This window comes from Staurois parvus, unplaced genomic scaffold, assembly GCF_062004578.1.
Source record: "Staurois parvus isolate SC_StPar_1 unplaced genomic scaffold, SC_StPar_1.0 ptg000062l, whole genome shotgun sequence".
Classification (NCBI taxonomy): domain Eukaryota; kingdom Metazoa; phylum Chordata; class Amphibia; order Anura; family Ranidae; genus Staurois; species Staurois parvus.
The window spans coordinates 285,144-356,405 of record NW_028317858.1 but is presented as its reverse complement, the minus strand read 5'-3'; the positions used below and the strand labels follow the sequence as shown (position 1 = coordinate 356,405).

The 71,262-nt window shown below is 50.0% G+C and overlaps 1 protein-coding gene across 1 annotated transcript; it reads right to left on the bottom strand.

Annotated features, from left to right (window-relative positions):
- Positions 1-15,345: 15,345 nt before the first annotated feature.
- Positions 15,346-56,169, bottom strand: LOC149469711 (endogenous murine leukemia virus Env polyprotein from Emv-2 locus-like). The gene is made up of 2 exons (XM_089668762.1): positions 55,699-56,169; positions 15,346-18,098 (listed from the first exon to the last, which is right to left on the bottom strand). The coding sequence occupies exon 2, from the start codon at positions 17,933-17,935 to the stop codon at positions 16,511-16,513; it is 1,425 nt and encodes a 474-aa protein (XP_089524888.1). The 5' UTR covers positions 17,936-18,098; positions 55,699-56,169; the 3' UTR covers positions 15,346-16,510.
- Between the last annotated feature and the right edge of the window lie 15,093 nt (positions 56,170-71,262).

Below are 71,262 nucleotides of genomic sequence, written 5' to 3'. Positions count from 1 at the left end.
CTATTCCAGTGGTTCTCAACCTTTCTAGCGCCGCGACCCCTTAATACAGTTCCTCATGTTGTGGTGACCCCCAACCATAAAATTATTTTCGTTGCTACTTCATAACTGTAATTTTGCAGTAGGAGGAATAGTGCCACGTCATTGGTGTCATTGGGAGGAATAGTGCCCCATCATTGGTATCAGTGGGAGGAATAGTGCCCCGTCATTGGTGTCAGTGGGAGGAATAGTGCCCCCTTCATTGGTGTCAGTGGGAGGAATAGTGCCCCCTTCATTGGTGTCAGTGGGAGGAATCGTGCCCCGTCATTGGTGTCAGTGGGAGGAATAGTGCCCCGTCATTGGTGTCAGTGGGAGGAATAGTGCTCCATCATCGGTGTCAGTGGGAGGAATAGTGCCCCATCATCGGTATCAGTGGGAGGAATAGTGTCCCATCATCGGTATCAGTGGGAGGAATAGTGCCCCATCATAGGTGTCAGTGGGAGGAGGAATAGTGCCCCATCATAGGTGTCAGTGGGAGGAGGAATAGTGCCCCATCATTGGTGTCAGTGGGAGGAGGAATAGTGCCCCATCATTGGTGTCAGTGGGGGGAGGAATAGTGCCCCATCATTGGTGTCAGTGGGGGGAATAGTGCCCCATCATAGGTGTCAGTGGGAGGAATAGTGTCCCATCATTGGTATCAGTGGGAGGAATAGTGCCCCATCATTGGTGTCAGTGGGAGGAATAGTGCCCCATCATTGGTGTCAGTGGGAGGAATAGTGCCCCATCATTGGTATCAGTGGGAGGAATAGTGCCCCATCATTGGTGTCAGTGGGAGGAATAGTGCCCCGTCATTGGTATCAGTGGGAGGAATAGTGCCCCGTCATTGGTATCAGTGGGAGGAATAGTGCCCCGTCATTGGTGTCAGTGGGAGGAATAGTGCCCCGTCATTGGTATCAGTGGGAGGAGGAATAGTGCCCCGTCATTGGTATCAGTGGGAGGAATAGTGCCCCGTCATTGGTGTCAGTGGGAGGAATAGTGCCTCGTCATCGGTGTCAGTGGGAGGAATAGTGCCTCGTCATCGGTATCAGTGTGAGGAATAGTGCCCCGTCATCGGTATCAGTGGGAGGAATAGTGCCCCATCATCGGTGTCAGTGGGAGGAATAGTGCCCCATCATCGGTGTCAGTGGGAGGAATAGTGCCCCATCATCGGTGTCAGTGGGAGGAATAGTGCCTCATCATTGGTATCAGTGGGAGGAATAGTGCCCCATCATTGGTATCAGTGGGAGGAATAGTGCCCCATCATTGCTGTCAGTGGGAGGAATAGTGCCCCATCATTGGTGTCAGTGGGAGGAGGAATAGTGCCCCATCATTGGTGTCAGTGGGAGGAGGAATAGTGCCCCATCATTGGTGTCAGTGGGGGGAGGAATAGTGCCCCATCATTGGTGTCAGTGGGGGGAATAGTGCCCCATCATAGGTGTCAGTGGGGGGAATAGTGCCCCATCATTGGTGTCAGTGGGGGGAATAGTGCCCCATCATAGGTGTCAGTGGGGGGAATAGTGCCCCATCATAGGTGTCAGTGGGGGGAGGAATAGTGCCCCATCCTTGGTGTCAGTGGGGGGGGGAATAGTGCCCCATCCTTGGTGTCAGTGGGGGGAGGAATAGTGCCCCATTCTTGGTGTCAGTGGGGGGAGGAATAATGCCCCATCCTTGGTGTCAGTGGGGGAGGAATAATGCCCCATCCTTGGTGTCAGTGGGGGGAGGAATAATGCCCCATCCTTGGTGTCAGTGGGGGGAGGAATAGTGCCCCATCCTTGGTGTCAGTGGGGGGAGGAATTGTGCCCCATCGTTGGTGTCAGTGGGGGGAGGAATCGTGCCCCATCCTTGGTGTCAGTGGGGGAGGAATAGTGCCCCATCGTTGGTGTCATTTGGGGGAGGAATAGTGCCCCATCGTTGGTGTCAGTGGGAGGAATAGTGCCCCATCGTTGGTGTCAGTGGGAGGAATAGTGTCCCATCGTTGGTGTCAGTGGGAGGAATAGTGCCCCATCATTGGTATTAGTGACACCAATGATGGGGCACTATTCCTCCCACTGACACCAATGATACTTACCTTGCAGACCCCTGCTCCAGCCTGGGCTCGCTCGCTCCCTCCCTCTCCCATGGTACCGACACTTACCTGTCAGATGTCTTCCTTCTCCGGCCGCTCTCCTCCTCTTCACTCGCTCGATCTTCGCGGTGCCGCTCGGCTCCTCCTCTCCAAGCTCCACCTCCTTGCCGGTGATTGGCCGCCTGTGTGCCTCTCCTGAGCTACAGTGCCAGCGGCCAATCACAGGCGAGGATTGATCTCGAGGTGTGTCCAGATGACAGGGGCGGCATGTCATCCCGCCCACACCTGGAGACGGCGGTGGCGGCGGCGGCGGCGAGGAGCGGTGTCTCGGTTCCTAAGACCATCGGAAATATGTGTTTTCCGATGGTCTTAGGCGACCCCTGTGGAAGCGTCGTTCGACCCCCAAAGGGGTCGCGACCCCCAGGTTGAGAACCGCTGCTCTATTCTATTCTATCCTTTTCTATTTTACTCTATTCTGACTTTTCTATTCTATTCTTTTCAATTCTATTCTTTTCTATTCTAATATTTTCTATTCTATTCTTTTATCTTCTGTTTCATCCTACTCTATTCTTTTCTATTCTGTTTTATTCTATTCTATTCTTTTCTGTTTGGTTTTATTTTATTCTATTCAATTCATTTCTATGCTTTTTTATAAAGCAGCCTAAGTAGGAATCATCATCTGATTTCACTTTCATACCTCACTGTATTTATTGCAATATGTTTTGAAATTCAAATTTAGAAATTTGAATTTTGGAAGACGGCTATATTTGTTCTGTTTTAGTCTATTTTTTCTATTCTGTTATTTTTTTAGTTTTATATTTTCTCTCTGTTCTTTTCTGTTTTCTATTCTGTAAAGCAGCCTAAGTATGGATCATCATCTTATTTTACTTGTCTACCTTACTTTATTTATTGTAATATGTTTCCATTTTTAATTCAAATTCATTTTCAAATGTGAATTCCTTTTCAAATTCAGATAATTAATTTTTTTATAATTTATTTATAATTTATTGAAATTTGTTACTATTGTGATTCAGAAATTCAGATACATTTGAATCTCCAAACAATGAAAGTTGCATCCAAATTTTAATTCGTAACTATACAAATTGCACATGTCTATTTGCTGCATAAGTGATTAAAATCATAATCCAATTTAATGATAAAATATGGAGCTTACCTGATAAGCAGCTGAATTTTTCTTTTAGAAAGCTAAAAATGCCGCATTGGAGAAACTCTAACGTGCTTATTTGCACGGAAGCGTTATCACTGTTCACTCTCAGAGAAGTTAACACTTTGGAGTACTACTGTATACTGCTCAGGGCTGGATCTAGCTTATCTGATCTGGTGGTGCAGTAAAAAAAGTCAGGGGGCATAATGTCAGTAGTGTCACAGGGATGCATGGAACCAATATTCTCTGTTCACTTGACACCTTTCTGCACCACAGTGTCATAACCCAGATGTATCGTCCGAGAGGTAGCACGGAGGTGGTGCAGGAGTGAACTGTAAATGCTGTCATTAGTTTATATGTGTATATATGTATGTATATGCGTATATAAAAACTACAAAAGATTGCACTTTAAATAACCCCCTCTAACCCCTCATCTTATAACAAGTAGAGGATGTGGAGCTTTGCTCCCAAGGCATCTAGCCCTGGTTATTTACTACTTGACCTCCATACAGGTTGGTCATCAGCTCTGAGGAAAGGGATTTGTCCCCGAAACGCGTCAGCCATTTGACCGCACTGACAGTGAGAACACCTTGCCTGCCATTGTGGCCATTGTCATTTTTCTATGCTTTTTAGATACATGCTGCGTCTGTGAGTATGTTTTTATTATTCTTTCACTCCTACAATAAACCTTGGATAATGCACTAGGTGTGTGCGCCACCTGTTTTCTCTCTATCCAGTGGCTGATTTCCCCGTCTGAGGAGGGCTGCACCCCTGAAGCATTTCCTTTGGTTGCCGCTGTCCTGGTACCCTTGGCTTCCCTTTTGGCTGTGCATATCCTGAGGCGCTAGAGAGTACATACGATAAGCCTTCCCAGGAGTTCAAAGACATCCCAAGGAAGGCGGGACCAGCTAACACTTTTAAAAATCCAATTTTCCCCTATGTCTCATATCATGGAATATGAGAGACTCACATAAAAACCAGGCATACCGTCAGATTGGCCAAGAGGAGGCAAACAGTTTGATAGGTCACTCCTTGTCTCGAATACATAGGGAAGCTGAAAAGTTGACCTCGTGATCCATTCAGTGTAGAATTTCATAATTCATATCTAATCAATCCTCAGACGTGTTTGCATAATAATCTACCCACGGGTGGAATGTCACTTGTGCATAGGAAAAGTTATGAGCAAAATATGAGTTATGAGAGATTCTGGCTCCAGTTGAGGTATCCGCCCGACGATCCCTCCCTAAACGGGACATTGGTCCTTGACTTCAGAGACACCCCCTGCTAGGGAACTACAAAATGGGCTGTCAGGCCTAAGAGAGCTAAGTGAAGTTGAAGAATTCTCCCATTTTAACATCAATACCACCTGGGGAGACCCATACCCTTTCCTTCTGAAACTTGATCTGCTAACCCAGGACTTTGGCAAGTACCTTAACCCTTTAACCTCTCTCTGTTATCTCTTCACTGTGATGTTGTTCTCTGTATATTTATATATATATTGGTCACATCTTTGTTCTGTAAATATTTTTATTGCACCCCTTTTTGACTTTTCAGTAATAAATCTTTCCTTCTGAAAGTGTTGAACTGTTTCTATAGCTCTTAATTGCAATTTACGAATTCCTGCCTCTAAAAGAACGCTACTGTGTTTGTTTAACCCTCTGTATAACGGCAACCTTTGTATTGCAGCGACCGTGTTATACAGACGATTACCTCAACCATTATAGTGTTATTGTGGATATCGCCGAGTTTCCTCTTTCTCTGTACAAAAAGGAGGTGGTGGCAGTGTGAAGGGTTAATTGCGTAGTTAACCTGACCCAGTAACAATCGCTCAGGCTGCCGGTACATCAATTGTGGTCCATTAGCTGGAAAATTGTTGTGCAGGGTGCGACTGGGTATGGCATTGTTACGCACGTGACATCGCGGCTTTAGATTGGCCAGTCCTTCAGTCACGAGTTTGGTGAGAAGGTCAGGGGTCTGACGCCGCGTCCGTCACATATTGGCTGGCAGCGTACGTGGGATAGTTGCATTGAGAGCTTCAATGCAGTGTTAAAAATTGGCTCTGCACTGAAGGATTGTAACCGTTCTGGAAACAGTCCTTAGAAACAAGCGGTGCATATTTTTTATATATATAGAGAGAGAGAGAGACATATAGCAATAGCTCCTTCCTTTTCTCTGCTTCCTATTCTATCTTTGCTTGCAATTATGCCTGGTGCAGCAGAATACAAGAAAATTAGCAAAAGTGATTTGAGTGCGGAATGTGCCTCACGAGGATTGGACGTCGGTCGCAAAAATCGTGAAGATTTGACTCGGGATCTACTGGAGTATGATATCCGAGCAGATCAGAACTCGGGGGAACTTGACCATGACGGGGTTCCCGCTGTCTCCGATCCCAGTGGTTCAGAGACGGCCTCGCAGGATGGGCATACAGAGACTGACTGTCAGGGCTCCAGGTATGACTAGAGGTGTGTGGACTGACACAGGGAAACGCAGGCTTCAGGTATAGTATAAACAATACAATTTATTCAAAACGAAACAATACATAAACGCAGTGCAAGACAAAACATAAACACAGTGCAAACAAACCAAACCTCCAACAGATAACAATAAGAACAATACTAAACGTAGTCGGGCAGGCCGGGTCGGTAGCAAACTGGCAGGCAAGGTACAAGGAGCAGGCGGAAGAGTAGTCAGGAATAGCCGAGGTCAGTACAGACAGAGTTCATGCAGAGTCAGGATTCAAGCAGGCAGGATCAGGATACAGGGGCCAAGGGAAACTATACACCAAGGCCCTGACTGCAGGCCTGGCCACTCCTTAAATACACCTCCTGCAATCAGCCTCAGGTGATGACTTGATTGCAGGAGTGAGCTTCTGGCTGCTGAGAGCACCCGCTGGCCAGCCCTGGTACTGCAGCCCACACGGCAGGTAAGTCCCACCACCAGTGGTGAATCCTGATGGGTGTGGTTGTATGCTGGAGAGTTCAGCTGAGCTCCAGAAAGGCCTGAAAAGCCAGGGGCTTGAGTGTCCCAGCCAGCCCAGGAAGGATGGCGGATCCTGGGCCTGGCCCTGCAGGAGGAAGGTCCCCTGAGGGGCTTAGTACCGTTCCCAGCTTTCCACCAGTGGAGGACCTGGGAGCGGCCCCTAGGAAGGGTGTGAACCACTCACAGTATCGGGTCCGTGTGGCTGCCCAGGCCAAGGTGGTGGAGAAGGAAGAGGCCAAGCTCGGTAAGCTCAGTTTGGAGCTGAAGAAGCTCTGGTCACAGTATGACCGTGTATGGCGCTCCAAACGCGAGGCAATGAAGCCAGGCCTGGAAGCATTGAAGCAGTGTGTTTCCCTGCAGGAAAAGTATGTGGCGGCGCTGAAGTACAAGAGTGGAATTCTCTGGAAAAAGTACCAGAATGACACCAGATTCAAGGCAGCAAGAAGCCACAGTGTTGAAGCTGTGAGGGGCCTGGTGGAGGAGGCCTCCTCCTCCGAGGAATTGTCAGAGGAGCTCATGATGGAAGGTGAGCAGGTGCAGGGGCCAGCTGAGCCCGCTGCATCTTCCCAGCATGGCACTGATCCCAGTAAGGAAGACGCAGTGGCTTTGGCGAGTGCAGGAGAGTCTGGTTCCCTCCCCCTTGGGCAGCAGCAGTCGGCTGATTGGGGGACACGGATGGAGGAAGCGGAGGCAGCGGGAGAGCTTTGCTTCAAGGCAGAAGTGGGGCAGGTACTACAGGCGGATGCCTTCCACTTTGCTTTGGAGGAGTCTGATGGCGAAGTGGAGGAAGTGGCGTCACGGAAGTCACGGAAGCAGCCGAAGCTGGTTCTAACAGAGTGGGCGGTGTATGTGAAGCACGAACGTATGCCTAACGCTCTGGCGAGTGGCCTGCTGGCAAGAGCTGGAGAACCGGCGGTTAAGGACGTGGTGCAGGACTCTGACGCATTGGGTGGTAATGTGTCTGGTAATGTAGCGGTGGCTGGGGATGCATGTGCTGGAGGGTCTGTGGTGGGGGTTCCCTCTGTGTGTTCAGGGGTTGGTGTTACTGCCCCTGTCAGTGCTCCGGTCCAGGTCCCGCCTAGTCCCAGTCCATTGGGGGTGGTGGTTGCTCCTGGTGCAGTGCCTAGTTCCCCTGGTCCCCTTGCTATTGCTCAGGTCTCCCCAAGGTCTGTGGTGCGGAGTCTCACCTCTGCTGGTCCAATCCCTCTGCCTTTGGCCTCTGCTGAGCCCGTTTCGTCTGGGGCTGGCTTTACAGTTTCAGCTTCTCCGGCTGTGGTCCCTCTTGTTTCAGGTCCCTCTGCAGTGGGTACCTCTATGACCAGGCCCGCTTTGAGTTATTTGGCGGCATTAAGAGGGGGTCAGGAGTCAGCTAGGCCACTCCAAGCAAGGGCGGGGAACCTGCCAACATCTGCTGTTCGCAGGAATGTAGTACAATTAAAATGGACCGGGGAGGGTCCCCCTCTGAGCCGCAAAGATGTTATAGACTGGGTCCTAGAAATGGGATTCTGGGCGGTCGACATTTTTGCCTTCATTGCCCCAGTGGGCACGGGCGAGTATGACCTGTCCTTTGTGAGGGCAGATCAGCTCGACCTTTTCTGGCAAAAATTCGAGGCCACCCATGTCAAAAGCCCCAGGTGGGGGGGTCTCACCCCAAAGCTTATTTCACGTCAGAACGTAATTAAAAAGGTGACAATTCTCGTCCGGAACGAGTCTGTTCCGGCCTCGGATATAGTTGTCTGGCTGGGGAGATATGGAGATGTGTTGGGACCCCTTCAGAAAATTTTGGATGATAGGAAAATCTGGACGGGAGGATGGACGGCACATATCCGTTTGAGGGTGGTCGGTCACGTCCTGCAACACATCCCCTCCTCGGCCTTCTTGGGGAAAGACCGCCTGATCATTTTTTATCCGGGTCAGCCTTGGGTGTGCCACAGATGTGGTGGCAAGGGGCATTTTGCCACCACCTGTCCTGTTATTAGGTGTTCCCTATGCCAGGAAATCGGTCACTTGGCGAGGGACTGCAACCAGATTCGTTGCAATCTCTGCAGTGTTTTAGGACACTCCTATAGTCAATGTCCTGAGGCTCTACGCAACTTGCCTGTAGATGAGTTGGCAGCAGAGCTGGACAGGATAGATGCTGAGGAGGCTGAGTTGGGGGCGGAGAGGGCTGGTGTGGCTTCTGCAGTGTCTTCCGGGGCAGAAGGGGAGGTGTCTGAGGCCCAGCCCGTTTCAGTTACCCCTGCTGACCCTGATCCAGTAGAGTCCCCTGCAGTCCCTTCTGTAGCACCTGTCCCCCTTCCCAGGAGAGGCAGGAAATTGGTTGAGGACGCCAAAGGGGCGGGGGTGGTTGAGTTAGGATCTAGGTCTGTTGTGCCTGTTCCCCTGGTCCTTCTCCCTCGCAGGCAGAGTGGGGGGGTCTCTCGGGAGGCTCATGGTCCTGTTCGGGAGGAGCGGAATGGGGTTCAGGTGGAGGAGGGTTGGTCCCTTGTGGGGAAGCAGAATCAGCCTGTCCTTTCTGAGGCGGGGTCAGTCTCCTCCTTGGAGGTGGAAGACTTGGCCCAGGATAATCGGTTTGGGGCTCTGTCGGGGGAGGAAGGGGGGGCTTCTAGTGACCTCACGTCCCCAATGGAGGATGAGGAGGGAGGTGGGTCCCTGAAGAAGGTGAGGGATCCTGCTCGAAAGTCCAGAAGGAAGGTCAAGAAACGTCTTTCTCAATCTCCTTAATGGCAGTTCCCACTCCGTTGAAGGTGGCAACCATTAATGTTGCCAGCCTGAAATCTGTAAGTGCACGAGAAATAACCTTATTTTTGATCAGTGGTATGGATGCTGATATTTTCATTTTGCAGGAGACCAGGTTGCCCAACTTGGCGGATATACACCTGGCCAAACGGGAGTGGAGGCGTGGGCCCTCTTACTGGTCTCTTGCGACTGAGCCTTACAGCGGGGTTGCGGTTCTTTTTACCGGCATGGTAACGTGCCGGCGGGTTATTGAGGTGGAGATTGGAAGATGTCTGATCCTGGATGTCCTTGTGGGGGGGCAGGAACTGCGTCTGATTAATGTTTATGGGCCGCAGTCCAAGTGGGACAGGATATCCCTCTTCACAAGGATTAAACCTTTCCTTTTTACGTCCCGGCTGGTAGTCTTTGGAGGTGATTTTAACACTGTAACTAGGCCCAAGGACAGGAGAGGCTCCAATGACAGGCTGGGATATGATAGCGTTTTTCTGAATGCTATAGTCAGGGAAGCAGGTCTGGTGGATGCCTTGGTTAAGAGCAGCCCAGACAGCACTGGTTACATGTTTAGGAGAGGTAATAGTCAGAGTAGGATAGATAGGTTTTTTTTTTGAAGGAGGACTCTGCCTTTTCGGTACCTGAGTGTCGGGCGGTAGAGTTTTCCGATCACCTTATGCTTACTGTGACTTTAAATATTTCAGACACGCCACTGAGAGGGAAAAGCATCTGGAGGCTGAATTTGGCCCTGCTGGAAGATGAGGAGGTGCGAAAATCCTTCAAGGAGTTCTTTCAGGCCCATGTGACCGTGCTGGATTTCTGCAACAGTAAGTCGGAGTGGTGGGAGCTTACTAAAGTGTGGATCGGCAGGTTTTTCAAGGCCATAGGTAAGAGAAAGCAGTTTAACAAATATAACCAATGGTTGCAGAGGAAGCTCGACCGCCTTGTTTCTAGCAGTGGAGATTCTGGGGCAATCTCGGAGGTTAAGCTTCTCCTCAGAGAGTACCAGCATGACCGGCGGACCTCTTTGGTTCTGGAGAGGAATTATGGGAAGTACCACTTGCCCGACCCTTTCCAGAACTGCAAACAGGGTGCAGCAATTAAGACGGTCTCTGCCCTGAGGGATGGTACGGGGTCCCTGACGAGATCCAGGTCAGGGATTCTGGAAGTCTCTAGGTCCTTTTATGTGGACTTGCTGAGTGAGAAGCGACTCGACCGGACAAGGATGTTGAGCTTTTTGGAGTCTACACCAGGTCTGGAGGGTAGCGTCTCGTCTGCAAGTTTGACTGGGGAAATTACTGCAGAAGAGGTGGCCAAAGCTATTGATAGTCTGGCCATTAAGAGGACTCCTGGGCCAGACGGTTTAACAGCTGAATTTTTTAAGACCTTTAAGTCCAGCTTGGCGCCTCGCCTTGCGGAGATTTACAATTGCTGCTTGGATGAGGGATCCCTCCCTCCCTCCATGAGGCAGTCTGCAGTCATCCTTCTCTCAAAGGGTAAGGATCCTTCGGCTATTGAGAACTGGTGCCCCATTAGCCTGCTCAATGTCGATAGAAAGATTCTGGCCAAGATCTTGTTCTGGCTCTTGTCGTCGGTGGCAGGCGTTTTGCTTTCTCGTCAGCAGCATTGCTCGGACCAGGGCAGGAGCACCTTCACAGCGGTGTTAGCTGTCCGGGAGGCTCTGGAATGGTGTAAGGCTGAAGGAAGGGGAAAGTTTTTGCTGGCAGTGGACCAGGCAAAGGCCTTTGATCGGGTCAATCACGAATACCTCTGGCGTCTCCTGGACCGGTACGGTTTGGAGAGGAGGTTCATTGGCTGGTTGAAGACATTATACAAGGAGGCTGAGAGCTTCATGTTGGTGAATGGTTGGGCGGCCCTTTGGGGTTGGATCGGGGGTGCGCCAGGGGTGCCCGCTGAGTCCTCTGCTCTACGCCTTCGCTATCGACCCCTTCGTCAGGAGACTAGATGTTGAAGCGTTGGGTGGGGTGCAAGAGGGTGCTGCTGGTGATCCACCCCTGAGGGTCGTTGCCTACGCTGACGACGTTTCTGTCTTCATCTCCGGGACTGAGGAGGCGCAGGAGGTGGTCTCGGTGATGGATCAGTATGCTGAGGCGTCTGGCTCCAAGGGCAATCGAGACAAATGTGAAGTTCTTTGGATGGGTAGGGAGGGTGAGAGCTTATCACTTCCGGACACCTTCCCAGTGCTTCAACAGAGTGTGAAAATCTTAGGCATCAATTTTGGCCCTGCTCATTATGGCAAGTTAAATTGGGAAGCCAAACTGTCTGATGCTGAGGTCAAGGTGAGATGCTGGAAGGGGTGGCGGCTCTCCTTGAGGGACAGGGTTGACCTGATCAAGACTTTCCTGCTTCCTGTATTTTTGTATGTCAGCTTCTTCTGCCTCTTGCCAGAGTCGCTCTATACAAGAGTCTACAGCTGCTTCTTCCAGATGTTATGGGGGAACAGGCTGAACCTTGTTAGGAGGGACGTAACTTACTCATCCAGGCGGGAGGGTGGCCTAGGTATGTTCAACCCGATAGTATTCTTCTCTCTGATGTTCCTGAAACATAATCTTGGTAGTATGTTAGCAGAGAGACCGCCTGCATGGGTAGGACTGTTACAGATCTGGTTTAGCCCCTTTCTGAGCAGTTGGGAGAGTGGCGAGCCAGTGAGAAGCCTGCGGGTCAAGCACAGTAAGCTCCCGGCTTATGTGGCCCTGTGCCTGAAGTTACTCCGGCGGTGGCATGTGACAGCGGAGGAAGTCAGATCCCTCCCTAGGAGACTCCTAGGTGAGGGGATTGTGGCGACCGCTTTCCATGCGCCGTTGGCTTTGAAGGATTGCCCAGGCCATATCATGAGGGAGGGTTTACGTTTGTTAAATCTGGAACGGATTCCCTTGAAGTTTAGGGACCTGGCCTGGCTCGCCTTTCATGGCACACTTTACGTGAGGGGCAACTTGAAGTGCCGTCCTCTGGATGACCGTTGTCTGAGGTCGGAGTGTCAGGGTGAAGTGGAAACTATGGACCACTTCCTGCTTCAGTGCCCCTTTAACGTAGAAGTGTACAGAGAGGTGGGTGGGGCTCTGGGTGTCTCTTTCCTCCATTGCATGTCTTATGCAGAGTGGATGTATGGAGCATTTGAAAGCCGCCGGGATTTTGATTTGGACACCCTGTTCTTAGTTAGTGTAGTGGTCCGGTATTACACATGGAAAGCACGGTGTCAGGTCTCTATTCAGAAAAAAGTCCTCCCCGTTCAGGTGGTGGTGCGTGACATCCTTGATGAGGTTGGGAAAGTTCGGGGCCTTGAGAAAGGCAGGTGGCGGTGGAAGGTCTGGATGGAGGCGTGGAGGAACATCAGGCCTGTAGCTGCTGTCTGCTGATCTCGGGTGGTGGCATCTGTCCCTATTTTCCTCCTTTTTCACCCCCCTAGATTTTGTCAAGAAATATTCCATTTTATGAAAGGTTGCGACACTGAAGGTCTATGTTTCTTGGCCTTCCTTCTGGTAAGTTTGTAATGTTGTTAAATTCTCTTTCTATGGTGAGTTTAGGCCATAAAGGCAGAGTATTGCGGGAGATTGGAAATTGCATGTGTCCTTTCTTTGGCCAAATAGGCCTACTGCATGGGAATATCCTGTGCTATATATGTTCTTGGATATGGGCATGTTTTTGGCTATAAAGGCCTATGTATATATGGATTTTTTTCTCCTTTTAGGGATAAACTTTCTATGGTCATTAAGGCTTTTTGGACTTAAGTAATAGGCCAATACAGGCCTGGGACTACTATATAGTGAGCCTAAAGGGCGTTTTTTTTTTAAAAGTTTTTCCTTTTCAGGAGTTTCTGGACTTTTGTTTGTGCATGAGTTTCATGTTTGTATTTATTTATTTATTTATGTTTTTTACTTTTATAAGAAAAGTATGATGGATATGTATGACTCAAACACATAATAAAATATCTCCATTCCTGACACCGTGAGGAGAGGCTGTGTTGGACTGTGCTCTGCCAAGCCCCAGGTAGGCCCGAGAAGCCTGGGGCTAAAGTGCCCTGCTCAGGCCCAGGGAGGATGGCAGATCCTGGGCCTGAGTCCAGCAGTGGGAGGCCCCTGGAGGAGCCTAGTACCGGCCTTGAATTTCCACCTATCGAGGAACTGGGAACGGCCCCAAAGAAGGGGGAGGACTACAGAGCTTACAGGGACCGGGTGGCAGCCCAAGTCAGGACCTTCGAAAAGGAGGAGGTGAAGCTTGGGAAATTGAGCTTGGAGCTCAAGAAGCTCCGCCAGACCTACCAGCGGGTCTGGAGCTCGAAACGGCAGGCCTTAAAGCCAGAATTGGAGGCCCTGGAGAAATGTGTAGCCCTTCAGGGCAAGTATGTGGCGGCACTAAAGAAGAGAAGCGGTATGCTCCGTGAAAAGTTTTTGAATGAGGCCCGCTTCAAAGCGGCAAGGATTAAGAGTCAGGCGGTGGTGAGAGGTCCGGTGCAAGAGGTCTCCTCCATGGAGGATTCCGAGGTGGTGAGCGGTGAGGAGCTGAGGCAGGGGCAGGCAGAGCCTACTGCACCTTCTCCAAAGATGGCGGATATTGATATGGAGGATGCCGAGGACGCGGGGATTTCGGAGTCCCTCCCACTCGGGCAGCGCTCTGCCGATTGGGGAACCTTGGTGGAGGAGGCAGAGTCAGCAGAACCGGCTGGAGCTCTCAGTTTCTCAGAGGAAGTGGAGGTGGGTCTACAGGCACGTCACTTCCGGTCCTCGTCGGAAGAGTCAGGGGATGATGGAGATGACGTCATGCCACGGAAGCCGGCGAAAGTGTTTACCAAAGAGCGGGCAGCCTATGTGAAGCTCCATCGCATCCCCAGCTCAGTGGAGAGTGGGCTGCTGATCAAGGCGGGGGAACCGCTACCTGTGGACGTGGTTAAGGAGTCTGCTCAACCGGGTAATGTGCCTGAGGACTCTGGTACATCCGGTAAAGTATCGGTGGGCTTATCTGAGGTGCAGGGTCCCCCTGAGGGTATGGGGGTGGGTGCTGCTGTTTCCCCGACCCCTTTAGTCCTGGCCCCACTGGGTCCCATGTCCCGGAAAGGCAGTGGTGCTCCGGGTGTGGTGTCAGTTCCTCTGGGTTCCCCGGTTGGGGTTATAGTCTCCCCAGGTCAAGTTACCAAGAGTGTCCCCCCTGTCGGGATGGGCTCCCAGCTTCCGTGCCCTTTGGGTTCTGGTATGTCTGAGTCGGCCCAGGTGGGCCCTGTACTCCCTGTCGTGGCTCCCCCCATCCCTGAGCCTTCTGTTTCTGGGGCCCCGGTGGCAGGTATTCCGGCAGTACAGCCTGTGAGTTATTCGGCTGAGGTGAGTGGTGGCCAGGAACGAGATAGGTCGTTCCAGGCTCATGCGGGGAACCTGCCCACCTCGGCAGCACGTAGGAACGTGGTCCAGCTCAAATGGACCGGGGAGGGCCCCCCATTAAGCCATAGGGGGGTAATAGACAGGGTGCTGGAGATGGACTTTAGAGCGGTAGATATTTATGCTTTCATAGCCCCTGTTGGAACAGGGGAGTACGATGTTTCATTCATGCGGCCGGAGTTGCTAGACTTATTCTGGCAAAAGTATGAGGGGGGGTATGCTCAGAGCCCGAGGTGGGCTGGTCTTGCCACAAAACTCGTTTCCAGGCAGAATGTTATAAAAAAAGTTACCATCCTGGCCCGCAACGAATCAGTGCCGGCGTCGGACATCGTGGTGTGGTTGGTGAGGTATGGGGACGTTATGGGGCCCCTGCACAAGATCCTTGATGAGAGAAAGATCTGGACGGGTGGGTGGATGGCTATGGTGCGGCTGCGAGTTGAAGGGAACGTGTTGCAGCACATCCCTTCCTTTGCCTTTCTTGGAAGGGATAGGCTAGTTGTTTTTTATGCAGGCCAGCCACGGGTGTGACACTGCTGCGGTAGCAAGGGGCATTTTGCGGCCACGTGCCCGGTAGTGCGTTGCTCAGTGTGCCAAGAGATTGGGCACTTGGCCAGGGACTGTAATGAGATAAGGTGTAACCTGTGTGGCACCCTTGGCCACTCGTACAACCAGTGTCCTTAGGCTCTCCGCAACCTGCCAGAAGGTGCGCTTGAGGCGGAGTTGGATCGGATTGACGCTCAGGAGGCTGAGTTGGAGGCAGAGAGGAGGGCTGTTTCAGCTCCGGAGGCGGAGCCTGTCTTGGAAATTCGCTTTAACGAATTTCTCCTTACCGTGAGTACTCGCAGTTGGATGCGCAGAAATCCCCCATAAAGCTGTGCGAATCTTGCTTACCACGACTGCAGCCAAACTACACGATTCCTGCCCATCCAAATACTTTGGTTCTGTTGAATTTGTGGGTGATTGGAGCTCCGTTACCCTGGAATGATCACACGACACTCTAAGGCTGGTTGCAATCCACATAAGGGCCGGCTTTAGGCTCAGCTCTCTGTTTTTATTAAAAATACACACATGCCCCCCACATGAATAAAGTCAAACCCTCCCACCGAACAATACAATGGGGATTGCCTATACAGAGGATATACATTCCAATTGGAGCATAGCCTTTGCTATTATCTATCACTGGTCCTCCCCCATGAGTCTTCTGAGGTCAGCAGACTTCCTCCCCTTCCCCCCTATGAGCCATCTGAGGTCATATTTCCTGTCCTACTAGCTTCTATTGGTATGTAAAATTCTCTGCACAAGCACTCCCTAAAAATATCAGTCTGTACCTGGATGGGCCCGATACGATCTTTATTAAAACACATCCATCCAAGATACAGTTTCAAGTTGGTAATGGGTTGTAAGATATGCATAAGCCTACACGTGGAGTTCACACCGCTTGCGCCTTGCGTTATGAAGCCCACGCGGTACCATGCTGCTGATATGTGGATACAGGCCCACGGTCTACTGACAGCAGCATTCGCATGGAATGCCGTGGTGGTATACACGCCGGTCTATAAGCGCAGATCTGCCATCTCATCCATTACCAAGCTGAGTACTGTAATACATACATTGTACATGCGCATGGCCCAATTGCAGCCTTCAGAGCTTTAATTAAGCCACACGAGAGACATATGAATAACACGAATATATGACACATTTAAAGTTCGACCAACAATACAAAATTTCCATGACATTCCCTCCTGTTTTATCATATTCTCCTCGTGTCCCTTCTTGATCTTCTTCAGCTTGATGGGTGTAGTCTCAAACTTCAAAGAGTTCCTGTAGTTGTCCCTGAGAATAAAGCTCCACGGGGTACCTGAAACAACAAGACCCGACGCAGACTCGACGCAAACAGGCTTGATTGAAGCGATGATCCTCAAGAGCGTTGGAACCTTCACTACAGGAAGGCTCTTGCAAAAACCACAAACAGACTTGTGGTATGAATAAAGCTTGTGATCCCACGGTGGTCTGGGGAGATCCAGCAATAGATTCTCAAATTGCCCCTGCAGACGGGGCCACACAAGGCTGGTCTCGACCCAGACAGTTTTCCAAATCGCAGACACAAACAATGATGAGGCTTGAAGCTTGCTTGAAGGTCTTGGAGAATGTGGTCTTCAGAGAGATAAATTAGAGGGAAGCCAGGACGTAATCTGTAGAGAAGGTGGTTGGTTGGTGAGGTCTTCCCCCGATCAGTGGTTGGAGTGGGATCCCCGGAGCGGGCATGGAGATGTGGTCGTCTGCCCGAGCTTGGCTTACACGGTCGATGAGGCAACAGGAACATCTCACCGCGGCATATAAAAGGCAGATGAAAAAGAGAAGCATCAGGATATACACTCCCACTTCCTTCAACCAAGATCCGATGGAGAACAGGAAATCTCCCAATCCTCCCAAACCCTTGAACGGATTCCAACCCTCACTAGCTATAGCTCTAGCTTTTCCCTGTAGTTCACTAACTTTGTCCATATGGGCCTGGACCTTGTCATCGGTGTCTTCTATCCAAGTACAACAATCCTCTCCGATGAACTCACAGAACCCCCCTTTGGCGGCTAAAAGATAATCGAGGGCCATCTTCTCCTGAAGCACTAAAATTCCCATCTGCCGTTGTTCTTGGGCAATTTCTCTGACAGCCTCTACGGTCTCGTTAAACATACTATCCACGATGACAGAAAAATTGTTCAGGCGCTTCATAAGTTCTATTCCCCATCCTGTCCATGAGGGGAACCAAGCCCATGCCTGGTCGCCCTCAGAGAACAGCTCCCTGCGAACTCTCCCTGCCATCCTTACCTTCTTGTGGACCATCAACTCTTCATGGTCCATCACTACATAGGATGCGGGGACTAGCTTTATGAGGGCACACGAACCTTTCGCGTTCTGGGGAAATGTTCTATAGGCTGCCGAACCACACAGAAAATAGTATGGACCTGTCAGAGCAGAGCAGGAGGAGTTCCTCGTTCGGCCTCTGGTACTGAGCAACAGTTGCACAGACTGGGGGATTGCTCCCTCAGTCTGCACATCACATCCGTCCTTCCAACACACGTGGTCTGGTCGGTCAGTGTGGTTACTCAGAAAGGAAGTCTGGTTAGTCAGATTGACAGTTATACCTCCCTCGCAGGTGGTAATCCCAACAAACTTGTTACCTGTGCCAAAGCTGATGTTAAAGCACACCTGAGGGCTGCCTAGCTGCCCAGTTACCCATAATGGACTGGTGAGGGCCCTACAGGAGCTAGAGCTAATATTGGTGCTGAAACTGATGTTACCTGCTAAAAATGTGTCATTAAGTTCTACCGACAAATGTCTACGTGGGGGCTGACCAGGGGTCCCTTGCTTTTTCATGCCGACGCGGATGTCATATAGGGCATGAACAGCGGCCATTGCGGACATGTGATGACTGGGTGGGGGCTTAGAGCATACCCAACAGTTGGTTTTGTTGGCGGTTCTGGCTAAACGCAGGTGCATTTTAAATAAAAGGTTGGGGTATCTGCCGTCTTTTCCTCCGTTCACACACATGTATGACATACAAACAAAAAGAAAAAGGAAAATGACACCCCTCATTCTCTGGTGTAGCTGAGAAGCTTCTTGCAGTGGCTTGCGTGCACCCAGTTGTCTCGTCCCTCGAGTTTGAGTGAGGTAGGTGTCGTCAGCTGGACTTGGTATGGTCCGGTGAACCGTGGCTCGAGTCCGGTTCTTTGATGTTTCTTTAGGACGACCCAATCACCTGGCTCAATAGAAAGAACACCTGTTATTGTATTTGGATCGGGGAGCGATTCGCGAACCCGATGGTGTATCTTCTGCAGCTCCCGTTGCAGAGATTGCACATAACCTGTAAGCTGTGAATGCAAAGACGACAACTGTTGAGGAAAGTACAACCCTGTTTTGGGAGGTCCCCCAAACAACACCTCGTAGGGTGACAGCCCATGTGGTTGCCGAGGGGCATTCCGGATGGAATAGGGGGCAATGGGGAGACACTCAGGCCAAGGTTTTTGGGTATCGGAAGACGTTCAACCTTACCGCTACTCTCGGGGTGATATGGGGTGTGTCGCCGCTGACTCCAGTTCCACCAAAGAGATGCAGTCGTGTCCTTTGGAAGAGAGATTAGTAGTGGACAAAGAAGACATGTTAGCAGAAGAGGTGTTAGTATTGTTAGTCGTGTTGCAAAATTCAGCACTGTCATTGCTGTCCTCCCCCCCCTTCTCATCTTCCGACACAGGAAGAAGAGAAGCTGGGTTAAGAATAGTGCATCGTTTGATAGTGAGGTTAGTAGGGGTTAGGAGGGTTTTCCCCTGAGAGGGGTACCTTGCCTTGGATGTCCTGTTTTCGCAGGACCGTTCTTGCTGCACTGGTGTCGATGAGGCAAGGGAGGGGATATTTTAATTCCTCGAGAAAAAGATGGATCTGGGCCGACACCGATTTGCCAACTTCCTATGAGGATTCATAGGAGTTACTTACCATGGTGGTCATAGGGGCGGGGGACTCATCAGGAATGAACTGCCACCGACCTTTAGGTAATTGGGGACAGCTCCTCCTCATGTGCCCCGTTTGGTGGCACTGGAAGCACCTGGGTGGGGGCCTATCCTTCCTGTGACCCAGATCCCTTGGTTTTTCGTGTGGGGTCTGGGACATAAGAACTTTGGCCTTGTCTTGTTTTCTTCTATCCATTTCCCTCTCTATTGCCGCAAGAGTGGAAAGGATAGCAGGGATAGACATCTCATTATATTCGGGTCGGGCCAGAACCAGCCTTTCCCGAATTTTAATATTGATGCCTTCCAAAAATTTGGCCCGCAACAGAATGTGCGTCGCGGTCACCTTTACCCCTTCAGTTGGAGCATCAGGTCCAACTTCCAGATCTGCATCCAGTGCCGTCTGCTTGAGACGGCGCCAGAAGCAGGCGCTTTCCTCATTAGGACCCTGGGTGAGCTTCATCATGTCCGTAGTAGAGGTAGCACCATACATTTCTGGAAGCTTTGCCTTTAGCTGTGTACAGAACTCTTTGCCCCCTGAAGTCATCTCCTCATGCGTGGTTATAGAGCACCCTGCAATCACTGTACTGGCCACTTCCATGCCCACCTTTGCCCGTAGGATCTGTGCACAATCTGACCCGCTCATACCATAGCTGAACTGGTTTTGTCCAAACATTCGAGCAAATCCTCTCGGATTGACTCGATAGTCCGGGAGCTCAGCCAGAATAGTGCGGATCTCTGCCGGGGTGAAAGGGACATGCCAAACTACCCGTTCCCCTAAAGTCCGTTCCCCCCGTGCATTGGGAGGACCTTCAAATTGCTGCACCCTGACTGGATAGGCCTCGGTCCGGGAAGAGTGCAAGGGCTGACCCAGCTTCATCGGTGGGCTTAGATTAACCACCTCGCTTACTGCACCTTCAGGTTTGAGGTCCCTCAGATCAGGGTATAGCTGGGGGGCAGGGGTCTGATCAGTGGTTCGTAGCGCTTTGATGCAATCCGCCCTGTTTTTTAACCGGGTGTCTACTCCCCTTGATTCACAGATAGTCTGCAAATCGGTTGTTGAGAAGGCTTCATAGTTGGAAACAGAAGGAGCTGGGGTGAAGCAGGAAGAAAGGAGAGGTAGAGGTAGAGGCTGAGGCATAGAGACAGAAGACACAGAAGGTACATCAAGAGTGACGTCACTAACAGAAGAGACAGGTGCAGTTATACTTATCTCAGCCACTGTTGGTTGTTGGGGAACCCCAGCAGACCCTGATCCTGCCTGCCTTAGTAGAGTCAGCCCTGAAAGAGCTTCTTCCACCTCTGACACTGGATCCTCCTGTTTTATTCCCTCTGGAGGCCAGGTATACATCACCTGGTTCTTCCGGACAGACACCAGTTTATGTATGCCCTGCCTCCCTAATTGGATTGACCTGTGAAGCCATAGCTGTGCGATCTCTAGTTCTGACGCCTGCATCCGTGGTTCAAATTCAGAGATGAATTTTTCCCACCTCCATGCGTCAAATGTACCTTCCCGGGGAATTTCCCATCTGGTACCCTTCGACCATTTATTCCACCTTTTGAGGGGTTCTGTAGACTTCCCCCCCAAACTCACCTTCATCAGTTGTGCAGCTGTCCTTACCCTGAAGAGGGCTGGTTCCCCCTCTCTCTTCATGGACTGACTACTGCCCATCGTGACTAGTCACTGGTATATATCCCGCGTCCGGGTACCTGTTTACCCCCTGGAGCACTCGGTGGGATCCTACCGAGAGGCCTGATTCCACCACTTTCCCAGCACAGCGTAATTTATGTGATACTTATCGATCACCCGAAGCGCATCAAGTGGCGGTCAGACTGAGAGCACACCTCCCACTCCCACAGCGCAATTTGTGTGATCCTGACCACCCGAAGTGTTTGTGGTAACCAGGATTTCCCTGGACCGCCCACTCACACAGCGTAATTTATGTGGTTCTCATCACCCACTGTGTTTGGCAGGCCACACCGCACAATGATGAAAGTGGCTTTTCTCTCCCTGCACACAGTAGCTAACACAAGTCAAAACAAAAAGAGGGGTTCTTGGATGTTACTTAGGGGTCACTGGTTGGGCAGAAACCTGCTAACTGACCTTTAGGAAATTTGTGTAAAGAAAAAAACTTTCCTAATACACACAGAAAAACCCTTTTTCAACCTGAAAAACTGTTAAAAAGGACAAAGTGGATCCTTATGAAAAACACGGGACGTTTCACAGTAAAACAATTACACAGAGGTAAACCGAAAAACTGCGCCAAAAGTAACCTTGTTGCTGACGCAAAAATCACTCCTATCAGCACCGCTAAACGATCTGCGCTACACACGCAATCTTTACTGCAACCACCTAGAACCGTTTACACAAAAAGTCTGCTGGACGTGAAACACGCGACACAGCAGCTTAAAACAAACCCGCTTTACAATAAGGAACTACTTTTAACAGGAAAAACACAAGAAAAACATAATCACTATACAAGAAATCTATGTGCAAAAACCCAGACTACACCGCGCTCATTAAATGTGGAACACGTGAGGGGAAAACTCGCTTAATACACTTTAAATTGGCTGGCAATACGCAAATTTAAAGCTAAAAGCAAACAAATGAAACTGTAAAAAATTTGGATTAAAAACACAATATGGGTCAAATGCATATAGGAAACTTCATGCACATTGCATAGAGATTACTGCACATTTGGTAGCCAACAAAATGGCCACCAAACAAAAGGAGTCCATGTGGTTTAGTCAAGAAAATGACCCCCCACAGAGGAGCACATGGCAGATACTAGAATGACCCCCCACAGGGAAACACACAGCAGACTCTAGCCTCAAAATTGCCTCTTACATAAAACAGACTTTTAGACAGAACATACACTGGACAATTACACAACAATATACAGCACACATACAACACAATTTGGGCACAATCACAGAACGGACATAAAACACCAACATATCACACTAACATGCACATGTAACAGAAAGGACCCCCTGCTGCATGCTTGCTGGGAGCAGTAGTACCACAAAACATTGTACAGACTACATACACACAGAGATCTTACAACAGTTAACAATTAACCTAAGCCTTTCAGCACTGTAATAATTACCTCACGTGGAGGGGGTAAAGCAATCACCACAGTACCTACAGCCCACAAATACTTACCTAACACTATGCAACAACTTTTACCCACTAAAACATATACCCGTTTAATTTTTGGTTGGAAGATTTTTAAACTTGACCAAATCCAGCCAACCAAAACCCACCCCTCTGCTGCTCTCAGCAGAGACAAACCCTCGTCTTTTCACCCACAAATCAAGAGTTTAGGACAAAAAACGAGGTCCTTGTTAAGCGGTATTTCTTGTTAGCTAACAGAGAGCGAAATCAGCCACACGAACACGCAAAAAGCGATCCTCTTAATGGCAGAGAGACCTGAAATGTGCCGGCATACTTTTTGCTAGTTCATGATGGCCATTCCCCCCTCGTTCTAGGTTAGCTACGCAAGAATACGCGTTAGTATCCACCAGGCTCGCCAAACTGTCTTGGAAATTCGCTTTAACGAATTTCTCCTTACCGTGAGTACTCGCAGTTGGATGCGCAGAAATCCCCCATAAAGCTGTGCGAATCTTGCTTACCACGACTGCAGCCAAACTACACGATTCCTGCCCATCCAAATACTTTGGTTCTGTTGAATTTGTGGGTGATTGGAGCTCCGTTACCCTGGAATGATCACACGACACTCTAAGGCTGGTTGCAATCCACATAAGGGCCGGCTTTAGGCTCAGCTCTCTGTTTTTATTAAAAATACACACATGCCCCCCACATGAATAAAGTCAAACCCTCCCACCGAACAATACAATGGGGATTGCCTATACAGAGGATATACATTCCAATTGGAGCATAGCCTTTGCTATTATCTATCACTGGTCCTCCCCCATGAGTCTTCTGAGGTCAGCAGACTTCCTCCCCTTCCCCCCTATGAGCCATCTGAGGTCATATTTCCTGTCCTACTAGCTTCTATTGGTATGTAAAATTCTCTGCACAAGCACTCCCTAAAAATATCAGTCTGTACCTGGATGGGCCCGATACGATCTTTATTAAAACACATCCATCCAAGATACAGTTTCAAGTTGGTAATGGGTTGTAAGATATGCATAAGCCTACACGTGGAGTTCACACCGCTTGCGCCTTGCGTTATGAAGCCCACGCGGTACCATGCTGCTGATATGTGGATACAGGCCCACGGTCTACTGACAGCAGCATTCGCATGGAATGCCGTGGTGGTATACACGCCGGTCTATAAGCGCAGATCTGCCATCTCATCCATTACCAAGCTGAGTACTGTAATACATACATTGTACATGCGCATGGCTCAATTGCAGCCTTCAGAGCTTTAATTAAGCCACACGAGAGACATATGAATAACACGAATATATGACACATTTAAAGTTCGACCAACAATACAAAATTTCCATGACAAGCCGGAAGGGGGAGGGGAAGTCTCCAAGGCCCCTTTGGTGGTAGTTGCCCCTGGTGAGTCTGTCCTGGTCCGGTCCCCTGTAGTCCCTTCTCCTGTAAGTTCCCCTGCTGTGTCTGCTCCCCCACCGGGGAAAGGGAGAAAGTTGGTGGAGGCGGCCAGGGGGGCTGGGGAGGTGGGGCCTAGGTCAGGTCAGGCCAAGTTAGGGCCTTCTGCACTGGCTCCCCCAGTTCTCCTTCCCCTCAGGCGGGGTAAGGCCCCTAAGGAGTGTCCCCAGGTTGCCCAAGGTCCTGCTCAGGGTGTGCACGATGGGGCTCCGGCGTGGGATGGGTGGACGGTGGTAGGTAAAACTAAAACTGTCCTCTCTTCTGCTGGATCGGTGTCCTCTCTGGAGGTGGAAGATCTGACCCTGGCTAACAAGTTTGGGGCTCTGTCGGGGGAGGAGGATGGGATCTCTAGTGAACCAGCCTCCCCGATGGAGGATGAAGAGGCAGGAGGGTCCTTAAAAAGGCCAGGAGACCCTGCTAAGTCCAGGAAGAAGAAGGTTAAGAAACGCCAATTACCTTAATGGCAGTTCCCGCCCCGTTAAAGGTGGCAACCATTAATGTTGCCAGCCTAAGATCTGTAAGTGCTAGAGAAACAGCTTTATTTTTGATCAGTGGTGTGGATGCTGATATTTTCTTTTTGCAAGAGACCAGGTTGGCCGGCTTGGCGGATATCCATCTGGCTAAGCAGGAGTGGAGGCATGGGCCCTCCTACTGGTCTCTTGCAGCTGAGCCTTACAGCGGGGTTGCGGTGCTTTTTTCCAGCATGGTAACGTGCCGGCGGGTAATTGAGGTGGAGATTGGACGCTGTTTGGTCTTAGACGTCCTTGTGAGGGGGCAGGAACTGCGCCTTATTAATATTTATGGACCACAGTCCAAGTGGGACAGGAAATGCCTCTTCACAAAGATCAGGCCTTTCCTTTTTACGTCCTGGCTGGTTGTCTTTGGAGGTGATTTTAACACCGTCACTAGGCCCAAGGACAGGAGGGGCTCCAATGACAGGCTGGGATATGACAGCGTTTTTCTTAATGCTATTGTCAGGGAAGCAGGTCTGGTAGACGCCTGGATTAAGCGCGTCCCGGACGGCACCGGTTTCACTTTTAGGAGAGGTAATAGTCAGAGTAGGATAGACAGGTTTTTTTTTAAGGAGACTCTGCTTTCTTGGCACCTGAGTGTCGGGCGGTGGAGTTCTCTGACCACCTTATGCTTACTGTGGCTTTGAATCCTTCAGGCACGCCGCTGAGAGGGAAGGGCATCTGGAGATTGAATTCGGCTCTGCTGGAAGGTGAGGAGGTGAGACGATCCTTTGAGGAGTTCTTCCAGGCACAGGAGACCATGCTGGATTTCTGCAACAGTAATTCTGAGTGGTGGGAGCTTACTAAGGTGCGGATCAGCAGGTTTTTCAAGGCAGTAGGTAAGAAAAACCAGTTTAATAAGTATAGTGCCTACCAACGGTTGCGGAGGAAACTCGACCGCCTTGTTTCTAGCGGAGGAGATTCTGGGGCAATCTCGGAGGTCAAGCTTCTCCTTAGGGAATACCAGTATGACCGGCGTGCATCTTTGGTTCTGGAGAAGGATTATGGGAAGTACCACTTGCCCGACCCTTTTCAGAACTGTAAGCAAGGCGCAGCGATTAAAACGGTCTCTGCCTTAAGAGATGGTACGGGGTCCCTGGTTAAATCCAGTGCAGGGATCCTGGAAGTCTCTAGGTCCTTTTATGCGGATTTACTGAGTGTGAAGCGCCTCGACCGGACAAGGATGTCGAGTTTTTTGGATTCTACACCGTGCCTGGAAGGTAACGTCACGCCTGCAAGTTTGACAGAGGAGATTACTGCGGAAGAGGTGGCCAAAGCCATTGACAGTCTGGCCGTTAAGAAGACTCCTGAGCCAGATGGCTTGACAGCAGAGTTCTTTAAAGCCTTTAAGTCCAGCTTGGCGCCTCATCTTGCAGAGGTATACAACTGTTGTCTGAGTGAGGGATCTCTCCCTCCCTCCATGAGACAGTCTGCGGTGATCCTTTTGTCAAAGGGTAAGGATCCTTCGGCTATTGAGAATTGGCGCCCCATCAGCCTTCTCAATGTCGATAGACAGGTTCTGGCGAAGATCTTGTTCTGGCGCTTGTCGTCAGTGGCAGGTGGGTTGCTTTCTTGTCAGCAGCATTGCTCGGTTCAGGGCAGGAGTACCTTCACAGCGGTTTTAGCTGTCCGGGAGGCTCTGGAACGGTGTAAGGCTGAAGGATGGGGAAAGTACTTGCTGGCAGTGGACCAGGCAAAGGCTTTTGATCGGGTTGATCATGAGTACCTTTGGCATCTCCTGAACCAGTACGGTTTGGAGGGGGCTTTCATTGGCTGGCTGAGGACGTTATACAGAGAGGCCGAGAGCTTCATTTTGGTGAATGGCTGGGTTGGGCTGCCCTTTGGGGTTGGATCTTGGGTGCGCCGGGGGTGCTCGCTGAGCCCCTTGCTCTATGTCTTTGCCATTGATCCTTTCGTTAGGAGGTTAGATGGTGGGGCGGTAAGCGGGGTGCCGGTGGGCGCTTCTAGGGATCCGCCTCTGAGGTTCGTAGCTTATGCTGATGACGTTTCTGTCTTCATTTCTGGACCAGAGGAGGCACAGGAGGTGGTCTCAGTTATGGGTCAGTATGCCGAGGCATCAGGTTCCAAGGTCAACCAGGACAAATGTGAAGTTCTCTGGATGAGTAGGGAGGGTGAGAGCTTCTCACTTCCGGACACCTTCCCGGTGCCTCAACAGAGTGTGAAAATCCTAGGTATCAATTTTGGCCCTGCTGATTATGGCAAGTCAAATTGGGAGACCAAACTGTCTGATGCCGAGGTCAAAGTGAGATGCTGGAAGGGGTGGCGGCTCTCCTTGAGGGAAAGGGTTGACCTGATTAAGACTTTTCTGATCCCAGTGTTTCTGTATGTCAGCTTCATCTGCCTCTTGCCAGAATCGCTCTATAGGAGGATTTACAGCTGTTTCTTCCAGATGGTATGGGGGAACAGGCTGAACCTTGTTAAGCGTGATGTAACTTACTCATCCAGGTGGGAGGGTAGCCTAGGTATGGTCAACCCAGTGGTTTTCTTTTCTCTGATGTTTTTGAAACATAACTTTGGTAATATGCTGGCAGAGAGACCACCTGCATGGGTAAGACTTTTTCAGGTCTGGTTTAGGCCCTTTCTGAACAGTTGGGAGAGTGGCGGGCCAGTGAGAAGCCTTTCCATGCTCCGTTGGCCTTGAAGGCCATACTTTGAGGGAGGGCTTACGTTTATTAAATCTGGAACGGATTCCCTTGAAGTTTAGGGACCTGGCCTGGCTCGCCTTCCATGGCAGGCTTTACGTGAGGGGTAACTTGAAGTACCGTCCTCTGGATAACCGTGGTTGTCCGAGGTCGGAGTGTCATGGCGAGGTGGAAAGCATGGACCACTTCCTGCTTCAGTGCCCCTTTAATGTAGAAGTGTATAAACAGGTGGGTGAGGCTCTGGGTGTCCCTTTCCTCTGTTGCATGTCTTATGCAGAGTGGGTGTATGGGGCATTCGATAGCCGCCAGGATTTTGATTTGGACACCTTGTTTCTAGTTAGTGTAGTAGTCCGTTATTACACATGGCATGCACGGTGTCAGGTCTCTATCCGGCAGCAAGTCCTCCCTGTCCAGGTGGTGGTGAGTGGCATCCTTGGTGAGGTGGGGAAGATTCGGGGCCTTGAGAAAGGCAGGTGGCGGCGGAAGGCCTGGATGGAGGCATGGAGGAACATCAGGCCTGTGTCCGCTGCCTGCTGATCTCGGGTGGTGGGTCTGTCCCTAATTTCCTTCTCCTTCACCACCCCCTAGATTTTGTGAGGTGAATTTCCCTTTTTGAAAGGCTGCGGACACTCCGCTCCGTTTCTTAGTTTTCTTCAGAGGCTTTTGTATTATGTTTAAGTGAGTAGGTATTTGCATGTTTTGCATGTTTTGTGTAGGCTTTGTTTAGGCCTTAAAAGCCACAAGTAGTAGTTTATATGGAAATTGTACAAATTTTCTGCTCATGAGGGGGCCAGGATAGGTCCTATGTGGGTATTGCCCTATTTTTTTGTTGAGTGTCTGGAATGGCGGCTGCTGTTCCCTTTGCCAAAAAGGCCTGTGTATGTTTGCATATGCACTGGTCATGAGTTTCCCTTTCAGGTATTGGACTTTTCATTACATTATGAGCCATAAAGGCGGGTTATGTATGTTTTTCTCTTCCCAGGGACTTTGGGACTTTTTGGTTCAGTATTATGCTTATGTTTGTAAATATTTATTTATACTTTTTGTAATTTTGTATGAAATTGGTGTTGCTGGCTTTGTATGCTAACAATATAATAAAAATCTCCATTCCTGAGCTTGTCGTGGAAGGTGGTGTGCAAGCTGTGCTCTGAGCTTCTGGAGGCCTTTGTTGGAACCAGGGACTGGATTCCTCTTCCTGCCCGGGAAGGATGAGTGTTCCTGGGCAGGATCCTGGTGGCGGGGGTCGCTTAGTACCGGCCCCACAAAAACACCAGTGGAGGACCTGGGAATGGGCCCTAGGCCAGGGGAGAAATACAGTGCATACAGAGAGCGCACTGTGGCCCATATCAACCACTTGAACAAGGAGGAGGAAAAGCTAAGTGGGCTGAGACTGGAGTTGAAGAAATTCAGGGCTTCGTATGACCGGGTCTGGTCCTCCAAGCGCCAAACCATGAAGCCTCAGTTAGAGATCTTGAAACAGCGTGTCAGCGAGCAGGTCAAGATGGTTGCTGCACTAAAAGCGGCCAGTGGAATCCTGCGGGAAAGATATATTAAAGAAGACAGGTTTAGATCTGCAAGGAGCAAGCTTGTGGCAGAGGCCCGTGGTCATGCTGAGGAGGAGTCATCTCTGGAGGAGTTTTCTGATGCACCGGCAGGTGAGGGAGCCTGCCGGGTGGAGGCTGATCCGGCCAGCCCCCCCATGCATGCTGAGGAAGTATCACCTGCAGTAAAGGTTGTGAGCCGGAGCTCCATCCCCCCCAGCAGCAGCCCCTGGACTGGAGGTTTCAAGTGGAGGCGGCTGAGAGAGCTGGAACTATGCATTTTATTAAAGAAATGGAGTCCCCTTTACATGTAAAGCAGTTTGCTTTTACATCCGAGGAATCGGAGGATGAGGATGACAGGTGTAAGAAGCCAGCAAAGCCCAGAGAGAAAGAAAGAGCGTTGTTTGTCAGCTTGGAAAGGATTTCCAGCAAATTGGTGAAGTCTGCAGCTGCAGGAGTGAGAGTGTCAGAGGTGTTGGGAGTGAACCCATCCAGCAGTGAAGTGGTGGCTGAATCCAGTGATCTAAGTGTTTGGAGATGCTAAGGAGAGCGGGGTGTCCCGGCCCAGGGATGTCAGTATGCAATCTGGAGGTGTGAAGGAGAGCGGGGTGTCCCTGCCCAGCAGCAGGGGTGTGCCTGCAAGTCAGCGTCCTCATGGCATGGAGGAAGACAAGGTGTTGCCGCCCAGAGGCGGGGGTGTGTCTGCAGCTCAGATTCCCTTTGGATTAGAACAGTGGTTCTCAACCTTCCTAATGCTGCGACCCCTTAATACAGTTCCTCATGTTGTGGTGACCCCCAACCATAAAATTATTTTCGTTGCTACTTCATAACTGTAATTTTGCAGTGGGAGGAGTAGTGCCACGTCATTGGTGTCAGTGGGAGGAATAGTGTCCCATCACTGATGTCAATGGGAGGAATAGTGCCCCATCATTGGTATCAGTGGTAGGAATAGTGCCCCATCATTGGTGTCAGTGGTAGGAATAGTGCCCCATCATTGGTGTCAGTGGGAGGAATAGTGCCCCATCATTGGTGTCAGTGGGAGGAATAGTGCCCCATCATAGGTGTCAGTGGGGGGAATAGTGCCCGTCATTGGTGTCAGTGGGAGGAATAGTGCCCCGTCATTGGTGTCAGTGGGAGGAATAGTACCTTGTCATTGGTGTCAGTGGAATAGTGCCCCGTCATTGGTGTCAGTGGGAGGAATAGTGCCACGTCATTGGTGTCAGTGGGAGGAATAATGCCTGTCATAGGTGTCAGTGGGGGGAATAGTGCCCCATCATTGGTGTCAGTGGGGGGAATAGTGCCCTATCATAGATGTAAGTGGGAGGAATAGTGCCCCATCATTGGTGTCAGTGGGAGGAATAGTGCCCCATCATTGGTGTCAGTGGGAGGAATAGTGCCCCATCATTGGTGTCAGTGGGGGGAATAGTGCCCCATCATTGGTGTCAGTGGGGGGAATAGTGCCCGTCATTGGTGTCAGTGGGAGGAATAGTGCCCCGTCATTGGTGTCAGTGGGAGGAATAGTACCCCGTCATTGGTGTCAGTGGAATAGTGCCCCGTCATTGGTGTCAGTGGGAGGAATAGTGCCACGTCATTGGTGTCAGTGGGAGGAATAGTGCCACGTCATTGGTGTCAGTGGGAGGAATAATGCCTGTCATAGGTGTCAGTGGGGGGAATAGTGCCCCATCATTGGTGTCAGTGGGAGGAATAGTGCCCCATCATTGGTGTCAGTGGGAGGAATAGTGCCCCATCATTGGTGTCAGTGGGGGGAATAGTGCCCCATCATTGGTGTCAGTGGGAGGAATAGTGCCCCATCACTGGTGTCAGTGGGAGGAAAAGTGTCCCATCACTGGTGTCAGTGGGAGGAAAAGTGTCCCATCACTGGTGTCAGTGGGAGGAATAGTGCCCCATCGTTGGTGTCAGTGGGGGAGGAATAGTGCCCCAACGTTGGTGTCAGTGGGGGAGGAATAGTGCCCCAACGTTGGTGTCAGTGGGGGAGGAATAGTGCCCCATCGTTGGTGTCAGTGGGGGGAGGAATAGTGCCCCATCGTTGGTGTCAGTGGGGGGAGGAATAGTGCCCCATCGTTGGTGTCAGTGGGGGGAGGATTAGTGCCCCATCGTTGGTGTCAGTGGGGGGAGGAATAGTGCCCCATCGTTGGTGTCAGTGGGGGGAGGAATAGTGCCCCATCGTTGGTGTCAGTGGGGGGAGGAATCGTGCCCCATCGTTGGTGTCAGTGGGGGGAGGAATCGTGCCCCATCGTTGGTGTCAGTGGGGGGAGGAATCGTGCCCCATCGTTGGTGTCAGTGGGGGGAGGAATCGTGGCCCATCGTTGGTGTCAGTGGGAGGAATAGTGCCCCATCATTGGTATTAGTGACACCAATGATGGGGCACTATTCCTCCCACTGACACCAATGATACTTACCTTGCTGACCCCTGCTCCAGCCTGGGCTCCATCGCTCTCTCCCTCTCCCATGGTATAGACACTTACCTGTCAGCTGTCTTCCTTCTCCGGCCGCTCTCTTCCTCTTCACTCGCTCGATCTTCGCAGTGCAGGCTCGGCTCCTCCTCTCCAAGCTCCACCTCCTCGCCGGTGATTGGCCGCCTGTGTGCCTCTCCTGAGCTACAGTTCCGGCGGCCAATCACCGGCGAGGATTGATCCCGAGGGTGTGTCCAGATGACAGGGGCGGCATGTCATCCCGCCCACACCTGGAGACGGATAGAGCAGCGGTGTCTCGGTTCCTAAGACCATCGGAAATATGTGTTTTCCGATGGTCTTAGGCGACCCCTGTGAAAGAGTCGTTAGACCCCCAGGTTGAGAACCGCTGGCTTAGAAGATCATGGAGTGTCCCTGCCCACTGGCAGTACAACGCTTGCTCTGGGTCTCTGTGATGTGGCAGGGGGAGGACTGTCCTTGCCCAGTGGTGAGTCATGTCCTGGTCTTTGTGATGGGATGAAGAGTTGAGTGGCCCCGCCCAGAGGTGGAACTGAATCTGTGCACAGAGACCAGCGTGTCTGTGATGCTGGAGGACTGGCTACAGCCATGAGTCTGCAGGAGGGTAAGAGTTTGGTGGGGGGGAAGGAGGAGGAGATGATATGTGATGCACCAGGTGGGGAAAGTGTAAAGTCTGTAATCTCTAGTTCTGATCTTACAGTTCCTGGGTCTGTCCTTGTTCCCTGTGCTCCTCCCATCCCTGCTGCTTGTAAGGCAGTCCCTGCTCCTGTCATCCATACTGGCTCTGGGCCAGTCCCTGCTCCCTCTGCTCATCCCATCCCTGCTGTCCAGGGGTCCATCCCCGCTCCCTCTTCTCATCCCATCCCTGCTGTCCAGGGGTCCATCCCTGCTCCCTCTGCTCCCCCTGGATCCATATTGGCTGCGGGCTCTATCAGTTATTCTGCAGCGGTCAGGGAAGGCCAGGGGGTGAGGGGGGTGTTAGAGTCCCGGGTTGGGGGTTCCACTTCGGTGGCACGGCGTAACGTGGTCCAGTTACAGTGGACGGGTGAGGGCACCCCCCCAAATAGGAGGGAGGTGATAGACAGAATTATAGAAATGGGCTTCAGGGCTAGTGAGATTTTTGCCTTTATTGCTCCTGTGGGTGCAGGTGAATACGATGTATCTTTTGTGAGGGCTGATGGTCTGGATTTATTCTGGCAAAGGTATGATGATAGGTGGAAGGGGTCTCCCAGGTGGGCGGGTTTAACCCCGAGGGTCATCTCTCGTCAGCCTTTGGTAAAAAAATGTGACCATTCTGGTGAGGAATGAGTCCATCCCAGCAGCGGACATTATGGTTTGGCTAGGCTGCTATGGGGATGTGTTGAGCCCATTAAGGAAGATACTAGATGACAGGGGAATTTGGACAGGTGGCTGGACGGCTACGATGAGGTTGCAGGTCACTGATAACATGATGAAACACCTCCCCTCCTCCGCTTTCCTTGGGAAAGACAGACTTAACATTTTTTTATGCAGGCCAACCGAAGTTATGTCATCGGTGTGGGAGCAAGCAGCATTTTGCGTTAGGATGTGCAGTCCTGAAGTGCTCATTGTGCCAGAGGATTGGGCATCTGGCTAAGGACTGCAATGAAATCAGGTGCAACCTGTGCCTTAGGCTAGGCCACTCATATAGTCGTTGCCCTGAGGCACTCCATAACCAGTCGGAGGTAATAGATGAACTGTTGAGGTTGGAAGCGGAAGAGCTTAATGAGGCCTCCAAGGCTCGGGACGATGCGGTGTCTGTAGCCGCCGCATCGGCAGAGGGATCATCTGTTGTTCCTGATGTTGCTTCCCCTGTGTCTGCCTCTTCCCCCAAGGTTGGGTCTGTTTCTGTGAGTGTCTTCCCCTGCCCAAGTGTTGTCTGTGTCTCCCTCTGTGCCTGTCCCTCCGGTTAGGAGGAAAAAAATTGGTGAGGCGGCTAAAGGTGCTGGGCTTGTTGGGCAGGGTGTGCCCTCCCCTCCGGTTCTTCTTCCGCGGCATCGCCGCAATGTCCCGGGGGTGGCGGTTGAGGAGTCAGGAGGTGGGAGGGAGACCTCAAACCCAGATGGGGAACCCCGGTGGAGAAAGGGGGGGGTGAAAAGTGGTCTGTAGTGGGAAAGGGTGGGAGAAATAGGACAGTAATTTCCCCCGCCACATCCCTTTCATCTCTGGAGGTGGATGATCTACCTTTAGAAAATAGGTTTGGGACTTTGTCTGGGGATGGGGAGGAGTCAGGGGACTCCCCTGCCCCAATGGAGGAGGAGGCCTCTGGTGTGTCCCTGAAAAGGACCAGGCCCTCAGCTAAGAAGGGGAAAAAGAAGGCCAAGAAATGCCTCTCTCAATTACCTTAATGGCAGTTCCTGCTCCAATAAATGTGGCAACCATTAATGTTGCCAGCATAAAGTCTGTGAGTGCTAGAAGTATGGCCTTATTTTTGCTTATGGTGTTTGTGCTGACATTTTGTTTTTGCAGGAGACCCGGCTTGAGTGCCTTGCCAATATCCACCTGGCAAAGAGGGAGTGGAGGTCTGGTCCCTCCTTCTGGTCTCTTGCGGCCAAACCTTACAGCGGAGTTGCGGTGCTTTTTATCGGCATGGTAACGTGTCGGCGGGTCATTGAAGTGGAGGTTGGAAGATGCATGGTCTTGGACGTCCTTGTGAAGGGGCAGGAGCTGAGGCTCATTAATGTTTATGGCCCGCAGTCAAAGTGGGACAGGAAATGCCTCTTTACAAGGATTAAGCCTTTCCTTTTTACATCCCGGCAGGTTGTCTTTGGAGGTGATTTCAACACCGTTACTAGGCCCAAAGACAGGAAAGGATCAAATGACATGCTGGGACATGACAGCGTTTTTTTAAATGCGATAGTCAGGGAAGCAGTTCTGGAGGATGCCTTAATTAAGTGCAGCCCGGACAGCACGGGGTTCACATTTAGGCAAGGTAGAAGTGAGAGTAGAATAGACAGGTTTTTTTTAAAGGGGGACTCCGCTTTCTCGGCACCTGTGTGTCAGGCGGTGGAATTCTCTGACCCCCTTTTGCTAACTGTGTCTTTGAATGTTGCAGATACTCCACTGAAGGGGAGGGGTGTCTGGAGATTGAATTTGTCTCTGCTGGACGATGAGGAGGTGAGACGATCCTTCGAGGACTTTTTCCAGGCTCAGGGGACCATCCTGGATTTCTGCGACAATAAGTCAGAATGGTGGGAGCTTACCAAAGTGCGGATTGGCAGGTTTTTCAAGGCCCTAGGTAAGAAGAAACAATTTGATAAATATGTTGCCTACCAACGGTTGAGGAGGAAACTTGATCGCCTTGTCTCTGAGGGTGGAGATTCTGGGGCAATCTCAGAGGTTAAACTTCTCCTCAGAAAATATCAATACGATCGGCATGCCTCCTTGGTTCTGGAGAGGGACTATGGGAAGTACCATTCACCCGACCCTTACCAGAATTGCAAGCAAGGTATAGCGGTTAAGATGATCACTGGTCTGAGAGACAGTACGGGTTCCCTGACAAAATCCAGGGCAAGAATCCTGGAGGTCTCGAGGGCTTTTTTTAAGGATCTTTTGGGGGAGAAGCACCTCAACCAGGCAAGTATGTCGAGTTTCTTGGAGTCTACGCCAGGTCTAGAAAATAATGTTCTGCCCGCAAATTTGACAGGTGAGATTACAGCTGACGAGGTTGCCAAAGCCATAGATATTCTGGCCATCAAGAAGACGCCTGGGCCGGATGGTTTGACAGCTGAATTTTTTAAGATCTTCAAGTCCAGCTTGGCACCCCATCTCGCGGAGGTCTATAATAGCTGTCTTGATGAGGGCTCGCTCCCTCCCTCCATGAGAGTTTCGGCTGTAATCTTGCTGTCAAAGGGTAAGGACCCTTCGGCGATTGAAAATTGGCACCCCATCAGCCTTCTTAACGTCGATATAAAGATTTTGGCCAAGATTCTTTTCTGGCGCTTGTCGTCAGTGGCAGACGAGTTGCTTTCACAACATCAGCACTGTTCAGTCCAGGGCAGAAGTACGTTCTCAGCGGTGTTAGCTGTCCGGGAGGTTCTGGAGCGTTGCAGGGCTGATGGCAGTGGGAAGTATTTGCTGGCGCTGGATCAGGCTAAGGCCTTTGATCGGGTGGACCACGAGTACCTCTGGCGTCTCCTTGACCGGTTTGGCCTGGAAGGGAGGTTCATTGGATGGCTAAAGACATTGTACAAAGGGGCAGAGAGCTTCATGCTGGTTAATGGTTGGGTTGGGCAGCCTTTCAGGGTAGGCTCGGGGGTGCACCAGGGGTGTCCGCTGAGCCCCTTGCATTATGCTTTTGCCATCGACCCCTTCATCAGGAGGCTGGATGGCGGGGTTTTGGCTGGGGTGCCAGTGGGAACAACTGGTGAGCCGCCTTTGAAGGTTGTGGCCTATGCTGATGATGTGTCTGTATTTATCTCTGGGGCTGAGGAGGCGCAGGTGGTGGTTTCAGAGATGGAGCAGTATGCGGAGGCATCGGGCTCCAAGATTAATCGTGACAAGTGTGAAGTTTTCTGGATGGGTAGGGATGGTGAGAACTTCTCACTTCCGGAAGCCTTCCCGGTGCCCCAGTCGAAGATCAAAGTGTTAGGCATCACTTTTGGCCCTGATGATTATGGTAAAGCAAACTGGGAATCCAGGTTGTCTGATGCCGAGGTCAAGGTGAGATGCTGGAAGGGGTGGCGGCTCTCCTTAAGGGAAAGGGTCAACCTGATTAAGACTTACTTGATTCTGGTCTTTCTGTACGTCAGTTATGTCTGTCTCTTGTCAGAGTCTCTCTACACAAGGGTCTACAGCTGTTTTTTCCAGCTATTATGGGGAAACAGGCTGAACCTCGTGAAGCGGAATGTGACCTATCGACCCAGGCGGGAGGGTGGCTTAGGAATGGTCAACCAGATCGTTTTCTTCTCTGTAATGTTTATTAAACATAATTTTGGTAACATGCTAAAAGAGAGGCCGCCTGCTTGGGTAGGTTTATTTTTGATCTGGTTTAGACCTTTTCTGAACTGTTGGGAGAGTGGCGGGCCAGTGAGAAGCCTGAAAGTCAAGCTCGGTAAGCTCCCGGCTTATGTTGCCCCGAGCTGGAAAATTCTCAGGCGGTGGTGTGTGACGGCGGAGGAGGTCAGATCGCTTCCTGGGGGATCTCTCAGGGAGAGGGTCGTGGCCACCGCTTTTCATGCACCTCTGGCCCTGAAGGATTGCCCAGGCCATAGTTTGCGGGAGGGTCTAAGATTGATAAACATGGAAAGGATTCCCTTGAAATTTAGGGACCAGGCTTGGCTCGCGTTCCATGGCAGGCTATACGTGAGGGGGAACTTGAAGTACCGTTCTCCAGATGACCGTGGTTGTCTGAGGACGGAGTATGGGGGTGAAGTAGAATCCATGGACCACTTCTTGCTTCAGTGCCCCTTCAATATAGAGGTATACAAAGAGGTGGGGAGGGCTCTAGACATCCCTTTCCTGCACCGCATGTCTTATGCGGAGTGGGTATATGGGGCTTTTGAAAGACATGTGGGGTTTGATTTTGACACTCTTTTTTTTAGTTTGTCTAGTGGTCCAATATTTCACCTGGAACGCACGGTGTCAGGTCTCCCTTCGGCAGAAAGTCCTTCCTGTTCTGGTGGTGGTGAATGACATTCTTGGTGAGGTTGGGAAAATTCGGGGTCTTGAGAAAGACAGGCTGCGGCGAAGGGCCTGGATAGAGGCGTGGAGGAATATCAGGTCTGTAGTCGCAGTCTGTTGATCTCTGGGTGCTGATTCTGTTCTTTCTTTCTTCCTGTGTGTTTTACTCCCCTAGATTTGTGAAGAAGAATTTTGAAGAGAGGCTTCGTGCATCCGAAGATCTATGTTTCTTAGCCTTGGATTTATGTATTGTTACTGTTATAGTGTTATAGGTATCGCCTGAAAGGCGCCAATATAGCTATTTAGTATAAGGCCATAAAGGCCTTTTATTTTTATTTTTTTCTGCTGTTTAGGCTCGTAGAGTTATGTTGCATTTTCCTTTACCTGTTATTTAGCCATAAAGGCTTGAAATTTGTGTTTGCATTTCCTTTTATGATATGTTTTCTTTCATGGTGAAGTAACCTTGTGTAATTGTATTTAAGGGCATGTATTTAATTATTTTTTTTGTATTTTTCTAAGAAAATGTATGCTGGTTGCAAGATTTATTTTCAATAAAAAATCTCCATTCCTGACACCGTGAGGAGAGGCTGTGCTGGACTGTGCTCTGCTAAGCCCCAGGTAAGCCCGAGAAGCCTGGGGCTAAAGTGCCCTGCTCAGGCCCAGGGAGGATGGCAGTGGGAAGCCCCTGGAGGAGCCTAGTACCGGCCTTGAATTTCCACCTATCGAGGACCTGGGAACGGCCCCAAAGAAGGGGGAGGACTACAGAGCTTACAGGGACCGGGTGGCAGCCCGAGTCAGGACCATCGAAAAGGAGGAGGTGAAGCTTGGGAAATTGAGCTTGGAGCTCAAGAAGCTCCGCCAGACCTACCAGCGGGTCTGGAGCTCAAAACGGCAGGCCTTAAAGCCAGAATTGGAGACCCTGGAGAAACGTGTAGCCCTTCAGGGCAAGTATGTGGCGGCACTAAAGAAGAGAAGCGGTATGCTCCGTGAAAAGTTTTTGAATGAGGCCCGCTTCAAAGCGGCAAGGAGTAAGAGTCAGGGGGTGGCGAGAGGTCCGGTGGAAGAGGTCTCCTCCATGGAGGATTCTGAGGTGGTGAGCGGTGAGGAGCTGAGGCGGGGCAGGCAGAGCCTGCTGCACCTTCTCCAAAGATGGCGGCTATTGATATGGAGGATGCCGAAGACGCGGGGATTTCGGAGTCCTTCCCACTCGGGCAGCGCTCTGCCAATTGGGGAACCTTGGTGGAGGAGGCGGAGTCAGCAGAACCGGCTGGAGCTCTCAGTTTCTCAGAGGAAGTGGAGGTGGGTCTACAGGCACGTCACTTCCGGTTCTCGTCAGAAGAGTCAGGGGATGATAGAGATGACGTCATGCCACGGAAGCCGGCGAAGGTGTTTGGTGTTAGTCCCTCTGAGTTCCCCGGTTGGGGTTAGAGTGTCCCCCCTGTCGGGGTGGGCTCCCAGCTTCCATGTCCTTTGGGTTCTGGTATGTCTGAGTCGGCCCAGGTGGGCCCTGTACTCCCTGTTGTGGCTCCCCCCATCCCTGAGCCTTCTGTTTCTGGGGCCCCAGTGGCAGGTATTCCGGCAGTACAGCCTGTGAGTTATTCGGCTGAGGTGAGAGGTGGCCAGGAACGAGCTAGGCTGTTCCAGGATCGTGCGGGGAACCTGCCCACCTCGGCAGCACGTAGGAACGTGGTCCAGCTCAAATGGACCGGGGAGGGCCCCCCATTAAGCGTAGGGGGGTAATAGACAGGGTGCTGGAGATGGGCTTTAGAGCGGTAGATATCTATGCTTTCATAGCCCCTGTTGGAACGGGGGAGTACGATGTTTTATTCATGCGGCCGGAGTTGCTAGACTTATTCTGGCAAAAGTTTGAGGGGGGGTATGCTCAGAGCCCGAGGTGGGCTGGTCCTGCCATAAAACTCATTTCCAGGCAGAATGTTATAAAAAAAGTTACCATCCTGGCCCGCAACGAGTCAGTGCCGGCGCCTGACATCGTGGAGTGGTTGGGGAGGTATGGGGACGTTATGGGGCCCCTGCACAAGATCCTTGATGAGAGAAAGATCTGGACGGGCGGGTGGACGGCCACGGTGCGGCTGCGAGTTGAAGGGAACGTGTTGCAGCACATCCCTTCCTCTGCCTTTCTTGGAAGGGATAGGCTAGTTGTTTTTTATGCAGGCCAGCCACGGGTGTGTCACTGCTGTGGTAGCAAGGGGCATTTTGCGGCCACGTGCCCGGTAGTGCGCTGCTCCCTGTGCCAAGAGATTGGGCACTTGGCCAGTGACTGTAATGAGATAAGGTGTAACCTGTGTGGCACCCTTGGCCACTCGTACAACCAGTGTCCCGAGGCTCTCCGCAGCCTGCCAGAAGGTGCGTTTGAGGCGGAGTTGGATCGGATTGACGCTCAGGAGGCTGAGTTGGAGGCAGAGAGGAGGGCTGTTTCAGCTCCGGTGGCGGGGCCGGAAGGGGGAGGGGAAGTCTCTGAGGCCCCTTCGGTGGTAGTTGCCCCTGGTGAGTCTATCCTGGTCCGGTCCCCTGTAGTCCCTTCTCCTGTAAGTTCCCCTGCTGTGTCTGCTCCCCCTCCGGGGAAAAGGAGAAAGTTGGTGGAGGGGGGCAGGGGAAGTGGCGCCTAGGTCAGGTCAGGCCAAGTTAGGGCCTTCTGTGCTGGCTCCCCCAGTTCTCCTTCCCCTCAGGTGGGGTAAGGCCCCTAAGGAGTGTCCCCAGGTTGCCCAAGGTCCTGCTCAGGGTGGGCAGGATGGGGCTCCGGCGGGGGATGGGTGGACAGTGGTAGGTAAAACTAAAACTGTCCTCTCTTCTGCTGGGTCGGTGTCCTCTCTGGAGGTGGAAGATCTGACCCTGGCTAACAAGTTTGGGGCTCTGTCGGGGGGAGGAGGATGGGATCTCTAGTGACCCAGCCTCCCCGATGGAGGATGAAGAGGCAATAGGCCCAAGGACAGGAGGGGCTCCAATGACAGGCTGGGATATGACAGCGTTTTTCTTAACGCTATTGTCAGGGAAGCAGGTCTGGTAGACGCCTGGATTAAGCGCGACCCGGACGGCACCGGTTTCACTTTTAGGAGAGGTAATAGTCAGAGTAGGATAGACAGGTTTTTTTTGAAGGAGACTCTGCTTTCCTGGCACCTGAGTGTCGGGCGGTGAAGTTCTCTGACCACCTTATGCTTACTGTGGCTTTGAATCCTTCAGGCACACCGCTGAGAGGGAAGGGCATCTGGAGATTGAATTCGGCTCTGCTGGAAGGTGAGGAGGTGAGACGATCCTTTGAGGAGTTCTTCCAGGCACAGGAGACCGTGCTGGATTTCTGCAACAGTAAGTCTGAGTGGTGGGAGCTTACTAAGGTGCGGATCAGCAGGTTTTTCAAGGCCGTAGGTAAGAAAAACCAGTTTAATAAGTATAGTGCCTACCAACGGTTGCGGAGGAAACTCGACCGCCTTGTTTCTAGCGGTCAAGCTAGGAGGTCATGCTTCTCCTTAGGGAATACCAGTATGACCGGCGTGCCTCTTTGGTTCTGGAGAGGGATTATGGGAAGTACCACTCACCCGACCCTTTTCAGAACTGTAAGCAAGGCGCAGCAATTAAAACGGTCTCTGCCTTAAGAGATGGTACGGGGTCCCTGGTTAAATCCAGTGCAGGGATCCTGGAAGTCTCTAGGTCCTTTTATGCGGATTTACTGAGTGTGAAGCGCCTCAACCGGACAAGGATGTCAGGTTTTTTTGGATTCTACACCGGGCCTGGAAGGTAACGTCACGCCTGCAAGTTTGACAGAGGAGATTATCGCGGAAGAGGTGGCCAAAGCCATTGACAGTCTGGCCGTTAAGAAGACTCCTGAGCCAGATGGCTTGACAGCAGAGTTCTTTAAAGCCTTTAAGTCCAGCTTGGCGCCTCATCTTGCAGAGGTATACAACTGTTGTCTGAGTGAGGGATCTCTCCCTCCCTCCATGAGACAGTCTGCGGTGATCCTTTTGTCAAAGGGTAAGGATCCTTCGGCTATTGAGAATTGGCGCCCCATCAGCCTTCTCAATGTCGATAGAAAGGTTCTGGCGAAGATCTTGTTCTGGCGCTTGTCGTCAGTGGCAGGTGGGTTGCTTTCTTGTCAGCAGCATTGCTCGGTTCAGGGCAGGAGTACCTTCACAGCGGTTTTAGCTGTCCGGGAGGCTCTGGAATGGTGTAAGGCTGAAGGGGGAAAGTACTTGCTGGCAGTGGACCAGGCAAAGGCTTTCGATCGGGTTGATCATGAGTACCTTTGGCATCTCCTGGACCGGTAGGGTTTGGAGGGGGGTTTCATTGGCTGGCTGAGGACATTACACAGAGAGGCCGAGAGCTTCATGTTGGTGAATGGCGGGGTTGGGCGGCCCTTTGGGGTTGGATCTGGAGTGCGCCAGGGGTGCCCGCTGAGCCCCTTGCTCTATGTCTTTGTCATTGATCCTTTCGTTAGGAGGTTAGATGGTGGGGCGGTGAGCGGGGTGCCGGTGGGCGCTTCTGGGGATCCGCCTCTGAGGGTCGTAGCTTATGCTGATGACGTTTCTGTCTTCATTTCTGGACCAGAGGAGGCGCAGGAGGTGGTCTCAGTTATGGATCAGTATGCCGAGGCATCAGGTTCCAAGGTCAACCAGGACAAATGTGAAGTTCTCTGGATGGGTAGGGAGGGTGAGAGCTTCTCACTTCCGGACACCTTCCCGATGCCTCAACAGAGTGTGAAAATCCTAGGTATCAATTTTGGCTCTGCTGATTATGGCAAGTCAAATTGGGAGACCAAACTGTCTGATGCTAAGGTCAAAGTGAGATGCTGGAAGGGGTGGCGGCTCTCCTTGAGGGAAAGGGTTGACCTGATTAAGACTTTTCTGATCCCAGTGTTTCTGTATGTCAGCTTCGTCTGCCTCTTGCCAGAATCGCTCTATAGGAGGATTTACAGCTGTTTCTTCCAGATGTTATGGGGGAACAGGCTGAACCTTGTTAAGCGTGATGTAATTTACTCATCCAGGCGGGAGGGTAGCCTAGGTATGGTCAACCCGGTGGTTTTCTTTTCTCTGATGTTTTTGAAACATAACTTTGGTAATATGCTGGCAGAGAGACCACCTGCATGGGTAAGACTTTTTCGGGTCTGGTTTAGGCCCTTCTGAACAGTTGGGAGAGTGGCGGGCCAGTGAGAAGCCTGCGGGTCAAGCATGGTGAGCTCCCGGCTTACGTGGCCCCGTGCCTGAAGTTACTACGGCGGTGGCATGTGATGGTGGGAGAGGTCAGATCCCTCCCCAGGAGGCTCCTGGGTGAGCGGATTGTGGTGTCTGCTTTCCATGCTCCGTTGGCCTTGAAGGATTGCCCAGGCCATACTTTGAGGGAGGGCTTACGTTTATTAAATCTGGAACGGATTCCCTTGAAGTTTAGGGACCTGGCCTGGCTCGCCTTCCATGGCGGGCTTTACTTGAAGTACTGTCCTCTGGATAACCGTGGTTGTCCGAGGTCGGAGTGTCAGGGCGAGGTGGAAAGCATGGACCACTTCCTGCTTCAGTGCCCCTTTAACGTAGAAGTGTATAAACAGGTGGGTGAGGCTCTGGGTGTCCCTTTCCTCTGTTGCATGTCTTTTATGCAGAGTGGGTGTATGGGGCATTCGATAGCCGCCAGGATTTTGATTTGGACACCTTGTTTCTAGTTAGTGTAGTAGTCCGTTATTACACATGGCATGCACGGTGTCAGGTCTCTATCCGGCAGAAAGTCCTCCCTGTCCTGGTGGTGGTGAGTAGCATCCTTGGTGAGGTGGGGAAGATTCGGGGCCTTGAGAAAGGCAGGTGGCGGCGGAAGGCCTGGATGGAGGTGTGGAGGAACATTAGGCCTGTGGCCGCTGCCTGCTGATCTCGGGTGGTGGGTCTGTCCCTAATTTCCTTCTCCTTCACCACCCCCTAGATTTTGTGAGGTGAATTTCCCTTTTTGAAAGGCTGCGGACACTCCGCTCCATTTCTTAGTCTTCTTCAGAGGCTTTTGTATTATGTTTAAGTGAGTAGATATTTACATGTTTTGCATAGGCTTTGTTTAGGCCTTAAAGGCCACAAGTAGTAGTTTATATGGAAATTGTACAAATTTTCTGCTCATGAGGGGGCCAGGATAGGTCCTATGTGGGTATTGCCCTATTTTTTGTTGAGTGTCTGGAATGGCGGCTGCTGTTCCCTTTGCCATAAAGGCCTGTGTATGTTTGCATATGCACTGGTCATGAGTTTCCCTTTCAGGTATTGGACTTTTCATTACATTATGAGCCATAAAGGTGGGTTATGTATGTTTTTCTCTTCCCAGGGACTTTGGGACTTTTTGGTTCAGTATTATGCTTATGTTTGTAAATATTTATTTATACTTTTTGTAATTTTGTATGAAATTGGTGTTGCTGGCTTTGTATGCTAACAATACAATAAAAATCTCCATTCCTGACACTGGCAATGGAGGATTACCGAATGGTATCGTCACACCACCGCCTGAGCGGGCCAGCACCGGAGTGCCTGTAACTAGCAGAAACTCTCCTCAGATGCAGGAAGCCCTGAAATGCATCCAGGAGACAGATCCTCTGGCCTACTTGCAGTTACTTGACGCCAAGCAGCGGCGGAGAGAGAGGAACGCCAGGCAGCGGCTGCCAGAGAGGAACGCCAGGCTGAGAGAGAAACTGATCGTCGGCATGAGCTGGAGATGGTCAGGCTTCAGCAGCAGCAACAGGGTCAGAACCCCGGGTCCTTAGAACACAGGGACGCTACTCTGGCCGTGGGCCCAGCAGCCAAGTTTCCAATGATGGAAAAAGATAGTGACATTAACACGTATTTACTGTCATTTGAAAAAACATGCCGTCAGTACCATGTGCCCCCAACTCAATGGGCTCTGTACCTGACACCAGGGCTATGAGGCAAGGCCCTGGACGCGTTTGTAGAACTGCCAGAGAGGCAGGACGACGATTACGAAGTTTTAAAAGATGACATCATCCGGAAGTACCAGATGACCCCGGAAGTGTACCGCAAGCGGTTCAGGTCCATGCAAAAGGGACCTGGGGACTCTTACATGGATGTGGCGAGTCGCTTACGCACCACATTCCGACAGTGGACTAAGGGACTGAAAGCTGACTCCTACGAGTCTTTAGAAGATCTCATGATACAAGATCAACTTCTGCACATCTTTCCAGCCGACATCAGACAGTTTGTCTCAGAGAGAAAGCCAGCATCTACTAAAGCTGCAGCCGATCTGACAGATGCCTTCGTCCACACACGAGTGTCTGACCATCGCAAGGCTCCTCCGAACGGCTGGAAAGGGGGGAAAACACCCTTAGCAACCCCTCCTACGTCGGTGAGTCAAGCTTCCCCTCCGCCCATACCTGCAGCGCTTGGAGCCAAGCCATCCCTGCCTGACAACCGCAGATGTTTCACCTGTGGGAAAGCCGGACATCTCAGGACGCAGTGTCCTGAGCAGAAGCAGACGACATCATCTGTCCAGTCGGCCAGCAACTCTTCTTTCGTGCTGTTTGCCGTAGGAAGATGCGGGTAACCCCCGCCAACTTGCAGCCAGTCACTGTGGGCAACCGGTCTGAAACTGGTTTCCGGGACACCGGGGCAGAAGTCACCTTGATCTGGCCAGAGGTGATTGAGCAAAGGAACCTTATCCCAGGAAAGTTCCTTACCCTCACAGGAGTTGGGTGGACCCGTTCACGCATACCCTGTGCAAAGGTATTCATAGATTGGGCTGCGGGAAGGGGGATGAGGGACGTGGGGGTCTTGGAGGAAATTCCCACACCTGTTTTGTTGGGTGCTGACCTAGGTACTCTTGTTTCCTATTATGCCCCTGCCGAGAATACCCGGAAGGGCCCCCTGGAACTCTCTGGACCTGCCAAGGTACTGTGTGCAGATGTTGTGGCAATGTCTGGGCAACCTGTGGATGGACAGAGGGAGGGGGCTGGGAATGAAGTGGGGCTACAGGATTCTCCATTAGCTAGAGAATGAGAAGAAATCCCCTTGCCTGGGGAGATATCGAACTCATGTGTCATTGATATTATAGACGTGACTGTGGACAATGCCAATGATAATGATGACGATGATGGTAATGTCAGTAATGTTGATGGTAATGTTGGTAACGCTAATGATGATTAAGATGGTCATGATGAAACAAATGATGCATTTTCATTGTTGGGGGTCACCCACAGTGCTGTGAAGGGGGCAGAGGTACAATCTCTGGGGGCTGAGCAAAGGGATGGTCTGGATAGGCCTGTCCCTTGCCCAGGCTCAGAAGATTATGCCTTGATAAGTGCCCAGCCATTGGCCTTGCAGGGTACTGGGCAGCCGGCTGGGACTTGTAGTTCCACGCATAAGGCAGCACTGAAAAGCGATCCACAAAGGAACCTCAGAGGCCATCTAGCTGTGAGCTTCCCTGCTGAGAAGGGTAAACAGCCGGCTGGGACTTATAGTTCCACACAAAGCAGCACTGAAAAGCAATCCACAAAGGAACTTCAGAGGTCAGCTAGCTGAGAGCTTCCCTGCTGAGGAGGGTAAACAACAGCTGGTTAATACTTGTAGTCCCACATGCAGGCCAGCCCTGGAAAGCCATTCACACAGGGATTTCAGCCTCTAGCTAGATGTGAGCTTCCCTGCTGGGAAGAGTAAACAAAGGCCTGACAGGAAGAATGGCCTGTCAGCAGGGGGCTGGAAGCCTGAAAGCATGTCATCTGATCTGACCTTATTGGTGTGTCATCAGGCAGACAAACAGGGTGTGTCATCAGGCAGACAAACATGTGTCCTAGGCAGTGACAGCACACTTGGATTGGAAGTGCGAGGGGCCTTATTGGAGTTGATCCTTGGATCTCAGAGAGGGGGCTGCAGCCCTCAGCTCCAATCACCTCTCCTTTCCACTCAGGTCCCGAAGCTGCTGGCAATGCCTCTGATAGATGGTGTCTGGATTCAGGAGAACCCGGGGAGAGCTCACTGTGCGGTTCAGGAGGTAGACGGCAGAATGCATGCCTCCCTCTTGCATTCCGCCAACCTTATCTCCCAGAAGGTGCAGGCTGAATGGGCCAAAGAGACAGAGGGAACAGTGCAGTCAGGAATCCAGAGGTCAGCTCGAGTCTGGGCATCCCCGGTAGTCTCGATCCCCAAACAGGATCAGATGACCAGGCTTTTTGAGGACCTTGGAAAACTGAGCGCCAGCCCTGTGGGTGTGGCACACCCCATGCCTAGGGGCCATGAGGTAATGAAGCATCCGGAAGGTGCCCGCTGTTTAACCATCATGGACCTGAGCAGGGGGTATGGGCCACCATCTCTAACCCAGGGGGCTCAGGAAGAGCCAGCCTTCACTACCCCATGTGGCTTGCCTGAATTCATGGGAAAGCTAGTTGGGGTTGAGAATGCACCAACCACCTTCCCAGGGGTCAGGAATGACCTGCAATGTGGAGTGGAACTGGGTGCAGTTGCCCACTTTAGGGGCCTTGCGGTGTTCGGTCTTGTCTGGGAAGAGCAACTTGGGCCCCTGTCACTAGTCGGGAACAACCTGCCCATGCCTAGTCTGAAAGTCGAGAAGGGTAACTGTCAGAGGGGCATGTCAGTGGTTCAGCTTTGGGAACCACTGGTAGGAAGAGACCCCCAGAGGTCTGGGCATGGGGAGACTGAGGCAGTTGTGGCCTGGCCTACTCCCCAGGCCAAAAAACAGGTTACGTCAGTCGTGGGTGCAGCTGGCTACGGTAAGATGCCCGGGTGCAACTATCATGGCTCAGCTGTACCTGTGACTGACCTAGCAGACAGGAAACTGGAGGAACTGGTGTCCGGGATGCTAGCAGGTAACGAGGACTGTTCATCTTGGATGAAGGTACCTGTGGACACATCTGGGAGGCGAGTTCCAAAATCCGCCTGTTCGGTTCCGGTGCACACAGGCGCCACTACCTTCGGGACAGATGTAGTCCTAGGCCTGAGGAAGAAGACATGGGAGGGAAATCTCCTTCTCTACCTCAACAAGAAGCTACATATTAATATGTTAGCAGATGACACCCCTGAGCTGAAGTGTTTTTGTGAACAGGTGGGCACCCCGGCCGTTGCCACGGTATTCGGATAGTCACCGCCGACTGGTGCTTACCCGTGACCACTCACTTGGTTGGCACGGCAGTGTTGCTGGGGAGAACAGCTTCCTTTTCAGACGGAACTTGGTTCTCCTGCAGTGCAGCAGTACCAGGTCGACCCAAGGTGAACCTCTGGGCAGAGGTCGGTTGCGTCAGGAGGGGAATTGTAGTTCCCTCCCATGCAACCACCTGAGGGGGGAGGTGTCACGAACGTGCGCACCAGAGGCAGGACACAGCCTCCATTTTGTTAAGAATCTCCATTTTCTCCCCTCATACTTTCCCCCTCCCTCTCTGAGAGGCACAGTGACATATGGCAGTGTATGTGTTAAGTGTCACAGGCCAGAGCCCAGCAGGGGAGCTATGAGCTGTAGGACCCCCAAAGGAGCTGGGGCCTCACAGTCCAAAGAACCTGTAAAATGTAGCACCTTGTAAAAGCTACAGCAAGCCTTCCCAGGAGTTCAAAGACATCCCAAGGAAGGCGGGACCAGCTAACACTTTTAAAAATCCATTTTTCCCCTATGTCTCATATCTTGGAATATGAGAGACTTACATAAAAACCAGGCATACCATCAGATTGGCCAAGAGGAGGCGAACAGTTTGATAGGTCACTCGCCTTGTCTCGAATACATAGGGAAGCAGAAAAGTAGACCTCATTAACCATTCAGTGTAGAATTTCATAATTCATATCTAATCAATCCTCAGACATGTTTGCATAATAATCTCCCTGCGGGTGGAATGTCACTTGTACATAGGAAAAGTTATGAGCAAAATATGAGTTATGAGAGATTCTGGCTTTAGTTGAGGTATCCGCCCGACGATCCCTCCCTAAACGGGACATTGGTCCTTGACTTCAGAGACACCCCTTGTGTCATGGAAATTTTGTATTTTTGGTTGAACTTTAAATGTGTCATATATGAGTGTTATTCATATGTCTCTTGTGTGGCTTAATTAAAGCTCTGAAGGCTGCAATTGGGCCATGCGCATTTGCAATGTATGTATTACAGTACTCAGCTCGGTAATGGATGAGATGGCAGATATGCGCTTATAGACCGGCGTGTATACCGCCACGGCATTCGCTGCGAATGCCGCCGGCGGTAGGCCGCGGGCCTGTACTCACATATCAACAGCATAGTACCACATGGACTTCGTATGTCTAGGCGCCAGGCAATGCGAACTCCGCGTGTAGGCTCATGGATATCTCTACAACCACTACCGACCTGAACTGTATCTGGATGGATGTGTTTTAATAAAGATCGTATTGGGCCCATTCAGATACAGACTGATGTTTAATCTAGGGGATGCTTGTACAGAGAGTTTACATACCACTAGGAGCTAGGACAGGAAGTATGCTCTCCATAGAGAGTTCATAGGGGGAGGGGAGGAAGTCTGCTGACCTCAGAGGGCTCATGGGGGGAGGACCGGTGATAGATAAGAGGAAAGGCTACGCTCCAATCGGAATGTACATCCTGTGTATAGGCATTCCCCATGCATTGTTCTGTAGGAGGGGATTGACCTTATTCATGTGGGGGGCGTGTCTGCTTGTAAATAAAAATCGGAGGCTGGGGTTGGATCCATCTCTATGTGAATTCCAACAGCAACCTGAGAGTGTTATGTTATCATTCCTAGGTAACTGGAGCTCCATTTCCCCACAATTCTGAGATAGCTAACCCAGTTGGAGGCGCAGGAATCGTGGAGCTAAGCTGCAACCGTGGAAAGCGAGATTCGCACAGCTTTATGGGGGATTGCTGCGCATCCAACTGCGAGTACTCACGGTAAGGAGAAATTCGTTAAAAGCGAATTTCCAAGACAGTTTGGCGAGCCAGTGGATACTAACGCGAATTCTGGGATAGCTAACCAAGTTCGAGGGGGGAATGAGCCATCATGAACTAGCAAAAAGTATGCCGGCACAATTCAGGTCTCTCTGCCATTAAGAGGATCGCTTTTTGCGCGTTCGTGTGGCTGATTTCGCTCTCTGTTTGCTAACGTGAATTCCGCTTAGCAAGGACCTTTGTCCTAAAATCTTGATTTGTGGGTGAAAGACAAGGGTTTTTCTCTGCTGAGAGCAGCAGAGGGGTGGGTTTGGTTGGCTGGATTTGGTCAAGTTTAAAAATCTTTCAACCAAAAATTAAACGGGTATATGTTTTAGCGGGTAAAAGTTGTTGCATAGTTTAGGTAAGTATTTGCGGGTTGTAGGTACTGTGGTAATTGCTTTACCTCCCTCCACGTGAGGTAATTATTACAGTGCTGAAAGGTTTAGGTTAATTGTTAACTGTTGTAAGACCTTTGTGTGTATATAGTCTGTGCAGTGTTTTGTCGGTACTACTGCTCCCAGCAAACATGCAGCAGTGGGTCCTTTCTGTTACATGCGCATGTTAGTGTGATGTTGGTGTTTTTATGTCTGTTCTGTGATTGTGCCAAATTGTGTTGTATGTGTACTGTATATTGTTGTGTAATTGTCCTGTGTACGTTTTGTCCAAAAGTCTGTTTTATGTAAGAGGTTAGAGGCAATTTTGAGGCTAGTGTCTGCCATGTGTTTTGTCTGGTGGCCATTTTACTGACTGCCATGTGCTTTCTCTGGTGGCCATTTTGTTGACTACCACATGTGCAGTAATCTCTGTGCAATGTATGTGTAGTTTTCTATATGCATTTGACCCATTTTATGTTTTTAATCCAAATGTTTCAAGTTTAATTTGCTTTTAGCTTTAAATTTGCGTATTGCCAGCCAATTTAAAGTGTGTTAAGCGAGTTTTTCCCTCACGTGTTCCACATTTAGTGAGCGCGGTGAAGTCTGGGTTTTTGCACATAGATTTCTTGTATAGTGATTATGTTTTTCTTGTGTTTTTCTTGTTAAAAGTAGTTCCTTATTGTAAAGCGGGTTTGTTTTAAAGCTGCTGCGTTGCGTGTTTCGCATCCAGCAGACTTTTTGTGTAAACGGTTTTAGGTGGTTGCAGCGAAGATCGCGTGTGTAACGCGGATCGTTTAGCGGCGCTGGTAGGAGCGATTTTCGCGTCAGCAACAGGGTTATTTTTGGAGCAGTTTTTCGGTTCACCTCTGTGTAATTGTTTTACTGCGAAACGTCCCGTGTTTTCCATAAGGCTCCACTTTGTCCTTTTTAACGGTTTTTCAAGTTGAAAAGGGGTTTTTCTGTGTGTAATTAGGGAAGTTTTTTTCTTTACACAATTTTCCTAAAGGTCAGTTAGCAGGTTCCCGGGCAACCAGTGACCCCTAAGTAACATCCAAGAACCCCTCCTTTTGGTTTGACTTGTGTTAGCTACTGTGTGCAGGGAGAGAAAAGCCACTTTCATCATTGTGCGGTGTGGCCTGCCAAACACAGTGGGTGATGAGAACCACATAAATTGCGCTGTGCGAGTGGGCGGTCCAGGGAAGTGTAACGCTTAGCCTGGTTACCACAAACACTTTGGGTGATCAGGATCACATAAATTGCGCTGTGGGAGTGGGAGGTGTGCTCTCAGTCTGACCGCTACTTGATGCGCTTCGGGTGATCGATAAGAATCACATAAATTACGCTGTGCTGGGAAAGTGGTGGAATCAGGCCTCTCGGTAGGATCCCACCGAGTGCTCCAGGGGGTAAACAGGTACCCGGACGCGGGATATATACCAGTGACTAGTCACGATGGGCAGTAGTCAGTCCATGAAGAGAGAGGGGGAACCAGCCCTCTTCAGGGTAAGGACAGCTGCACAACTGATGAAGGAGAGTTTTGGGGGGAAGTCTACAGAAACCCCTCAAAAGGTGGAATAAATAGTCGAAGGGTACCAGATGGGAAATTCCCCGGGAAGGTACATTTGACGCATGGAGGTGGGAAAAATTCATCTCTGAATTTGAACCACGGATGCAGGCGTCAGAACTAGAGATCGCACAGCTATGGCTTCACAGGTCAATCCGATTAGGGAAGCAGGGCATACATAAACTGGTGTCTGTCCGGAAGAACCAGGTGATGTATGCCTGGCCTCCAGAGGGAATAAAACAGGAGGATCCAGTGTCAGAGGTGGAGGAAGCTCTTTCAGGGCTGACTCTACTAAGGCAGGCAGGGTCAGGGTATGCTGGGGTTCCCGAACAACCAACAGTGGGTGAGAGAAGTATAACTGCACCTGTCTCTTCTGCTAGTGACGTCACTCTTGACGTACCTTTCATGTCTTCTATATCTATGCCTCAGCCTCTACCTCTCCCTTCTTCTTGCTTCACCCCAGCTCCTTCTGTTTCCAACTACGAAGTCTTCTCAACAACCGATTTGCAGACTATCTGCGAATCAAGGGGAATAGACACCCGGTTATTGCAGGGTGCTCTATAACCACTCATGAGGAGATGACTTCAGGGGCCAAAGAGTTTTGTGCACAGCTAAAGGCAAAGCTTCCAGAAATGTATGGTCCTACCTCTACTACGGACATGATGAAGCTCACCCAGGGTCCTAATGAGGAAAGCGCCTGCTTCTGGCGCCGTCTCAAGCAGACGGCACTGGATGCGGATCTGGAAGTTGGACCTGATGCTCCAACTGAAGGGGTAAAGGTGACCGCGACGCACATTCTGTTGCGGACCAAATTTTTGGAAGGCATCAATATTAAAATTTTGGAAAGGCTGGTTCTGGCCCGACCGGAATATAATGAGATGTCTATCCCTGCTATCCTTTCCACTCTTGCGGCAATAGAGAGGGAAATGGATAGAAGAAAACAGGACAAGGCCAAAGTTCTTATGTCCCAGACCCCACACGAAAAACCAAGGGATCTGGGTCACAGGAAGGATAGGCCCCCTCCCAGGTGTTTTCAGTGCCACCAAATGGGGCACAAGAGGAGGAGCTGTCCCCAATTACCTAAAGGTCAGTGGCAGTTCATTCCTGATGAGTCCTCCGCCACTGTCACCACCATGGTAAGTAACTCCTATGAATTCTCATAGGAAGTTGACAAATCTGTGTCGGCCCAGGTCCATCTTTTTCTAGAGGAATTAAAATATCCCCTCCCTTGCCTCACCGACACCAGTGCAGCAAGAACGGTCTTGCGAAAACAGGACATCCAAGGCAAGGTACCCCTCTCAGGGGAAAGCCCTCCTAACCCCTACTAACCTCACTATCAAACGATGCACTATTCTTAACCCAGCTTCTCTTCTTCCTGTGTCGGAAGATGAGAAGGGGGGGGAGGACAGCAACGACAGTGCTGAATTTTGCAACCCGACTAATGATACTAACACCTCTTCTGCTAACATGTCTTCTTTGTCCACTACTAACCTCTCTTCCAAAGGACACGACTGCATTTCTCTGATGGAACTGGAGTCCGCGGCGATCAGCCCAGTGAAGGAAGCGCCACTACCGGAAGCGAAAAATCTTTTTGTCGATGGGTCCAGGTACTACACCCAAGATGGTAAGCCACACACTGGTTGCTCTTTGAACGCACATATGTCAGCTCAGGAAGCTGAGCTGTGGGCACTGGCCAGGGCATGTGAGTTGACGTGTGCCAACGCTAGTACCACGGCGAAGAAATACCTGTCTGAGGTTGTGTGCCGCTGGGGTCTACCTGAAACCATCGAGTCTGATAGGGGGTCACACTTCACTGGACAGATCTTTGCAGAGGTATGTAAAGCCCTTCACATCAACCAAGGGCTACACACCCCGTATCACCCCGAGAGTAGCGGTAATCCTTATCAACGGAATCCTTAAAAACAGGATCTCCAAAATCATGGCCGATACCAAAAAACCTTGGCCTGAGTGTCTCCCCATTGCCCTCTATTCAATCCGGAATGCCCCTCGGCAACCACATGGGCTGTCACCCTACGAGGTGTTGTTTGGGGGACCACCTAAAACAGGGTTGTACTTTCCTCAACAGTTGTCGTCTTTGCATTCACAGCTTACAGGTTACGTGCAATCTCTGCAATGGGAGTTGCAGAAGATACACCATCGGGTTCGCGAATCGCTCCCCGATCCAAATGCAATAACAGGTGTTCTTGCTATTGAACCAGGTGATTGGGTCGTCCTAAAGAAACATCAAAGAAACGGACTTGAGCCACTGTTCACCGGACCATACCAAGTCCAGCTGACGACACCTACCTCACTGAAGCTCGAGGGACGAGACAACTGGGTGCACGCAAGCCACTGCAAGAAGCTTTTCAGCTACACCAGAGAATGAGGGGTGTCATTTTCCTTTTTTATTTTTATTTGTATGTCTTACATGTGTGTGAACGGAGGAAAAGATGGCAGATACCCCAACCTTTTATTTAAAATGCATCTGTGTTTAGCCACAACCGCCAACAAAACCAACTGTTGGGTATGCTCTAAGCCCCCACCCAGTCATCACATGTCCGCAATGGCCGCTGTTCATGCCCTATATGACATCCGCGTCGGCATGAAAAAGCAAGGGACCCCTGGTCAGCCCCCACATAGACATTTGTCTGTAGAACTTAATGACACATTTTTAGCAGGTAACATCAGTTTTAGCACCAATATTAGCTCTAGCTCCTGTAGGACCCTTGTCAGTCCATTATGGGTAACTGGACAGCTAGGCAGCCCTCAGGTGTGCCTTAACAGCAGCTTTGGCACAGGTAACAAGTTTGTTGGGACTACCACCTGTGAGGGAGGTATAACTGTCAATCTGACTAACCAGACTTCCCTTCTGAGTAACCACACTGACCGACCAGACCACGTTTGTTGGAAGGACGGATGTGATGTGCAGACTGAGGGAGCAATCCCCCAGTCTGTGCAACTGTTGCTCAGTGCCAGAGGCCGAATGAGGAACTCCTCCTGCTCTGCTCTGACAGGTCCATACTATTTTCTGTGTGGTTCGGCAGCCTATAGAACATTTCCCCAAAACGCGAAAGGTTCGTGTGCCCTCATAAAGCTAGTCCCCGCATCCTATGTAGTGATGGATCATGAAGAGTTGATGGTCCACAAGAAGGTAAGGATGGCAGGGAAAGTTCGCAGGGAGCTGTTCTCTGAGGGCGACCAAGCATGGGCTAGGTTCCCCTCATGGACAGGTTGGGGAATAGAACTTATGAAGCGCCTGAACAATTTTTCTGTCATCGTGGATAGTATGTTTAACGAGACCGTAGAGGCTGTCAGAGAAATTGCCCAAGAACAACGGCAGATGGGAATTTTAGTGCTTCAGGAGAAGATGGCCCTTGATTACCTTTTAGCCGCCAAAGGGGGGTTCTGTGAGTTCATCGGAGAGGATTGTTGTACTTGGATAGAAGACACCGGTGACAAGGTCCAGGCCCATATGGACAAAGTTAGTGAACTACAGGGAAAAGCTAGAGCTATAGCTAGTGAGGGTTGGAATCCCTTCAAGGGTTTGGGAGGATTGGGAGATTTCCTTTTCTACATCAGATCTTGGTTGAAGGAAGTGAGAGTGTATGTCCTGATGCTTCTCTTTTTCCTCTGCCTCTTATATGCTGCGGTGAGATGTTCCTGTTGCCTTATCAACCGTGTAAACCAAGCTCGGGCAGACGACCACATCTCCATGCCCGCTCCTGGGATCCCACTCCAACCACTGATCGGAGGAAGACCTCACCAACCAACCACCTTCTCTGCAGATTACATCCTGGCTTCCCTCTAATTTATCTCCCTGAAGACCACATTCTCCAAGACCTCCAAGCAAGCTTCAAGCCTCATCATGGTTTGTGTCTGCGATTTGGAAAACTATCTGGGTGGAGACCAGCCTTGTGTGGCCCCGTCTGCAGGGGCAATTTGAGAATCTACTGCTGGATCTCCCCAGACCACCGTGGGATCACAAGCCTTATTCATACCACAAGTCTGTTTGTGGTTTTTGCAAGAGCCTTCCTGTAGTGAAGGTTCCAACGCTCTTGAGGATCATTGCTTCAATCAAGCCTGTTTGCGTCGAGTCTGCGTTGGGTCTTGTTGTTTCAGGTACCCCGTGGAGCTTTATTCTCAGGGACAACTACAGGAACTCTGGTCTAAGACCAACTCTTTGAGGTTTTGAGACTACACCCATCAAGCTGAAGGAGATCAAGAAGGAACACGAGGAGAATATGATAAAACAGGAGGAATGTCATGGAAATTTAGTATTTTTGGTTGAACTTTAAATGTGTCATATATGAGTGTTATTCATATGTCTCTCGTGTGGCTTAATTAAAGCTCTGAAGGCTGCAATTGGGCCATGCGCATTTGCAATGTATGTATTACAGTACTCAGCTTGGTAATGGATGAGATGGCAGATCTGCACTTATAGACCGGCGTGTATACCGCCACGGCATTCGATGCGAATGCCGCCGGCGGTAGGCCGCGAGCCTGTATCCACATATCAACAGCATAGTACCACATGGACTTCGTATGTCTAGGCGCCAGGCAATGCGAACTCCGCGTGTAGGCTCATGGATATCTCTACAACCACTACCGACCTGAACTGTATCTGGATGGATGTGTTTTAATAAAGATCGTATCGGGCCCATTCAGATACAGACTGATGTTTAATCTAGGGGATGCTTGTACAGAGAATTTACATACCACTAGGAGCTAGGACAGGAAGTATGCTCTCCATAGAGAGTTCATGGGGGGAGGGGAGGAAGTCTGCTGACCTCAGAGGGCTCATGGGGGGAGGACCGGTGATAGATAAGAGGAAAGACTACGCTCCAATCGGAATGTACATCCTGTGTATAGGCATTCCCCATGCATTGTTCTGTGGGAGGGGATTGACCTTATTCATGTGGGGGGCGTGTGTCTGCTTGTAAATAAAAATCGGAGGCTGGGGTTGGATCCGTCTCTATGTGAATTCCAACAGCAACCTGAGAGTGTCGTGTTATCATTCCTAGGTAACTGGAGCTCCATTTCCCCACAATTCTGAGATAGCTAACCCTGTTGGAGGCGCAGGAATCGTGGAGCTAAGCTGCAGTCGTGGAAAGCGAGATTCGCACAGCTTTATGGGGGATTGCTGCGCATCCAACTGCGAGTACTCACGGTAAGGAGAAATTCGGTCATTTCCAAGACACCTGCTAGGGAACTACAAAATGGGCTGTTAGGCCTTAGAGAGATAAGTGAAGTTGAAGAATTCTCCCATTTTAACATCAATACCACCTGGGGAGACCCATACCCTTTCGCTCTGAAACTTGATCTGCTAACCCAGGACTTTGGCAAGTACCTTAACCCTTTAACCTCTCTCTGTTATCCCTGTGCTGTTGTTCTCTGTATATTTATATATATATATTGGTTACATCTTTGTTCTGTAAATATTTTTATTGCATCCCTTTTTGACTTTTCAGTAATAAATCTTTCCTTCTGAAAATGCTGAACTGTTTCTATAGCTCTTAATTGCAATTTACGAATTCCTGCCTCTAAAAGAACGCTACTGTGTTTGTTTAACCCTCTGTATAACCGGCCTGCGGCGAGCGTGTTATACAGACGATTACCTCAACCATTATAGTGTTATTGTCAAGGTCCTACCTTTCCTCAGGGCTTGTGCTGCTCCATGTGCTGGCATCCATCTTAGGTGTCTGCAAAGCTGTGGGATCCTTTATGCTTTCAGCCCTCTGCGGCTCCTCCCCCAGGAGGTGGCGGCTTATCACATATAAGTCTGCTGTTTGTAGCTGTCCATTGCATTCGTGTCCTGTCTGTTGCACAGCAGCAAAGCTCCTGTTTAGTTTCTCATTGCTCTCCTGGATACCGACTCGGCTTTGGCAAGACTCCTTCCTGGCTTCTGACCATGGCTCTGGCGACCATCCTTCCTGGCTTTTGACCCCGGCTCTGGCGATCATCCTTCCTGGCTTCTGAGCCCGGCTCTGGCGACCATCCTTTCTGACTACTGTTCTACCAAGTCATCCGCTGTTGCTATTGGACTTGCATAGACTCTGTCTTGTTTTTGTATAATAAACCTACCTTTAATTGCACCTCCTTGTGTGTCTGGCTCCTCGCTCCCTGACACTACACGAATGCCATGAATCCTGACTGAGCAGGTACGCCCTCGCTCCCTATGTTGGTTGCCAGACTTGATCAGCAGGATCTCTCGTTGATTCAGTTCGCTCAGGCATTGCAGACGCTGCTTGCACACACAGCGTACCTTACTCCTGGTGCTATTAGGCCGGTTGTCACTCCTGTGGTCGCTCCTGCTGTTTCTCCGGTTGTTGCACCTACCTCCGCATCTGCTGCCGCACCTGCAGTGCCCAGAAGTATGACAGGTTCAGCCCCCCTTCCACAGCGCTTTGGGGGTGAGCCGAGTCAGTGTCGGGGTTTCCTTAACCAAGTGAGCATATATTTTGAATTGACCCCACGCTTTTCCTACGGAGAGGTCAAAGGTGGGCTTCCTAATCTCGCTGCTCTCGGACAAGGCCTTGGGCTGGGAAAATCTCTTATGGGAGAACGATAGCCCTGTGATTCATGAGTTTGCTGGTTTTGTTGCCTCCTTCCATACGGTATTTGATGTGCCTGCTCGCTTCACCTCTGCTGCTAAGCTGCTCATGTCCATGCATCAGGGTTCACGAACCGTTGCCGAGTACGCCATAGAATTTCGTACCCTGGCGGCAGAAGTGGGTTGGAACAATGAGGCTCTGGTGGCTGCTTTCTCTCATGGTCTCTCAGATGCGTTGAAGGATGAGATTGCAGCCAAAGAACTGCCTGTGGAGCTCGAAGCACTCATTTCCTTCCTAATCCTGATTGACACCAGGCTCAGCGAGAGGCCTTCACTTAAGGAGCGTCTGCTGAGGCCTCCTAACCGATTGGCGTCTACGTTTTCTGTCCCACCCGTTCCTCCCTCTCCTCCCATGCCTCCTGGGGATGGTTTGTCTGGCAGCGAGCCCATGCAGCTGGGGTTTGCTTGCCTTTCCAAGGGGGAGCGGGCCTCTCGGCATCGGGAGGGTCGCTGCCTGTACTGTGGTCTCGGTGGGCATTTTCGGCAGTCCTGTCCGATCCGTCCGGGAAACGCTCGCACCTGAGATCCTGTCGGGCAGCAGATCTTGGGTGGAGTTTCCTCGTCCCCGGTTTCCCGCAAAGATGAACCGCTAATCACCGTTGTCCTCTTGTGGGCGGAAGGCTCGGTGACGGCCCAGGCGTTGGTAGACTCTGGTGCTGGCGGGTTGTTTATGGACAGTTCGTTTGCTGCCCAGTACTCCATTTCTTTGCAGGCTTGAGTTACTCCATTGGTCCCCGAGGTGATAGATGGTAGGCCCCTGCAACCGCCGCAGGTTACCCACGAGACCCTGCCGGTTGAAGTAGCTATTGGAGCTGTTCACAGGGAGTTAGCCTGTTTCCAGGTAATTTCATCCCCGTACTACTTCGTGGTTTTGGGATATCCCTGGCTTCAGAAGCACAATCCGACCTTTGACTGGCGGTCGGCCGAGATTCTCTCGTGGTCTCCACAGTGTGGGGCCGGTTGCATCCGTGGACCTGTTAAGGTGTTGTGTGCCTCCTCGGACTCTGTGTTGCCTACTGACTATGGGGAGTACCTGGGTGTGTTTGACAAGGTGCACGCCAGTGCTCTGCCTCCTCATCGTCCATACGATTGTGCCATAACCTTACAACCCGGTGCCATTCCTCCGCGTGGCAGGGTGTATCCTCTTTCAGTTGCGGAGAATCAGGCCATGGAGGAATACGTTGCGGATGCGCTTTCCTGGGGACACATTCGCAAGTCTACTTCTCCAGCAGGAGCTGGCTTTTTCTTCGTGAAAAAGAAGGGCGGTGAATTGAGGCCTTGCATTGTTTTAGGGGTCTCAATCGAATCACGATTAAGAATGCTTACCCAATTCCGTTGATTACCAAGTTGTTCGACCGCCTCAAGGGAGCAACGGTCTTTACTAAACTCGACCTTAGGGCTGCGTACAACCTCGTACGGATCAAGGAGCGCGACGAGTGGAAGACCACATTCAACACCAGAACCAGCCACTATGAATCCCTGGTTATGCCCTTCGGGTTGTGTAACGCACCTGCGGTCTTTCATTAATGATGTCTTTTGTGACTTGTTGCAGCAGTGCGTTGTGGTTTATTTGGACGACATCCTGGTTTACTCTGCGTCTATGGAGTCTCATATCCAGGATGTTAAGCGGGTGCTGCAACAGTTACGTGAGAACGAGCTTTTCTGTAAGCTCGAGAAGTGTGAATTTCACCGATCCCAGGTTGCCTTTTTGAGCTACATCATTTCCGCTGTGGGATTTTCCATGGACCCTCAGAAGGTTTCGGCGGTTCTGCAGGGGCCTCGTCCCAGTGGTCTTCGGTCCATTCGGCGCTTTTTGGGATTCACCAACTATTATCGGAAGTTTATCAGGAACTTCTCCATGCTGGCCAAGCCTCTCTCAGATCTGACCAAGAAGGGCAGTAATCCCCACGAGTGGTCATCCGAGGCCATCTTAGCTTTCGAAGCTCTGAAATCCGCCTTCGCTTTGGCTCCGATACTGTCTCATCCTAATCCTGGGTTGCCTTTTGTCCTCGAGGTTGATGCATCTGAGACGGGAGTAGGCGCTCTCCTGTCTCAGCGTCGGTCGCCCATTGGACCCCTGCTTCCCTGTGGGTTCTACTCTAGGAAGCTTTCTTCCGCAGAATGCAACTACCAGATTGGAGACGGAGTTGTTGGCCATTATTCGGGCTCTCAAGGAATGGAGGCACCTGCTCGAGGGTTCTGCGGTTCTGGTCCTCATTCTCACTGACCACAAGAACCTGATGTATCTCTTGGAAGCTAAGAGGTTGACGCCCCGTCAGGCCAGATGGGCTCTGTTCTTGTCGCGTTTTCACTATGTGGTCTCCTATTTGCCTGACTCCAAGAATGTCAGGGCTGATGCCTTGTCGCGTCATTACTCTGAGCTGTCCAGGGAGGACTCTGAGCCGACCTCAGTCATACCTCCAGATCAGATCCTGGCTGCCATTCGTACCAGCCTGACTTCTCCCCTTGGGGAGCAGATTTTGGTGGCTCAAACTGATGCTCCCTCTGAGAGACCAACTGGTAGATGTTTCGTACCTGAGGGATTGCGCACTCGCTTGCTGTGTACCTACCATAATTCCAAGACTGCCGGTCATCCAGGGAGGAACCAGTTGTCCTGGGTCATTTATTCTGGTGGCCATCTCTCCGTTCTGACATCGCCTCATATGTAGCGGCATGTTCTGTATGTGCCCAGAATAAATCTCCTCGGCATCTTCCATTGGGCCTTCTGCAACCCATTCTCAATGGGGAGCGTCCCTGATCACACCTGGGCATGGATTTTATTGCAGACCTCCCTGCGTCTCGAGGCCATACGGTCATTCTTATGGTCATTGATCGTTTCTCCAAGATGTGCCATTGTGTTCCGTTCAAGAAATTGCCGACTGCGCAAGAACTGGCCGCGGTTTTCGCCAGGGAGATCTTTCGCTTGCATGGGTTACCTAAGGTGATTGTCTCGGACTGTGGGAGCCAGTTTGTGTCCAGGTTCTGGTGCGCCTTCTGCTCCCAGTTGGGTATCAAGCTCTCCTTCTCTTCGGCCTACCACCCGCAGTCCAATGGGGCTGCAGAGCGTTCCAACCAGGCCCTGGAACAATTCCTTCGCTGCTATATCTCAGACCATCAAGATAATTGGGTCGATCTCCTGCCATGGGCATAGTTTGCGAGGAACTCGGCTGTCAACTCCTCCTCCGGGATGTCTCCCTTCATGGCCAACTATGGGTTCCAACCCGCTGTATTGCCTGAGTTGTTCTCGCCACAGGACATTCCGGCTGTAGATAACCATCTTGCTGCCCTGCGTTCCTCGTGGGGGCAGATCCAGAGGTCCTTGAAGGACTCAGCTCAGCGCCAGAAGCTCCAGGCTGATCGTAGATGGTTACCGGCTCCTTCATACCAGGTCGGAGATCGGGTGTGGTTGTCCACTCGTAACCTCAATCTTCGGGTGCCCGCACCGAAACTGGCTCCCCATTTTGTTGGTCCTTTCCGAATCCTCCACAGGGTGAACCCGGTTGCCTATGCCCTTGCTCTTCCTCCTGGGATGCGTATCTCCAATGTCTTCCACATATCCCTGTTGAAGCCTCTGGTCTGTAATCGCTTTACTTCCTCTCCGCCTCGGCCTCGTCCTATCCGGGTTGACGATCATGAGGAGTATGAGGTGAGTCGCATCCTTGACTCTCGGTTGGTCCGCGGTCGGGTGCAGTTCCTGGTCCATTGGCGTGGTTATGGTCCCGAGGAGCGTTCCTGGGTTCCTTCCGCGGATGTTCATGCTCCTGCCCTCCTCCGCGCTTTTCATGCCCGCTTTCCCCAGAAGCCTTATGTTGAGCCGCAGAGGGGAAGGGGCCCTTGAGGAGGAGGTACTGTCAAGGTCCTACCTTTCCTCAGGGCTTGTGCTGCTCCATGTGCTGGCATCCATCTTATGTTTCTGCAAAGCTGTGGGATCCTTTTTGCTTTCAGCCCTCTGCGGCTCCTCCCTCCTCTGCTTATTACATATAAGTCTGCTGTTTGTAGCTGTCCATTGCATTCGTGTCCTGTCTGTTGCACAGCAGCAAGCTCCTGTTTAGTTTCTCATTGCTTTCCTGGATACCGACTCAGCTTTGGCAAGACTGCTTCCTGGCTTCTGATCACGCTCTGGTGATCATCCTTCCTGGCTTCTGACCCCGGCTCTGGTGATCATCCTTCCTGGCTTCTGACCCTGGCTCTGGCGATCATCCTTCCTGGCTTCTGAGCCCGGCTCTGGCGACCATCCTTCCTGGCTACTGTTCTATCAAGTCATCCGCTGTTGCTCTTGGACTTGCATAGACTCTGTTTTGTTTTTGTATAATAAACCTACCTTTAATTCCACCTCCTTGTGTGTCTGGCTCCTCGCTCCCTGACAGTTATTGCGGATATCGCCGAGTTTCCTCTTTCTCTGTACAAAAAGGAGGTGGTGACAGTGTGAAGGGTTAATTGCATAGTTAACCTGACCCAGTAACAATCGCTCAGGCTGCCGGTACATCAATTGTGGTCCATTAACTGGAAAATCGTTGTGCAGGGTGCGGCTGGGTGTGGCATTGTTACGCACGTGACATTGTGGCTTCAGATTGGCCAGTCCTTCGGTCACAAATTTGGTGAGAAGGTCAGGGGTCTGACGCCGCCTCCGTCACATATTGGTGACAGGGATCGTGTGATTGTCACATATTGGTGGCAGCGATCCCGCGTCCGTCACACTGCTGCCTGCATTTTTCAGCTCATTTATAAAATTCAGGCCATGATATGGAGCCTGCAATATTCTACAGAGTTTTCTCTGCTTAACACAGCAGAGAGAACACCATGATTAGAGGAGATAAGTCATGCGACTACGTCACCGCTCCACTAACCAGCATTAAAACAACTCAGCCTGGCTATGTATTTTATGTTGCTGATTGATTGATTAATTTTCCCATCAAAACCTCCCATATACATAAGGGCTCTTGGCAGTTACATATTACATAATCAGTAGTGCTGTATTCCATGATTTACCTGACAATAAAACAAAGATAAACTACATGAAGGAAACTTCAGTGAAATCAGGAAATTCTCGCCTTGTAGTTCTGTACATTTTCTGCTGCTGCCTGATGCCTATAGGTTGCATTTTTTAAGCGTATTTAAATGTATTAATAGCAGTTTTTCTCAGTGGAGTAGATAAGGGGGTGGGGTCAGGGGGGTTCAACCTCTCCCCTCCCAGAACATCCTGTCCATGTGCTAAGTACCACTGCATACATGGGCATTGCTTTTTCTCATCCGGAAACTCTGGTGTTGGCCCCTCGCTCTGTTGTTCACTACTGTCACTTATAAATAGAAAAGTGGTTTTGCGTATGAGTGACAGCACTCTCCCAATGGCACGCAAAAACTCTCCCTGCTCTGCACATGACAGCAGAGGAGAGAGCAGAATAGTGGTGTATCCTTCAGTGTGGTTGCCTTTCTGAGCAGGCACACTGACCAATGTGTCTTATTACAGCCTGCCATAGCCCTGTGCTCTGCCACCATTATTCATCTCAGGCAGTGCAAAGTCAGCACACACTTCCCTGGCTTCCAATTGGCTGTCGGTTCCGGGACATTGAGCTTCTTCCAATCCGTGCAGCATACTGCTCACAGCTCTGCTCCCCTGCTGTTTCAGAGATGGGTGTACTACTGTACCTTGTAATGGACAACACCAGGAACTTTCCAACCTGATCAAGTATTCTGGGGACACCAAAATGCATCATGGTATGTGACACTCAGCATGCACAATACAGTCAGAGAGCACAGTATACTCATAAAGTGTACCCTGCACACATACACAGAGCATTACCCCCCCCCCCCCACTTAGCATCAATACCTCCCCTCCACCCACTTAGCACCAATGCCCCCCTGCACTCAGGGAGCACCAAGGTCCCCCCTCTCACCCCACTCAGCAGCAATGCTCCCCTCCCCTCTCTTAGCACCAATGGTTCCCCTCTCTCCACACTTATTTCCAATGCCCCCTCTTTCCCCATTTAGCAGCAATGCCCCCCACTTAGCACCAATGACCTCCTACTCCCTCACTTAGAACCAATGCCCCCCTCCCCCTACCTAGAACCAATGCCCTCCCTCTTCACACTTATCCCTACTGCCCCCCCCTTCCTCCACTTATTCCCAATACTTTCCCCCACTTGGCACCAATGGCCCCACTCTCTCCACATTTATCTCCAATTTCCCCCCTCCCCCCACTTAGCAGCAATGACCTCCTACTCCCTCACTTAGCACCAAGGTCCCTTTTCTCCCCACACTTAGCACTAAGTCCCCCCCACATTTATCCCATGCCCACAACCCATTTAGCACCAACGCCCTCCTCTCAAAATATACACTCTAATGTTTGTTTATTTGAAGAGAATACCCGCCTCTTCTCTGCTTCTTACTCTACAGCCTAATCAAGCTGCTTACATGCTGTCCAACAACTGAACAATACTTGTAGCATTGTTTCTCAGATAATAAGCTCTAATTTCCATGGTCTCTTTCTATTTTCAGCCAATTCAAGTGCTTGCATGTCCTTACATGCAAGCACATGCTCCCAAACAGATATCTGATGTCTATATTTTGAACTCTGTAGGAATAATTGGGAATATGGGAGGAAAGTAGGGTAATTTGGGGTTGTTGTCTTTTCCACTCTATTTTAACTTTTTTAAAACTTTTAAGGCAATGCAGTGCTGGGCCCTGGTCAATTTCTAGAAAGTCGAGGGCCTTAGCTTTTTGTTTTAAGAGTACAATTTCCTATAGATATTAGATCTGTTATGGCTGTCAAGTCAAGTTAATGGTAAATGTTAAAAAAAAATCAATTATTCATCCAACATATGTGGTGCCAGAATACACTGTTGCTGGCACTGCCCATGAAAATTGTACTGCTGTGTTATACCATATACAGCTTCAAGGCATCTCCCAGGCACGCACAATAAACAATCAATGTTTTTCCCATGTTCCTTGAAGTCGCATTAAATGAACGTTTTCCAACTGTACTGACCCTCCCCCATATGAATCAAACAAGAGCAGGTCACTCTTCCATAGTAATCAGTAGATCATAGAGAGTTTAAAATAAAAGAAAAAAGAATAGGTTTTAATTAACACTTCCCCCACCCCCATTCTACATAAAAAAATATCTTCAGTAATAATCATGAATAATAAAAATTGCCAGAAATGAAGCACAGTAGCATCAATTGTAGTGACCCCTTACACTGGTGTTCAATGTAAGCAAGAAATCAGTCCACCACTGCTTTCTCCTCAAGGAACCCCTAGCAATCTTTAGAGGAACCCCAGGGTTCTATGGAACTCTGGCTGAGAAAGGATGATCTGTACTATACCATAATGTACTTTGTTTTATAGGATTTTGAAACTCACTTGCTGTGAACCAATTTACTCTGTACACTGTTCTGTATATTACATACTGTAGTTAATATGTAAAGTAATTCTTTTGTAGACTTTTTCTTTTCTTTGCAATTTCATCATCGATGATATGGATTTTTTTCTTGTTTAATTTGCTTTACAATGCACATATACTTGTATGGGCTGCTCCTGTGCTAAGGATAGAAATCCATATATCATCGATGATATGGATTTTTTTCTTGTTTAATTTGCTTTACAATGCACATATACTTGTATGGGCTGCTCCTGTGCTAAGGATAGACATTCATACAGGTATGGATCCTGTTAGAGAACTAGTAAATGTTCCTGTCCCAGCCAAATGGATAAAGGGTCCCAACCGCACGTCATTTTAAATGGTTGGGGTCCCAACCTCAGATCAGTTACACAGTTACATACCCACAGTTCATCCAGAGGAAGGCAAAAAAGCCCAGCAAAACCCGAGAGGCAATCGGATATTCCCTGGATAAACTTTACCTATAAATGTTAGTATCCAGTTATATTGTGTGTATCTAAGAAAGAATCCAGGCCTTTGTTTAAAGCAATCCACTAAGCTGGCCAGAACCTTGGCCAGAAGTTGGAAGGCCCCTTTAACTTAGGAAACCTCTACATGAACAAGTAAAAGGTACATAGTAAAAAAAGTATTTAGCTATAAATGTGCTTTAAGTTTAAAGGGACATCCCACCCAAATATGATATTTCAGTGTTTTGGTGAGTGCTGGTCAGTTAAACCACCTAATAAATTTCTAAAGTTAAACTGAACTTTAAAAGTACAGATATTCTTTTTTGTAGGTGATATCTAGAAGTGTTATTTTCCCTAAGCAGTATCCTGAGAAATCTCCTTTTCTTCCTGATTTTTCCTGGAAAATAGCGTTGTGTATTTTGTATGAGAGACACTAGTGCCTCTACTAAGATATGTAGTAAGGTTTAGTGATTTCACATACTGTTCACCTCATTGTAGAGAAAGTTGCAATGCTTCTGATACACTCATTTTGTGGAGATGTGCTCCCTCCACTTCTCCTTTTCATTAAATAGTCCCCTAGTCATTGAGAGGAAGCTTTATTATGAGGAAATAAATTCTTGTTCCTTTACCAATATTACCTCCTCCACACCAAGACATGGTGTGGTAGAAGACATGGTAAGTCATCAATGTGTAAAATATCCGCTGCAGGTAGCACCAGGCAACTACTGCTTTGTCCACTGTTTGTTCCTCTTTCAATCTCAAATAACTTAACCACTTGCCTACCAGGCACTTATACCCCCTTCCTTACCAGGCCAATTTTCAGCTTTCAGCGCTGTCGCATTTTGATTGACAATTGCGCGGTCATGCAACATTGTACCCATATAAAATTTTGATCATTTTTTTCTCACAAATAGAGCTTTCTTTTGGTGGTATTTAATCGCCACTGGGCGCTTTACTTTTTGCGCTATAAATTAAAAAAAGTGCAAAAAATTTGAAAAAAAAAAAAAGTTTATTTGTTTCTTTTATAAAATTTTTCAAACAGGTATTTTTTCTCCTTCACTGATTTGCGTTGATGAGGCGGCACTGATGGGCACTGATAGGCGGCACTGATGGGCACTGATAGGCAGCACTAAAGGGCACTGATAGGCAGTACTAATGAGGTGGCACGGATAGGCGGCACTGATAGACAGCACTAATTAGGGGTCACGGATAGGCGGCACTGATATGCAGCACTGATAGGCGGCACTGATAGGTGACACTGATGATGGGTACTGATAGACGGCACTGACTGGCATCACTTCTGGGCACTGACTGGCGGCACTGACTGGCACAACCCCTGGGCACTGACTGGTGGCACTGACTGGCAGCACTGCTGGGCTGCACTGGTGGGTGGGCACAGGTGGGTGGCACTGGTGGGCACAGGTGGGTGGCACTGGTGGGCACAGGTGGGTGGCACTGGTGGGCACAGGTGGGTGGCACTGCTGGGCACATGTAGGTGGCACTTCTGGGCACAGGTAGGTGGCACTGCAGAGTGGCACAGGTGGGTGCACTGCTGGGCACAGGTGGGGGCACTGCTGGGCACAGGTGGGGGCACTGCTGGGAAAGGGTGGGCGGGGCTAGTGGGCGCACTGCTGGGTGGAACTTGCGGGTGTCACTGCTGGGCACCGATCATCAGGGCACTGATCATCAGTGCCCTGATGATCGGTGCAGATCCCCGCTCTGACAACTGCCGGTTCTCGGCAGTACTTTCCTCACGATCTGACAGCGTGAGGAAAGTGCAGCCGAGAACCGGCACTTGCATTTCCCTGTGATCAGCGTGTCATTGGACACCGCTGATCACGTGGTAAAAGGCCGGTGGGATCGGCCTTTCACCACATCACGTGATCAGCTGTGTCCGTAGGACACAGCGATCACGGAGATCGCCGGGTGCGCGCCCCCTGGGGCGCGCAGGAGAGCGCGTTCTGGGAGGACGTCATATGACGTCCACTCAGAACTGGCTGGCTGCGGTGAAGCCGTCATTCGGCTATGCGCGGTCGGCAAGAGGTTAAGAAGTGAGATCTCCTCCAATAGTTTTTATCTCACCTACTTTGAAGCTTTAGGTGTCCCCATGCCTGTTGCATTATGCTTTTTAAAAAATAATTGACAAATACCACTTTCAAAGTTGGGCCCCCACATTACCAAAATCAGGTATTCTGACGAGGGAGGTCTAGTACAGAGACCACTCCACTAAAGTTTTGAAGAGATATTCAAAATTATTTCTCTAGTAAACAACAAACATTGAAATATTACTATTGGGTAAACTGAACCCTTGTGTTCTTGTTGGAGTACTTTTATCCAGGGCAGTGGTATTATGTAGATAAAACCCTCACACTACTCTAAACATGCAAAATGGTCAGTAGAAAACTGAAATTTTGTGTGCAACAGAGGTGCTCATCGCTTCATAGATGTGAACGTGTTGGGGACCATACCATGTGAAGGAATAAGAATCCAAAATACAAAGATAATATTGGTAGTGAAGTGTTTTTTGTAATACCTAACGTGTTTTGTGGCTATACGTAAGTCACTTCCTAAGCTAATGATGTAAACATGGAGTCTCGAACGAAAAACCCCCCCACAAAATTGTATACTGTGATCACAGGTTCTCTCCCCTACATTACTACTGTGTCCTGTATTGACATAGGGGTCCAAGATAGGAACCAATGAATGCAGCAGGGGAACAGGAAATTTACACTTCAAGAAGTGATAATTCCTAAAAGATTTCGGTCAGCGATTCCTCTTCATCTCAGCAGTGTTTGGCAGTGTAGGCCATGGAAGAGGTAAGTATTAAGACGTAAGTATGGCTTTCTTTAACCTGTTTATTTTCACTTCACAATTTTTAGTGACAGTTTCACTTTGACAGTCAAGGCTCACCGATCTGCATAAGTTTGGTGCTCCTTTCTTGTAGCCAACACAAACTCTTTTCAAAGGAAAAGAGTTTGTGTTGGCTACTAGAAAGGAGCACCAAACTTATGCAGATCGGTGAGCCTTGATTGTCAACTGACATGTTGATATACTCGGCAGAGAGCTGCCTTAGGTCAGCCATACATGGGTCAATTTTTATTATTCTGATTATTATTTTGATTATTCTGGACATACATGGGTCAATTTTTATTATTCTGATTATTATTTTGATTATTCTGGACCTAAGAATAATCGGCCGATTTTCGGCTGTTCATGAGGCAATGGCACCGGATGATTTTCCTGGTTCCTCCCCATTTGGTTTATTGGGCATGCTGGAAAATTCGTGAAAAACTACCAATTTTCAAAATCATTGGCGGCACCATCGGATTACAGGACGAGCAATGTTTTTGATTTTCCATCGAAGAATAGTTCGGAATTCGACCCATGTATGGTCTGCTTTACTTTATACTTAACATGAACTTCTACACCAATCGATCTACAGTTGCAAGAAAAAGTATGTGAACCCCTTGGAATTACGTGGAGTTTTGCATGAATTGGGCATAAAATGTGCTCTGAACGTCATCTAAGTCACAACAATAGAAGAACACAGTCTGCTGAACATAATACTACACAAACATTAGATGTTGCCATGGTTTAATTGCACATAACATGTAAACATTCACAGTGCTGGGAGGAAAAAGTATGTGAGACCCTAGCTTAATGACTTTTCCCAGAGCTAATTGGAGCCAGGAGTGAGCCAACCTTGACTCCAATCAGTGTGATGATATTGGATGTGTTGCTGACAGCTGTCCTGCTCTTAAAAAACACACACCTGGTTTGGGTTTACTGGTTTCAAGAAGCACTGTCTGATGTGAACCATGCCTCGCAGAAAAGAGCTCTCAGAAGACCTACGATCAAGAATTGTTGACTTGCATGAAGCTGGAAAGGGTTACAAAAGTATCTCCAAAAGCCTTGATGTTCATGTGTCCACGGTAAGACAGACTGTCTACAAATGGAGAAAGTTTAGCACTGTTGCTACTCTCCCTAGGTGGGGTCGTCCTGTAAAAATGATTGCAAGAGCACAGCGCAGAATGCTGCATGAGGTAAAGAAGAATCCCAGAGTGTCAGCTAAAGACCTACAGAAATCTCTGGCACATGCTAACATTTTTGTTGACACATCTACAATAAGGAAAACATTAACCAAGAATGGAGTACATGGGAGGACACCACGGAGGAATCCATTGCTGTCTAAAAAGAATATTGCAGCACGTTTGAAGTTTGCAAAAGAGCACCTGGATGTTCCACAGCACTACTGGCAAAATATACTGTGGACAGATGAAACCAAGATTGAGTTGTTTGGGAAGAACACACAACACTATGTGTGGAGAAAAAAAGGCACAGCACACCAACATCAAAACCTCATCCCCACTGTAAAACATGGCGGAGGGAGCATCATGGTTTGGGGCTGCTTTGCTGCCTCAGGGCCTGGACGGATTGTTGTCATTGATGGGAAAATGAATTCCAGAGTTTATCAAGACATTTTGCAGGAAAACGTATGACCATCTGTCCGCCAACTGAAGCTTCGCAGAGGATGGGTGATGAAACAGGACAATGACCCTAAGCATACAAGTAATTCAACAAAACAATGGCTGCAACAGCACAGAATACGCCTTCTGGAGTGGCCCAGTCAGAGTCCTGACTTCAACCCAATTGAAATGCTGTGGCATGACCTTAAGAGAGCGATTCACACCAGACATCCCAAGAATATTGCTACACTGAAACAGTTTTGTGAAGAGGAGTGGTGCAAAATTACTCCAGATCGTTGTGCAGGTCTGATCTGCAACTACAGGAAAAGTTTGGTTGAGGTTATTGCTGCCAAAGGAGGGTCAACCAGTTATTAAGTCCAAAGGTTCCAATACTTTTTCCTTCCTGCACTGTGAATGTTTACATGTTATGTGCAATTAAACCATGGTAACATCTAATGTTTGTGTAGTATTATGTTCAGCAGACTGTGTTCTTCTATTGTTGTGACTTAGATGACGTTCAGAGCACATTTTATGCCCAATTCATGCAAAACTCCACGTAATACCAAGGGGTTCACATACTTTTTCTTGCAACTGTACATCTATATCATAAACAGCCCTCAAGCCAATTTTTACTCAGGTTTGTTGCTTGAATGTGGGGAAGGCTGCTCCAGTGACCTTTCAGGCATTTAGATATGTAAAACGTATCTCTTCACAATTTCACTCAATTTCAGTAAAAGCTGAAATAAAAACAGACTAAGTTTTTATGTTACATTGCATCACATGCTGACATAGTAAGTAGATAGCATGCTAGATCATAAATGCTGTTTGCTCAGATGGTAAATTTTCTTACTGACTTGTGTACTTGTCACAAACAGAAATCTCTGATTCACTGCAATTAATTAATTGCCATTCCTAGCCTTTGTTTACTGTCATCAAACTAGGTCTTGATGAAGGCATTAGAAATCTATATACACTCACAGAGTTACACAAAAAACAATTAAATATAAATTCATGTTGATTCATCTCTTTCCATTAGATGGATTACAGGACTTTAATTTTTATTTATGTTATAAATATAAATTTAAATGAGAAGGCTGGCACATACTGTATATTAGTTCCCATATCGTTTATTGATATGTATGTTTATGGATGTTGCTGTATTGCTAGTCATGAACATTTTATAAACATGAAATAGAAGTCATAATTAGAGATGAGCGAAGTATTCAAAAATTCGATTCGACTGATTCGGCGAATTCGTGGAAAAATTTCGATTCGAGTCGAATATATTCGCTGCGAATTTAACTTATAAAAGGGTGTTTCTAGGCTTCAGAGAGCCTTTATATTAGTGCAGAACACTGTACCTTTAATTTAAATGCCCTTGGAGTCTGCTGGGGAAGAGAAATAATACTGACAGTCAGTATGACATGCAGATGAGTGCCGTCGATCTTAGAATCACCGCACACTTCACTCATTTGGGCAGTCACGGGGCCAAAACCAGAGTGTGGAGCCACAGTGTGGCGGTGGAGGCAGCAGCAATGGGAGGCCATACAGCACCCTATGACAAAAATGGAAACCACCAGCAGTGTGAGGAGACTTGAAAGTGGCACATGGCAGAGTGTGGCGATGGAGACAGCAGCAATGGGAGGCCGTACAGGGACCCATGACACACTGTGGACCTGGCAGCAGCATGAGGAGGCGGTACAGGGGCCCATGACAAATTACGGGCCTGGCAGCAGCATGAGGAGTCGGTACGGGGGTCCATGGCAGATTAGGGGCCTGGCAGCAGCTATGGGAGGCCCGTAATCTGCCAGCTCCCTATGACAAAAAATGGAACACACCAGCAGTGTGAGGAGACCTGAAAGTGGCACATGGCAGAGTGTGGCGATGGAGACAGCAGCAATGGGAGGCCGTACAGGGACCCATGAGAGACTCTGGACCTGGCAGCAGCATGAGGAGGCGGTATAGGGGCCCATGGCAGATTAGGGGCCTGGCAGCAGCTATGGGAGGCCCGTAATCTGCCAGCACCCTATGTCAAAAAATGGAACACACCAGCAGTGTGAGGAGACCTGAAAGTGGCACATGGCAGAGTGTGGCGATGGAGACAGCAGCAATGGGAGGCCGTACACGGACCCATGAGAGACTCTGGACTTGGCAGCAGCATGAGGAGGCGGTATAGGGGCCCATGGCAGATTAGGGGCCTGGCAGCAGCTATGGGAGGCCCGTAATCTGCCAACACCCTATGACAAAAAATGGAACACACCAGCAGTGTGAGGAGACCTAAAAGTGGCACATGTT

Bases quoted from the DNA above. Each gene is read 5' to 3' on its own strand.
- LOC149469711 (XM_089668762.1), bottom strand. From the start codon at position 17,935: ATGAGGGGTGTCATTTTCCTTTTTCTTTTTGTTTGTATGTCATACATG.